The sequence below is a fragment of the Ambystoma mexicanum genome, chromosome 1q (assembly GCF_040938575.1).
Source record: "Ambystoma mexicanum isolate Mex_15411 chromosome 1q, UKY_AmexF1_1, whole genome shotgun sequence".
Classification (NCBI taxonomy): Eukaryota; Metazoa; Chordata; class Amphibia; order Caudata; family Ambystomatidae; genus Ambystoma; species Ambystoma mexicanum.
Genome location: NC_090922.1, coordinates 1,436,331,070 through 1,436,403,158, shown reverse-complemented (window position 1 = coordinate 1,436,403,158; position 72,089 = coordinate 1,436,331,070).

The following is a 72,089-nucleotide window of genomic DNA, read 5'->3' as shown; positions in this document are numbered from 1 at the left end:
TCGAAGAAACAAAGACAGTACTTATCTTTCCACCATGGGACAGATCGAGAAGAGCAGAGAAGAGAACTTCACTGTTTTGTTTTATTTGTATTTTTCATTTTTATGTTTATTTTTATTCTTATTTATTTATTTGATTTTGAATGGTACCATTTTTCCATTTTTTTCAATTTTTCCATTTTTTCCATTTTTCCATTTTTTCCATTTTTCCGCATTCAAACATGTTCCAGCATGTCCTTAGGACTGAAGCAGATTCGGGGAATGCATTGAGGATTGACCTATTTTGAATATGCTCAATTAATGTGGCTCACCAAAGGGGCTAGTCTAATCTTTTTCCATAGTCTAACAAGGGACCTGCATCCTGTAACCAGAGACAATTGTCACCCTCGAGAGGGGGGACACTTACGAAGCACAAGACACTTTATGCTACAAACCTTCTGAAAGACAATAATGGAATAAATGAAAATAATAGAACTTTATAGAACTTTAACAATTGATATGATTGAAAGGGGGGCCCAGAACAGTAACCTAGTCCTCCCACAGGCGGAGGGGCGCCCCCTCTTCCCTGGACAAAAATGCTGCAAATTATCATATCGAACGATAATGTGCATATGTATAGTGATTATTATTGTTTTTCTGTCACTAACAATCAGAACTGCATTCTTTATTGGTGCACAAAGCGTTCCAATTTCAGTGCACCCACGAAAGCACCCAGACCCTATGAAGTTATCCCGGTTCCAAGAAAACCTGATGTTAAAGTAAACAAACTAACATTGAATGTAATTAGCAGTGATTCATACACATTTGAGGTAACAAATTAATAGAAAAGCTGGAGACAGAGTCAGCGCGGAATGAATGAAAATGTAGCACTGACCACTACACGCACACACACACTGAATACACATGAACAAGGGCAAGTGTCAATGGCTACAGAATCTCGAACGATGGCAACAGAAAGTAAGAGACTGCCTACCGAACAACCAGTTCCAGAAAATAGTGGAAGTGACCGAGAGGAAGCAAGTGAAAGTCCAACTAAAGAAGATATAACCAAAGCACTCAAGAAGACAGAGACAGCTACAGGAGAATTCACTGCAAAGACACAAATGCTGATAGACCATTTGTTCCCGTTTATAGCTAGAGCGAAGAAACTGCATGAGGAACTGAAAAATAGAACCACAGTGACTATCGCAGCAAGCACATCAGTTCCTACAAGCACCTGGCCCACGATGTGGCCACACGTTGCACAGACGGTCCACAGGTGGTGGTTAAAGGAGCTCCACGAGAGAATTCAAGAGGAGAAGAAGAGAAACACAAAATCTTCTCCCACCACAGCGATACAGGTAATGAATCCTTCCCATCCGACAAGTATGATTGAGAGACCCCCAGCATGGAAAAGCAGCACAGACACATTTAAAGATATAGTTATAGCAAACTACAGTAGGACACTAAGAATAAAGAGAAGCCCACACGAAGATAACAATGAACTGAATGGCTACCTGGATAGCACAGCACATCTGGGAAACAACATTTGGTACCAAAACATGAAGGAGGTCGGAAGAAGAAATCAGAAGGAGAATGCTTCGTCTGTGCACTTCTACCATACAGCATGGGAAAATCCAAGATCTTTGTGGCTGTAAAAATTGATGTCCAGACAGCACACTGTATGTCGCACGTAGCAATGTGCAAGACCAGAGGCCAGTTCATGGGCAGTGATGCCTCCCTGAAATGGGCAACGGAAGCAACTGATCCTGACGAGGATGATTATGTTCAAGACATAAAGACAAGAAACAGAGCTCATACTAAGAATCATGTAATCAGGTTAGAGAACCCTGGAGTAAAAGGGGCTGGAATTAGATGGGAAGTGAATCAGAAGCTAAATGTCCAAGGAAAAACTCCAGAGGAGGCTCAAAGTTGGAAGAACAGAGGCCAAATGCAGATTTGGGGGACAGTGTTTTCAACAGACGGATGGGAGAAAGGAGTCGTGATCTGCAGAGCCTGGATGGTCACTGGTCAATACGAACCTACCATCAACATAGTGCATAACGGATGCAAGCCATTATGTCCAAAACTTTCAAAACTACTCACATGGGTCGAAGACAGAGGAGGACCTTTGCAGATAGTGCCACTAGAAAGCCCAAAGTTCTGTTTCAGAAATAACGGCACAAGGAAAATGGGAGAGAATCAGAACTGTTGAAGAGTCTTCGACGCTCCAGGAATGGTACATGGAACCGCAGTAATTATGGATCATTACTAGGCGTGTGGATCCAAAGAATACATAAGACTGTCGAAAAACTGGGGAGGCATATGCACAATAGTGAACGTCCACGTTCCTGCACCAGTGATCCCAAAAAGTTATCTGAATATTGACAGTTTCCCGAAAGCAGATGCTCACCTAAGGAAGAGGAGGTATTTGGAACTGGTATCCCTGATGAAGAGAGAGAATTACTTTTCTGCCAAATCAGATGAAGCATTCTATGCAATCCCAGACGAACACAGGCTGTTTAGCCAAACCTCAACAGTATTCACAACACTACTCTTGCCACACATCCAAGTTTGAGTGAATGCTAAATGGTTGCAGATAACCAGATGGGAGTTATTGCAGACCATCAACATCACCATAAAAGGATTTAATGCGATCAAAGAAGAACTGAGAGCAATCCGATTAATGACCCTCCAGAACAGATATGTACTTGACATGATCACAGCGATGGATGGAGGTGTTTGCGCAAAAATTGGAGAATCATGTTGCACATTTATACCTTCGCATGATGAAGAAAATTGAACCTTAACAGGAGCCATAAGTATGTTGACAAACCTGAAGAACCAGATTATCGATGAAACTGACGAAGTGGATGATGATAGCTGGTTTGGAGCACTGTTCTCATGGGTCCCGCAATGGATGGCAGATATATTCACGTTTCTGGGAGCCTTACTAGTAATGATACTGTTAGGATTTTGTGTTATCAAGATAATCATCACACAGTGCCAGAAAACTGCGAAGGAAGCCATTGGGAGGAGAATCATGGTCGATATCGAACCAGGTTGGAAGCCCGGAGACCTGACTGATGAAGAAATAAGAGACTTTGTGAGATCCAGTGAATTTGCACCAGAAGGAACAAAATTCACGTATCCCAGGAAACGAAGGAAGTATGAAGGGAAATGGATCTATTGCAGCCCAAATGGACAATGCCAGCTAATGACCTTGAACAAGGACGAGCATGTAAAAACAGCAGGAAGTTTGAAAGGAGTGATAAAAATATGGACTCCAAAGATACACACGTGCACACCATTGTGTACAAACCCTGAAGACGACGAACAGGACACAGAAGAACCAAGGAAGATGAATCCAAAGGAGGAAGCAGAAGTGGTCGATGAACTGCCAGAGGGGTGAGTGTAGAGGAGGTGCCAGACATGGCCTGCACCCCTGCCCCCCATTTCGAGGTACCAGGAACATACTCGCCAAAATACATGACGTACGAGGAACAATTGAATCAACAGAGAGCTATACTGGGCCCATGCCCGGTGCCCATCAGAAGAGCAATACCGGCTGAAATGCCTATAACCAGACAGCCATGGGCTGCACGGTACCCTCTCAGACAACCGTACCAGCAGCTGACACGAAATGAAGACTACTTGCAGACTGTCCCCGAAGAGACCCAAAGAGCCTTAATGGAAGGCAAATGGTGACGACATAAGAGCCCAGACATGACGTACAGATAACCATAAAACGACGAGCATAAGATGATACCAAGGATGAAATGTAAAGAATAATGATGTGATAGGCGTATAAGAAGATACAATGTTGCAGCACAAAGAACGTAACCAGGATCGAATTGTGTAACTGACTGAATGCATGTAAATAGGCCCGGAACGCAAGAAGCTAAATAAACGGTACTGCTGGCAAAGCTTAGTAGAAGTTTAGAGCGGCAAGTGCCAATCATATATCTACCTCAATGAAGCACACTATACAAGTGCGACTCCATTTTGTAAAGCAGAATTAAGCCTGACTAACAAGGCCAAGATTCATATTCCAGCCAAAGCCAAAGGAAAGCGCGGAGCGAAACTCAGTAAGAAGTAGCTCATGCCTGGGAATTCGAGGTCAACCTAAGGAAGGGAGGAGAGGAGCAGCCTCGGAGAATCGAAACTTCAGAGCATACCAGCCAGCCAGTGAAGGTCGAGATAAGGAGGCCCCAGGCAGGTGGCGAGGCTAAGTAAGAATCAAATACACAAAAAGAAGGAAAATGAAGTAGATTCACGTGACCAGCCAAGGGCAAAGAGGTACCAACGTCTGATGTCACCCAGAACCCAGGATGCCAACATTTTTCCTGATAAGAAGCTGCAGTTTCGAGGCCATCCTCAGCCAACTAATTGACACATAGCCCTAAAGGTAGTGATTGATGGAAGGGAGGCAGGGTGAATCTTGGGGCACTAGGCACCTGGGTGTCCATTCTGCATGCTGCTAATTAAAGTGGAGATTTATGCCCAGGGGTGTAACCCACCCAATCACAATGGACCAAATAATCTTGGGTCCTATAGCTTGTAGAACCAATAAGACGTTGTAGTTGCAGTGACGTCTATCACGAGTGATGTAGTGGGATGGGCGTAGATGCCCACCCGATAAGAATTATCAAATCCGCTGGCTCTGTTACCATATACAGATATAGCACCTATACTTAAGTTACCTTTCCTACCAATAGAATTGTATGACAAACTTATGAGTTTTACACGTCAAATGATGATGAATTTTGCCCATAAAGGTTGCTGTCTGAATGGAGAATTTGGAAGTAGAAGCGAGACAGGTAATCGCGACTCTGTTGATTACCATTTGTTTCCCCGTTTATTTGTACTTGTCATTAAACGGACTTCCTTTTGCCAAACTATTGAGTTGTCCTTATTGAATTGTGTCGGAGTAAGAGAATCCTGAACCCCAACCTCCTCAAGGTGCAGCTATCTTGTTTTACAGGTACTAGAGGGTGGGCTCTGACCTATGGGCCCGTCAGAGGAAGCGCCACCCTCCTGTAGAGGGCAACTAACATAAACATAGGACTAACTCTTGAAAGTGGCTGTCAAGGCACTACACTTCAGTAGTGTTTCGAGGAGAAGGGGGTGTAAGTGTTACTGTTCAAATAAACACATATTGCAATTAATTTATCACAATCTAACACTATCTTAAGTTGTAAAATGCAGCATTTCTTCTGTGCGAGATTTTGAATTCATGCCTGCCAGCCATGAAGACCTACTACAAAAAACCGGACCACTGCAGTTTCCAAAGGGAACATAATCTTGAGAAAGGGGGACAGAGCACCTAATACCGGAACAGTCCCGGCTAAACCGGGACGTCTGGTCACACTAAACATAATGGGATGCTATGTTTGTAGCACTTGACACCGCAGTCAGGGTAGAAGAGAGTCTGCGCTATGAGCCTGTACTCATAAAGCCCTCAAAGCCCCCATTACATAGTACGGCTAACAGGGTGGCCAAAAAAGCATAGGGAGGGTGAGGCTTCGGTATGTACGTTTCCTGCTGAAAATATAGCTATGCAGTGGTGCCGACAACATGGGCATGGGTGCTGGAGGTTTGCACGCTCTCCCCCCAGGAAATGCAATGGGACCAGAGAACCCAGCTCCAGACAATTGATTTGGGTGCCGAGGAGCACACGGCAATACTCCTGCTCTGGCTGCAGTGAATATTTACGGCTGAGAGCAGACACAGCAGTGCCGTCAGTTGTGTAATGGAGAGCCACAAACAAATCCATGTGACATGCCACTTGCCATCATAAACTACTACTTTGATTGGAGCAAGCGTATAAGGTCATCTTTAAGTACCATGTATTGTATTGTATTGTATTCGGTTATTTATATAGCGCTCTTTCCCCATTGGTATGGCCTCAATGCGCTTTGTCGCTGGAACGCCCTCAGTGACCGCAGTCAATGTGGTTGAGGTTCTAAGAGTTTAGATTAAGAGATGCTTGTGTGCATTTGCGCCGGCTTAGTACTTAGGTGGCTGGCTAGGCTCCATTAAGTAGCCCAAAAGTCAGGCATGTGGGTGGACGCTGTTGGTGGTTTTGGATAGAGTGCTCTTGTTGAAGATTCCATGTGTGCCCAGCTATACCGAATTTTCTTTTGTTGGTTGTCGCTGTATGCTAGTGGAATAGGTGTTGAGGTACGTCAGGGGTTTCAGTGTGGACGGCTATGTGCGCTGCTAGACCGGAATGACATGGCCATAGCTGCATTCTATGGTGCATGAATGTTTGGCCATGCCTTTGACCTGTGTCCACAGAGGTGGTGTAAGGTATGCATGCCATATGTTTTAATGTAGTTTAGCTGCAGCATTATTTTTTCTTAGCCCACTGTGGACGGCAGGGTCTCATTGTTTGTGGTCTCTCTGTAGCGATAGCCTGAGCAGCGAGGCCGAGTGAGGTTTATTGCAGTGTGCCTCAGCAAATGCTGCCGGCTTCCCTGGTGTATTTATCGGGTAGGAATGTTGTTGTGGATGGGGCTATAGTTTTGTCAAGGTCAGCCGTGTTGTTTCTTTTTTTTGTGCAACCATTTGCTAAAACGGACTTACACCAGTTGATGTAACTTACTGAATGTTTTGTTTGTTTTGTGTGAATGCAACTTACATTCACATCATCCAAATCAATAAGCAATGTGTTCTCTGGAATACCAAACAAGAGCAGAGAATGTTGTCAAGCATGCGTATTAAAGTCATCTCAAGTTGGCCTGTGCGCGATACTCTATAAAACCAGGCTTTTAGGCTCTCATTGCTTTGCATTTTGGTTGGTGTATTCCATTTGTCCATCGCCATGTGGCAGTATTGTTTACTGCAGTCGCCTAGCAATGATCCCTTTTATCTGCCAATAGCAGTCCGCCGACAGCCGGAAGCCAGCCCCTGCGCCTAAGGCCCGTTCACAAGGCTCCCCTATCTGTGCCTGTCCATGCACTGCATGCTCAAGGACTCTTAAGTTTTCGACACAGCCTTATACTACAGTTACACGGCTATTACCCACAGGACGTTAAGGAACATCGAGAAATGTTCTCCCAACAGTCACGCGTTTGATGCCACAGTGAGTTCCTTGCAACATATAAGCTGTTACACACTTGGTGTTATATGCCCAGACAATTTACATTGTTCTGCATTGTTCGCACACTCTCTGTGCATCTAGTCGCTGCATTGCCTACTTCATACTATCTTCTGAAACTGTTTAACATGTATGCCCTATCTTTGAATGCACCATAGCTTTTTTACGGTCCGTCATTGCCAAAAAATAGTTTCATGTCTGGGCCCAACTTTACTGTACTAGCATCCCATTTTGGTTTGCACACCCTCTAAGACTCTACCGGTACATCGTTATACCCTTGTGCATTAGTCTACCAGCAATGCAACAGTCCTTATTTTACCAGAGCCTACCCAGTGGTGCGCAAACTCCCTGCAGGACTCTTTGCTCCCCGTACCAGCTATCCTTCCTGGTGCCCAACTCAGGCAGCTTCCGGAGTACACAACGCAAGGCCCGCGCCCGGTCCCTCCCCTCACACGACTCGCCACAGCTCAACGCCACTCAGCACCTGCGCTGCCCGCACCAACTTACTTGCCATGTCCCTGAAGCTCCCCAACTCAGCCGACACCCCCCCTACTCACTTTCTACACTCTTTATTCAGCCCGCCCACTGCTTCACACACTCAGAAGCCTAATGCCAAGGTTAGCCACATTGAATGTTTAGCCTGCAGATTAACTATGTTGAGGTGCTGCACTAAACCACTGCATTACCCAATACACCCGAGGCCCACAGTGCATTGAAACCAACTACTCGTCTAGCTCTCCACACGGACCACAGCCCCCATGATCACGATTAGCTCTCCCACTAAGTATTCCCCAGCTGCCACCCTCATCAACCTCACACCGCCCACAATGACAAATCAGCCACACCACACCCTGCCCATTCAGACCACTGATAACAACCACGCCAAAGCTAAGTCACACTCACCCCATAACACTAGCCACATTGTCCCCTCAACTTCATCAGCTACCAATATCGCACCACTCAAAACACCCCAGGGCAACCCACCACAAACCTAGCCTTACCCCATCCCGCTCACATGTGCCCTCATCAATGTACGCTCTCTCCCAGCTCACGCCACGGAGATCCGGGCCCTACACACCAACCACAACCTAGATCTCCTCGCCATCGCTGAAACATGGCTTCACAGGGCTGCCGGACCCGCTATCTGCATAGCCTATCTGCCAGGATACACCATATACCGGCAGGACTGAATGCATATGAAAGGGGGTGGTGTAGCTCTCATAGCCAAAGAATCTCTGTCCCTCAGACAAGCCAATTCCTCGCTGGAAGGTAATACCGACTCTATTGCCGTTAAACTCTCCTTATCACAATTGCCATTAACATCATTTATCGACCCCCAGGCCCATCTTCTGACTTCCAGGAAAACCTACTCCACTTACTGGGAGAAAACCTAAAAACCACCCCCAAAACCATTTTACTTGGTGACCTAAACCTAGGCCTTAATGACTCCAAAGACAAACAGGCCAAATCGTTTGCCAAAGCACTAAATAACATGGGATTCGTACAATGAGTCATTAACCCAAAGCACTCTAAAGGACGTCTCCTTGACTGGGTTGCTGGCCCCAACTGCTCTGCCTCTATCAGTGCCAACACACCATGTCCCTGTACCAACCACCCTCTCATTCACTTCTCCATCCCAATGTCCACAAAAGCCATTAGGCCCACTACACCTTTACCACCAGCACGAGGCAGGAGCGCCCATACATTAACCAAAGACAACCTCCTACACTATCTGGAGGCTCCAGCCGTCAGGCCTCCTTTTCCCAACAACCCTTTTCCTCTAGCCGAAATGTACAGCCTCACTCTCAAAAACGCAGTTGATACCATAGCGCCTCTAGAACTAAAGAACACCAAGATGACTAGACATGCCAATTGTTGGTACACATCAGAACTTCAGGAACTACGCACCATTAAGCGCATCACACTCACCAAGTGGCAAACTAACCCTCAAGACTCCACTAAAGAGGAATTCAAAAAACGATCTACCCAATACAAAAAAGCCCTTATCCTAGCCAAATCCATCTCCCTCAACACAAGAATCACCAATGCCAAGTCAGAATCGAAAGAGATGTTCGCTATATTCAGGGAACTAGTGAACCCAGTCCCCAGCACCCAAAACATTGTCAAAGATGAATCCTGGTGCTCACGCATTCAAACAGCTATGCTCAAGAAAATAGACCTCCTACAGGGCAAATTCGATCCAACCATAACTCCTTGACCAGTACAGACCCTCCCAGCTCTCCTATCATGAACACCCCTTCACAAGACATAACATGCTTCACCTTCAGAGATGTCTCAGAAACTGAAGTCTTGGCCCTCCTCAAAAACATCAAACCCTCCCAGTGTAAAGGGGATATCTGCCCAGTCAATATCATCAAAACCTGCGCTGACATGTTAGCACCATTCCTCACAGCATTCACAAATGCCTCCTTTGCATCAGGGATCGTTCCACCATGCCTTAAAGAGGTCTGGGTACACCCACTCCTAAAAAACTCATCCCTAGACCCCTCCTCCCCCAACAACTATAGGCCCATCACCACTTCCATTTCTGCTAGAGATTCTTGACAAAGCTGCATAACACCCAAATCCTGCACTTCCTCGAAACCAACGGCATCCTAGGAAAGAGGCAAACAGGGTTCCACACTGGTCACGGAACCAAATCAGCATTACTGGACCTAAAAAAACAATTAGCAGAAATCATGGACGAAGGCAAACCAGCATTACTCCTCCTTCTTGATTTATGTGCAGCGTTTGACCTAGTGTACCATAAGACCCTATGCAGACATCTCACGACATCAGCTCAATACACTTCCAAAGCCACCACCTGGATCACTTCCTTCCTCGAAGGGAGAGCCATGAGGGTCTTCTCTGAGCAGGCCAGCGCAGCACCTACCACCATTCAATGTAGAGTTCCACAGGGCTCCTGTACCTCGCCCACCCTGTACAATATACTTACTAAACCTCTCTTTGACAATCTGCATGCTCTCAGCATAGAATACACAAACTATGCTGACGACACCCAGATCCTCCTCCCTCTCTCTGGCTCATACGAATGTGATGCCAAAACAATTCACAATACTTATGCCACTATCCAAACTTGGATTGCAGCCAATGTCTCTGCCTAAATGGAGACAAAACCTAAATCCTCTTAGTCGGCCCCAAGGAAACCCTTAATAAGCTTAATAAACAATACAGCTCCTTCACCATAGACAACACACAAATCACAGTCTCACCCTCAGTAAAGACTCTGGTGGTGTACCTCGATGCCACACATGCCTTGTCAGCGCCATTGCCTATTCGGCTTTGTTCACCACAAAACTGATCAATGCAATCAAACCCTACTTATCTACCCAGAACTGTCTCTCAATAGCCAGAGTGACCATAGGTGAAAACTGAACTATTGCAACATTCTCTTTGCTGGTACCTCTGCTAAAAATCTAAACAGATGCAAATTATGCAAAATAACGTGCTCCGTGCAGCCCTGAACATACGCAAGAGGGAGCACATCTCTAATGCTAGGCGCACTGCACATTGACTCCCCATCAAAGAACGCATCATCTGCAGGTCCCCTAGGCCTAACACACAAATGCCTCTCCTTCAAGGCCCCCTCTTATCTCTCAGAGAAAGAGAGGCAGAGCCAGCACCTCCAGGCCTAAATGATCACACTACTCCAGCCAATTGAACATCCCCACCATCAAACGGGCCAAGGCGGGCGGCACCAGTTTCCCTTATATAGTTCCAAGACAATGGAATGCCCTCCCAGTTACCCTAAGGAATGAGACTTTGCACCTGTTCTTCCGCAAAACCCTCAAAACGAGGCTCTTCAACTAGTTCACAACTCACCTTCATGCTCTGCTCTTTGGTACCTGTGTTCTTGAAGGTATTAGTTGCAGCCGGTTCACCTGTAACCCTATGAACCGTAGAGCCCTCCATCCTCTATAACATTATACGTTAACTGCTACCTGTCTGGTATTAGGTTCCCTGTAACCACAAACCACCGACAGGCTGTCTTTATTTGGTAACTAAGTAAGTCATGCATGTAACAGTGCCACGATGCCCGAGGGCTACTTTGTGCACCTTATAAATGTAATAAATGAATAAATAAATAAATAAATGTTGGCAAAATACTAGTACTGTACAAGCATACAGAATGGCGTGTGCTAAAATGCCATGACTACCCGAAAATCTAGCCTTTACTAAAGATGCAACAGGAAAATGTGCATTGTGAAGTGCTCACATTTGCAAACTGCGCAACCATGAAAGCTGGGCTCACAGGTCGGCTTCCCTGTTTCACGAATCGAAGTGATCTGAGGCAAATCACTCCACATAAATGGATCTTATTTTCTTTGCCTGTCCAAATTGATATCACCCAGAAGTGATTATGTGAAGGGTGAACTACACAAAGCCTCTCTCGTGCATGGTTTAGTTGGACCCAATGCATAAATTGTAGCACAATGACCAACTGTAATGTCTCAACGCCAGCATGATATTCTGTAGTATTCATAATGTATCAACGACCGCCACTATGCCTGTACCTGTGTAACTAAGTTTCTTGCAAGTAACAGCGCCTCAATGCCCGTGGGCTGCTTGTGCGCTATATAAATATAAATAAATAAAATAAATAAATAAAGAAGAGCTGTAGAGCTGTACCGTCTGACAATAGTACGTCATCAGGGGGTCATGGTGCAAGCAATGCAAGGGATATATCTGTGGCGGTTGGCTGTTACCAGATGTTGCAGCCCCGCTGGAAGGGTGTTAGTGGGTCTCTAGACCTCTTGGCTGCCTTTGACACCGTGGACCACTCCAGTCCTACCTTTCTGGCCAATGATTCTCTGTGTCTTGGGCTGGCCGTCTTTCACCCCCTGCTCTTTCCTACAGAGTTCCCCAGGGAAATCCTCTTGGTCCCCTCTTGTTTTCCCTTTATACTATCCCTCTTTCCTCCCTCATTTCATTGTTCGTTTTATCCTGTCACTTCTGCGTTTACTGATGCTGGTCATACTCATGTCTCCTTCTGCCTTTCTGCCATCCAATCTTAGATGTCCTCACACTTTCTCCAGCTTAACCCCTTTAAAACGGAGGACCTCTTCTTTCCTCCGTCCACCCTTCTCCTCCCCATCCCACTTCCTTTCTGGTCTCTTCCCCTTCCCAGATTCCCTTTTCTCCCTCTGCTCAAGACATTGGTGTACCCTTCGACACAGGGACAACGCGCTGGTCTTGGAAGCAAGACCACACAGAGCAACAGAGGTGCGAATCCCGGATCCGCGCTTAGAAACCGAACTCAGAATAAATACATGAAAATGCTCTCTCTTTTTCCTCGCATATCTCTCTTACTGCACGCCACTGTCGCTTTCTTCTATTCAACCTACGTAGCGCCCATCCTTTTCTTCACTGTCGTGCTTCGAAACTCCTTGTATCTGCCCTGATCTTTTCTTGACTATTGTTCTGCTCTCTTAATTAAATTCCTATGTCACCATCACTTGGGAGCCAAGGAATCTTCCTAACAGGAAAGGAAAATCAATGAAGTACTACAAAGTCTGGTTGGTAAGGGGGTTTGCCTGGGCCCTGACTGTGGAAGGGGTCTGCCCGTCCCCCATCAGCCATAGGAGCATGGGCATGGGGTCTCCGCCTGCTACATAGTGTGTGAGAGGGGGGCTACAGAGGATGAAACACATTTTAGGCATGGAGGCTGCTTGCCTAATCCTGAGTCTTGTTACATTCCTATTATTGCTGTGGTTTTTTCTCACCTCTTTCCCACCATCAGGGCATGCTGGTGCTGCCTGCTTGTCACTCCTTTGCCTGCTGGGACAGTGGAAAGCTTTCCTAGAGGTGAAGCGCACTAGCAGCTGTATCTGCTGCTTGCCCATCACTTTCCAGACAGGAGGGCAGGAGCCAACTCATTGTTACTCGTTCTATCGACCCCAGAAGGCTTAAACGATTTGACAGCAAATCCAGGTCAAAAACGTGTGACCCGCAGCTTGTATACAGATCGCTGCAGCACGTGCATCAACCAACCGAGGTACCTTAGAAATGATATTCAACTGATGTATTCTGTGGGTTCCTGACATACAACCTCATACATACAGATAAACAGAAACAGCATGCTAAGGTACTGTTACCTTTTAATGAGTCACTATTATATGCAAAGATCCCAGTTACCTCAGCACTAACACCTTCGCAATGTTGGTATCTGTATGCTTGTTTTCTCTCTCTTTGTCCTACACCTGCACACAATTTGGTATGTATGGTTTCTTATTCCTATTTGTTTTTTATTCATGGTATATTCATCATTATGCACGTGCTTGTATTATGTAGAGATCAGCCCTGAAGATGGAACTTGGTTTCGAAATGCATTGGCATATCAGCTAATATGGCTGAGAATGTTCATCTGTGTTGCCTCTATGGAAAGGCATTAAAGAATATTTGATCTGGGCACCAAAAGATGTATTTATTTATTTATTTACTTACTGATTTATACAGTACAAAGCATATGAATTTAGCAGCTTCTTCTTGAAGAGCATACTGAGAGCGCCTGGCAAACCCAGTGGAGACACTTGGTTATCTGCTCATGTGTATTTTGGATCCAGTGTCATCGGATCATCAAATTAAACAGACATCTCCTTGCAACTTATTGCCACACTGTGACTCACTTATTTCGAAACATTGGAAACTTAAAAAGTTCCTCCAACCTACTACCCACACTATTCTGTGGGTTTATCTTTTTGAGGCTAGGGGAACATGTGGGATGATATATGGGGAATGTAAATCAGGAGGAGAAAGCCGAGTAAAATCAAAAAGTAACACAAAGAAATATAAATGGATTTTGTATAGTATAACCTTTACATTGATGGAAGCATTTTTGCACTTCAAAGTTGATGTGTTGAAGGCTTTAAATGAATCATGACCACTGTCATTGCTCTGGGCAGCCTTTCATGTCCCATTACAGAAGGGCAACAGCCAGTTCTCAATTTGTAGGCTGTGAGGATTCCCCAATTAATGCCAGTGGCTATGATTAACTTAAACCCTTCTAGTCATCAGTTTTTAGATTTTGATTGAAAGCAAATTATCTTTAAAAAATAATGGCCTCCCCACAGGCAGGTTCCTGTGATGTCACTTGCTGTAATAGCACTCCCTGTGATGTCACTTACTGTAATGGCACTCCCTGTGATGTCACTTACTGTAATGGCACTCCCTGTGATGTCCTTTCCCTTGACATCACCTGGGTCAAAGTCTGTGTCATAAGGTTCAGCCCCAGCAGGCAGGTATAATCTACACTAGTAGTCATTGGGTCCCTGCAGTTTAGTTGGGATGTGGCCCCTCCCAAACCATAAACCCTCAAGACGGAATGTGAAGGATTATGAGAGTTACTATCATGGTGTCAATTGTAAACTTAGAATATAAGCCATACCTGAGGTAGCGTATGGTGGCTAGCAGCTCTCATACCATTACAACCAATTCATACATGTGTCAGCACTGTGACAAAGGCGAAATATCTCTGTCTTCGGCTGGGGTCTCCCTCTGGAACAGCCTCCCTGCCACTCTGAAACTTGAGGAGCACCATCTCCAGTTCTGGAAGCACCTCAACACCTTCCTCTTTTCTTCTGCCTTCGTTCCCCCTCTCCCCTGCTTATCTGTTCTCTCTTGGCACCGTGCACCTGGCCACCCTCTGTCCTCCGGGCCCAGGTACCTGCTCACCCTGTCACCCTCCCCCACTGCCTCTGGGCCACCCCTTGCACTGGGGTCTGTATCTGTACCCATACAGTCCCCAGCCCCCCTTTTTTTCTTCCTGCACTTATCAGACCTACCCTGTCTGCTGCCTTAAATCTAGCACTTGCCAATTGCTGGCTGCACTACCACCGTTTGTTGCCTTTATTATTTATTTATTTATTATTATTCATCCTTTTCTCCTTTGCTCCGCTCTTTCCACCTCTCCCACCTTCCATGCGCTTTTCCCCTCCCCCTCTCCCATGCACTTGCGTGTTCAATGTAGCTGGGTCTAGTAAGATTGTTGTTTTTGTTGTCCCTTGCCTTGTCCCACTCTGAAACACTTGTGTACAAGCGCGATAGAAATAACATATCAATATCATTATCCTAAGGCTGCCTGTTTCACCTTCATGACTGGGACCACTGCTGGTTTGCGGAAGTGCGAGCGATGAGCTGCTGGTTTATACTCCTGCGGGACGGGCGCCATTTCAGGCAGGGGACCCGCGCCTGCACCCGTGGAGAGAGAGGCCTGATTTAGCCTGGCCTGCCAGCCTGTCATTCCTGTGACATGGGCTTTGATGCGGGCTGGCAGCTGGCCAGTGACCACTGACCCGTCGCTGAGGGTGGTCAGAGAGAGTATTTGCCTGTCATGGGCCTTTTGCCTTCAGCAGCCCCCGGCTCTGCCGCTGACACCGGCCTGTCAGCCATCACCCGCGAACGCCCGATTGGGTTCCATCTTCCCATCCCCCTCCTGCCTCGCAGAGGGATTACGTTCTACTAATCTCTTGGCCTGGGAAGTGAATTGCGTTGTGTGTTTTGTATTGTTAAGAGCTGGCACTCAAATGGCAGATTGTGTCTCTGTCTGTGTGCCCGTGTATAAATCCTCTCAGACTAGGCAAGTGCATAGATTTAGTTGGGAGCTGTGGGGCGCATTACCCGAGTGGACGTGCACTGCTGACGTAACAGGCACTGCTTCTCTCAGTGACTTGCTGGCACCGTTCCCGCGTGGCTAGCCGCGATCATGCAGCGCTGGCAAGTGGCCCCAGATCCTAAACGCCACGTTCATCCAGTCCCGGCTTTGCGTCAAAATGCAATTGCATTCTGGGACTTGTAGTTTTCCCCCTTAAGTACGGGCCTGCAGGTGTCCGCTTCGATAGTGGTAAGCGGCATTAATGACCTCCACGTCCGGTTGGCAGCCACTGCGTGAATGAGTCTACAAAATGCCCAACATGTTCTAAATCCAGCGGTGTGTATTTAGGGCTGAAGGCGTTGCCAGAATGGTGGCGACAGGATGTGGTCTCGCCTGATGGTGAAAGGGCATCCTCCAGCAGACATTTAAACCGGGCCGTTATCACTTCAAGTCTATCGTGATTGGATGGAGGGGTCTATTGGGTTAATTCCCACTTGATTTATGGTGCTTCAAACCTGCATTTTCCAGGTTTCTGAGAAGTTTTAGTTTTGGTAATAGTGCATACGTTATTTGACCAATATCACCCAACAAACTCAAGCTGGAATTGAATGCAAGATTTCTCGATTCTAAAGTGGCAACGTGGCCATTAGACCAGACTTTCACAAGTGCCACATGATTCCAACACAATCTCTGAGGCTGGTCGAATTCGCCAGACTGGTAAATGGGAAGACTTTGCCATGATTAACCCCTTAAGTGCCAAGGACGAGCGTGCTCGTCCTTTTTTTCATAGACTTGCATAATAGCCTGGCACTTCCCCCGCTCCTTACAACACAGATAGGTCTTGCACTTCTGCCCTGCTCTTACCCCAGAAACACAGACAGCCATAGCAGGCTGGAGCCGCCGGACCCCTCGGGCGGCCCTCCTGCTTGCTCTACATAGACCCCACATGGTCTGCAGGTTCAGCCTTGACTACATCATTGCTCCTGCCCCACTTGTTCGTTTTATCTTATTTGCGTTTTTTGTATCGAGCGTAACACCACCAGCCCGCCACTTCACAGCGCTATTGAACAATGGTGGCTGGGGAATTCTTTAATTGTAGCGGCGTAAACTTGTTGCACAAATATGCGGTAGCAATCGAGCATAGCGAGGAAGCCCGAAGCCAATTTAGGGGGTTGGTGGGGTTTCTCCCTCTGAGAAAAAATGTAAATAATAGGTTTAAATGGATGGTGCACGTTACAGCACAATTTCCATGAACAATTGGGGAAAAAAGACACTCAGTGTGCAATCGTTTTTGTACGGTAACATGAAAAAATCGATGCAAGTCACAAGGAGTGCACTGGAACATTTTCCAACACATTTTCATGATGCTTTTTCCGACAATATATGCCAGTCTAATATTTTCATGCTGGCTGTGGAGATACATTTCCATGCTGACTGCAGAAATATATGCCAGTATTCCCACATAGGAACATACTCATGTTTGCTATGCACATAATGTCAGTAATAATACTACAAAAACATGTCCATGCTGGCAGTGCCAATATATGCCAGCATCCCATGTAAGAACATACTCCTGCTGGCTTTGCCAATCAAAATTCGATGTCATATTGGCTTCAATATGAAATATAACCAGGCTGGTTTCACCAAAGAAGGCCAGTCTAGCATGTAATAACACTTATCTGAGGTGAAGAGAAGTGTCACAAAGTGTGACAAAGTGCAGTCCTACACAGATCAGAGGAAAGCAAGAAAGCAATGTAAGCTGATATTACATTACCAGCTCCACGGGGCACCAGTGTTTTCTTGTTTCTTGTGCGCAGCGTGTCCACGTCTGTGTGGGGATAAAGAGATTGAAGAGGAGGTAGAGGGAGCATATCCAAGAAGAGTGGGCAACGCCTAAGAAACCTCACACTCGCTAAGATCTGTGAAGTGCGGCAAAGTGCAGTCCTGCAGTCTGGCAGAACGACGGGGGCTGATAGTCCATAATGCCATCACCAAACGAGGTCTGACCAGGAATAGTTACTGTCCTATACCCTTACTTTTTGGGTTAAAGAGGAGCAGACCAGAGGAGTCAAAAACAAAAGGCAAATATAAACACGCAATAGAGCAAGAGATAAGCAACAAAACAAAAGGGAGCCAAGAGGCAGCAAGCTATGTTTGGAGCAAGAGATAAGCAACAAAACAAAAGGGAGCCAAGAGGCAGCAAGCTATGTTTGGAGCCCTAGAGAGGGACGCATGGCCACGCCCTCAGCAATCCGCTAAAATGTACATAGCGTTTTAAACAAAGAGAGGATGCTCCTGACTTGAACACTCTGCTTATATCCGATAAAACTCTATTGTCTGACCCCAATTTAAACATGGAGGGCACGCACATCTCTTGCACGGGAGCTTTAACTATAGTGATGAAAAAAAGATCGAAGACCAATCTCCAGAGTCATCAGGAGTGGATGACAGGAAGCAAGTAGGCGGTAGGCCTACTGTGTAAGCCAAAACCACCTGGAAAAATGAGCGACTGTTAGTGGAAATGGAAAATTCCTTCCTTCAGCGGTGTAACTGTTTGAATAATTGAGCAAACAGAGAAGAAACCTTAGGTACTATTTACTTTTTACACTCTAGTCTAGCGTTATTGGCCAACTCACTGAGCCGCAGCCTAATTGTTACAGACACCACAGGGATATCACAGGCCACATCGCTAAAGATTGTCGCTCCCAAAAGCCCAAGAGTCCTGTCATCTTGTCCAAAGGCCCCTATTGAACAGCTCCTTGGAGGCCACTCCGTCTAGTAACACATCCCGCTTGGCCATTTACGTGCATTAAAGACTTTGGTTCGGCGTTATGACGCTTTGTATGGAGAAATGAAAATGATCATAGAAACGCTAATAATATTTCAAAATATAACACAAAGGATGCATCAAAATTTGGTCCGTGTGCCAAAAGCTGATTCAGACAAGAGGGATACTTCTGAGCCCTCTATTGATTACCGATACCCTGGCTACGATCATAGATTTTATGGATGGGAATGTTGCTACCATTGACCAGAGTGCATGATCATCTGAGAATAATCACTCAATCATGGAAGTGGCTAACCCTGATTTTAGAAATCTCAGAGGAAGATCTAGAGACGACTACTCAAAATCTAAACTACAACTGAGGACGAAAAAGAAAAAAAGGAGCATCAGCCCGTCACCAAGAAGGCGACATGCAAAGCAATTCTTTCGATCACTGGTCTCTGAACATTGAGAAGTAATGATCTTGCTGGGGGAAACAGCTCCCCAAGTCATATCCCTGACGACTTCCAAGACAACAAACAATCCAAAAAAAGATCAAAGGAACAGGTGGCGGAAGAAACATTACAGATGAGCATTCCCCTTTTCTTCGAAAAATCCTGGCAAAATGGGAGTTGAATGCCAACAAAAGGAGCCATGTACTGAGCTTGATGACCATGAGACAGTCCCGAGTTGGATTCAGACAACTTGACACAAGGAAATCAGGATGCTCTGGTTCCTACTGTACACAAAATGTCCAATAGGAAATTGCTTAGCAACAATAAACAAAGACTCTTTTACACAGGAAGTAGGTACAATAAATTGTGTCAGTGCAGAGCTAAAACAAAACAAAGAATAACATAAATTCCCTTCAAGAAAATGGTTTGTAGATGACGTGATATGATAGTTTATTTATATAGCGCCTATACACAATGTGTTTCAAAGCGCTTCAAGGCAAGGGAGGGAACAAGGGAAAATGCAATGGCATTCTTACAGGCTAAGAACAGTAAGGATGTGAAATTAACTATCATACTCGGCCTGACGACATTTCAGATGCAAGAGCTAAGACACAGATAGGAAGGAAATGGAAACAGACAGGCGACCGCCGTACTAGGCCTGACGACATTTCTGTTAGATCCAGAGAAAAACAAAAGGTGAGGGAGAGGGGTGCAGAAAGGGAGGGGAGGAACAAAACATAGTCTTCGAGGGGGCCGGGGGGTACAAGTAAGGGGAGATGAGGAGATAGACGAGGTTGCTATCATACTAAGTCCAGGGACCATTCTGATAGAGTAAGTGCATAGAAGAAAGTAAGGGGAGGATGGGAGGAGATAGGCAAAGGGAGAAAGGGAGAGGAGGAAAGAACAGAGAGAAAGCAGTCAAAAAGAGTGGAGAAGCAAGAAGGGAGAGCAAATACAATTGCAGAAGTCAGTAGTAACACATAATGTTGCAAGCCTGGATACAAGAAGAAGATGGGAACAGCGTGATTCAGGGCCACCATGAGAAAGAGTGACGCACCGTGAATCAATGAAGTCCATAAAAGTCAAATCCAGCATTGGCCACAAGACGGTGATGGTGAAACCAGAATGTATCAGGACAGACTCCTGCAGAAGTAGGCTGTAGTAGGGGCAGAAGGAGCAGGGTAAAAGAATCAAGCAAAACAGGCAACGTCTGTGTGCGAGAAGGGTGGGGGGCACAAGGGAACTTCATGGGGGACCGGAGGGGGTGGGGATGGCCTGTGGGGACAGAGGGAGTAAACACATGTTGGTGCATGCTTACCTGCTGTCTGAGCAGGGGTTCGGGCCCTGGATCCTCCTGGTCCAAACAGGAATTGCCCTTTTCTTTGCCCTTCACTTTGGATGCCTGGGCGAGAGACACCTTTGATCTAAGAGTTAAGAGCAGGAAGGAAGAGGCAGGGCTAAGAAGGTGGGTGGTGCTCAGGGCACTATTTGTGTGTTGAATGAGAATGTGATAAATGATGGTATATGAGAATGTATGAAATGAGTCCAACTGAGGTGTGTGAAGCTAAGTCTGAATGGATGTGAGAAACAACACAACACATCACCCTGTAAAGCCAAAAACAACTTTAGAATCTGTTTCTATGAGCTTTTCTAATGGAGATTTCAGTCGTTGCATTTGTTTCTGTCAATGAATTGTTTGTTTTAAATGTTTGGTGAAGGACTATCTATTAATTTAGTGCTTACACCAATGGTGTTCTTAAAATTTTAGCGTAATTGATAAAATAAAATATATATTTTTTCTACTAAGTAGCGTCCATTAGTTTATTAAGCTTGTGCTCTAAGTGACTATACCTTCTGGGTTGGGTATCAGGACCTCCTTCTTTCCCATAATTGAAAGATGTAATGTGTCATCCTTGGATATATTAGCAGTGAGGTTGTCTTGGCTAGGCAAAGGATCCATTGACTCAGTTCACTCGCTGCTCATAAACATCTATTGGAATGTCCTAAAAACACAATTAGATGTCTCTTTCAAGGAACCTATTCTTTTGGCGGGTTAGTACGATCATTTTGGCTGTTGACAATGTCTTGTTAATGGGCAGTTGAATTGCTTCATACCGTGTTGGGATAAGCAGCTGGGGTTCACGACATAAAAACCATCAAACTGGGGTTCACTTGGGAAGAGTCTATGGGCTTGTGGTCCTTCCAAAAACTCCTTGGAAACATTAAAGGTGATAAACCGGGTAGCCACACTTGGCAACGTGGCAAAAGCATTTCAGCTTTAGATCAGATTTTTGTCTCCAGTAGCCCTGTTCTCAACATAGGGTCTATGACTGGGACCATTTGTTCATGTAGTGACCATGCATTTCTGATATTACACGGTTTTCTAAGGTGGCCCCTTTAGGTTGATTACTTTCATGGGCAAGAAAAGCATTAAACGGTCCCAAATAACTATACTAAAATGCAACAGTCTCTTGCAAGAAATAACAAATCAAGAGCTAATGAGAGAACGTAAGGAAATAGATCCTGTGGTCTACGTTCATTGACTCCCAGAAGCTTTTCGAATGTTACCGCAAAGAAGTAGTGAGCCGAAGTCTGTCTGTTGTGTTCGGATCCATCAATACGATCAGATGATACATGATCACATAAATGCCCTAAAATGAATATCAGAAGTAGCAAATGCTCTACAAACGTACAAGATGATGAGCGATCAGAATGTTTTAAGAAACTGAAGCAAGCTTGTCGAAACTGGCAGATACTTTACCGCCATAACCTGGATAATGTGAGTAGCCAGAGAATGTTATCAGTCGCCAATACATTAAATCCCTCTATATTTTGGAAGGGTATTAACAGAACAAAGATAGGTGAGAACACGTCATCTTACGCTTTAGGAAATAACATCTCTGGTTCCCAAAGGCAAACATTTAGGATGGAGAAATGTGCCATGGCCTAGATGTTCTTGATCACACGATTCGGAACATGACAAGAGTCAGTAAGCCAAACTAGAGTAAGGGATGCTATTAGAAAAGCCAAAGCATTGAGGGCAGCCAGGCGTGATGGATTCCCTAACTTGATTTTAGAGAATGAGGAAACTTTGTCATCCGGCATCCTCCAAAGGCTATTCACAAATATTTGCAGACGGGACAAATTCCAGTTATATGACGGGCAGGTTATTGTGTCCTTATTTCTAAGAAGAGCGATTGTAACAACCCAGGAAATTACTGGGTAATAGCCCTTGCCGACGCTTCTTCCAAACTTTCTTCAGTTTAATAGAAGATCTTATAGAGTGGGCCACATTCTGAGGGAAACCAAATAAATATAGGACAGGTTTCCACAGGCACTGCAGCACCACCCTGAATGGATTTATAGTAAAGCTTCTTCAGTCTCAAATACATTATGGGTCCACAGAATCTCTACGTATGGTCTTTTTAGATCTATCCTGTGCATTTCATCTTGTCGTCCGGAATAAACTTTGGTATGAGCTGAATGGATGGGGCCTTCTGGGTGGGTTATGTGTTGAATTCAAGGATGTCATCACTCCTTTCCTTGGCTTAGCCTGTACTTGTGTGGCCAGGGGAGGGCAGCCATCACCTGATCCTGATCCTGGGGGTGGCTATATGAGGGAGGACCACCTGCGGAAGGGTGACTCTCAGGGAGACTGGATGATGTCCTTGGAGGAAACCAAATACCCTCCATTGCATTTAAAGGATGTCTCCTCAGTTCCTCATTCCTCAATGACATGATGTTACGCTTACCCTGCCTCTATATATAGCTAGGCTGCATAAACCCCAAATTCCCATTAGCGTAGGCATACTGCTGACCAGGACGAGGAAGAGGCAGAGAGTAGCAAAGATCACTACCCGGGAAGCTCAGTAGTCACTTTCCCCAAGTGATTCAGAAACAAATTAAAAAACAACTCGCTCAAAGAAGTGTGACCGTGTAATGATGATTACAAGGGCCGGGCAGCAAACACCGTGGTATAGTTGTTGGAACATACGTAAGCAGACCGGGAACTTTAAATGCGGGCTGGTCGCAGCTGGCAGGAGAGAGGAAAGCTGCAGATGCAGAATCACCTTATGAATCGTATGCTTGCTGAGCACCGCATTGAAGACAGGTGTACCGTGGCAGAGGCAGACCCGACGAAGGAACGGAGAATCGAAGGTGCGAGCGTTCCACCGCTTAGAGAGCGAAAGCCATAGAAACCGTGCATCACGAAAACCAACACCACTGGAACTGCTGAACTGGAGGAGGCTCACACGAGAGCATTACAGCAAGGCAGAGAGGAAGGAAGAGGCACAAAAGACAATTGGTAAGCACTAGGAAGAAAGTAGGCTTACCGGGTTGTCAGTGAATTAAGATTGCTGTGTAGCAATGACACAAATAGCCAGTGAACCTAGATGAGACAGATGGGTGATCACGTGGTTAAACTAAGGAAAATGCTTCTTAAGAATGCTAGGAACAGAAAGCAACAACATCATTAAAGAAGCCATGGCATTTAGTATGCAATTTGTTAATAGATTATTAAACCACAATTGGGGGAGAAAAGAATAACCCATATGATAAAGACCTGGCAAACATCTATACTAACTGAAGGTTGAGATAGAAAACTGTTACATAAGACAAAGTCCTGGTAGGTAAAGACATAAGTTAAGTAAATGAGTAATTGACTGTTTATGTCATAAAGTACTGGCACAAAAATACACCACGTGAAGCTAATGATTTGTACAAATGTGACTAATCAATCTCCAGGGCACCAGTGGTCCAGGGATGCATATCGGTTTCTAAACCATCAATCAGCCCCACAAAGTTCACCACAAGGGACCCTAGCAGATTGGAAACACAAGCAAATTATAAACCTCCTTGTCCAATTTTGGTAATGTGGATGGAACAGCAGGCTTATCTCTGCAAGGTCACGGATCGTTGGTTAGTTGCAACACAGCGAAAATACAATTATTACCTGATGATAAAAGGGACTGTCCAATCAAGGTTGTTTAAAATATCTACTTTATTATTATCACAACAGACAGTTCTGGCAACACTACGAAAAAAAACACCCTGTAGAGGAATTCAGAGTACAGAGTTTCAAAGAAGGAAAAGGGATGCACTCTGGTGGTATAGTAACTGCTCAAGGATACTTGGCTTCTGCACAAAGGGAGCAATAGGTCTTAAAATGTCTGTAGGGGCCTTCAGAGAAGGACCGGGGGTACAGAACCACAATGTACCTTATGCTTGTAGGGGTTCCTGTGGTTCAACAGGTGAGAGTCGATTTTGGGGCACTTCTCAGCTTCTGTGACAGAGTTCAAGATGGGAGACAGCTGCGGGTATCAGACTGCAACAGTTTGGTGAGCAACGTGACAGACCCCTGCAGGCTGGCCTATTTGGCAGCTCAGGGTCTTAAATCGTTGTCTCAGTACAGGTCGGTGGTTCTGAAGCACTGGTCAGGATGTCTCGCATGGCTTTACGCGACTGCAGCATAACAACTGGCAGACGATGTAAGGCAGACTGTACCTTCATCCAGGGTCCAATGATGAGGTCTTCCTTCTGCCAATGGTGAAAGCGCCAGGTTATCACAGGGTTTGGTTCTGGCTAAGTCTCCCTTAATGAACCAATCCTGGGTCCCCACCAACAATCTCCTGTATGTGTGAGGTCATCACCAGAGTGCTTGGAAACATAAAAAGTAAAGCTAAAGGGGTGAAAACATGTAATACTAAGTCCCACCCATCTTCCTGTCTGTTGTGGATCAAAGGGTCCCTCTGGTTAATGGAGCTCTCTGTGAGACCTGATTAAAGCAGCAGGTCTCTCCTCAAGCTGCGGCGAGACCAGACTTTCTGGCTCCTACAAACCATATACACGTACCTTATGATTGGGGTTCCCTGCGGGGTGAACTACTGTAAAAATGCAGTCCTAGACATGACAGTTCACTGTCAATCGATACTGAGGGTGGTAGCTGGCTTCAGGTTGGCACAGTGCATATGAAAGGTTGCTGGGGTTCCTGTTTCCTTTGTTATCCTCTACATCCAGACCCATGCAGAGGCGTAGACAGGATAGGGCCTGCACTGGCAAGGTCCAGCCACATTCTGTAAATGCCCACTCAGCAGCACTGTGTCAGCATTTACAGATGTTAATGTCACTGTGGTGGGCCCAATTACCTTAGCTTCAGGCCCCACTTGTTAAATAATCCTGGCTACACCTCTGACCACATGTGGGCCTGTTTGAAGTACACTCTATCTGTATGTTAATCACTGCCACCAACAGCAGGGCCCAGCAAAAGAGCAGGGCGGATCCATGGAGCCTTTGTCAGTTAATCAGGCTGGCCATTGCCAAGGGGCGGTCTGGCCCTCTCCCTTCTGGAAATGCATTGTGTACTCCTCCTGTCATATCCCAACTAGATTTGACAGGGTGTACTGTGCCTGTAGGCTGTGTCCACCCACAGTACACAAGTCTATGAGCATGTCATGCACCGAGCATAGGAACATGTGTGTGGATTAGCCCCACACATTTTACAAAGGTTGATGTACCATCATTCTACTTCATTTAAAATTTCAAAAAAGCCCAAGCTAGCGCATACCCACCGTGCGGATGGTCGAATTCTTCAAAGCAATAGAGTGTTAATACAATAAACTCCTGGACACAGAGATTACCAGATGAAGTTGAATATCTGTAAAGTAACAGAGTCCTGGCAAGAGAGTAGGCCAGGTGAAGTTAAGAGCCTGTGCAATAAAGTGTTTATCTAATACAGATCTGGATAAGAATACACCAGGTAATGTTAAAGGTGTGTGCAACAAAGTGTTTTTACAATAAAGGCCTGGATAAAGGGAATACCAGCTAAAGATGAATAATTATAAAATAAAGTGATAAAGTAACGTCCTGGCCAAGAATACCTCAGGTATAGTTCAAGATTTTGTGCAACAAAGTGTTTGAATAATAAAGTCCCGGACAAAGAGAATACCAGCTGAAGTGGAATATCTGTAAAACAAAAGAGTCCTGGTAAGAACATGAGCCATAAGAAGTTAAGGATGTGTGCAACAAAATAGTTAAATAAAGTCCTGGTAGTATACCAGGTGAAATCAAGTAGTTGTGCAACAAAGTATTTAAATGACAAATAACTGGCAAGAGAGTATGCCAGGTGAAGGTAGGTATTTGTGCAACAAAGTATTTAAATAACAAAGTCCTGAGAGGAGAGCATACCAGGTGAAGTGAAGTATTTTTACAACACAGTATTTAGATAACAAAGTCCTGGCAGGAGAGTATAGTTACCAAGTGAAGTTAAGTATTTGTGCAACAATCCCAGGTTGAGATTAATATTTAGAATATTATAAAGACTTCCAAGGAAAGGTCCTTTGTTCAATGAACTATTGGGAAACTAAACTAAGAAGAGAACAGGGATGTCCTTAGGAGAAGACATATCCCAGAACTGTAAAGTATTCAAAGTGAAAGCATTGTGGGAAGGGAGCCAATTTCTCACAAGTGTTGAACAACTAAAGGTTAATTTAAGGAGCCTAGGGAAGGAAGCTAATCCCTGGGAAAAGGAGCCTTTTTCATAAGAAAAGCCTTTCTGTTGAATTGGAACTTTGTGTGTTGAACTTGAACATTTGAGCACTTGGAGAAGACATGAACCCATTGTTCATGAGAAGAGCTTTTTAGTTGGATTTGAACTCTTGTGTCAAACCTGAACATTTTAGCATTTGGAAAAGTGAAGAAATAACCCCCTTTGCACAATTAGAGGTTATTTAGAGTGTGAGGGCCAAAATAGGATTGCGGAGACAGGACAGATCTTTTGTTTGGATATCTTGACACAGGACAGACTCCGTAGTTTTGGTTTGAGGTAGGGAACATTCCTACTAGAATAGGGAAAGTGAGGCATTTTCCAGCCCCACTTAAATTTTATAACCAAAAATATGTTCCTCTGTATCCGTCACTCCTTCCTGGCTCCTGATAGTTACTAAAGCTGCTTACTGGTGTTACTTCACAAAAGGAAGAGTGTCGAAATCCGGTTAGGTAGCATGGAGAATCTAGGAGCACCAGAAGAAATGACCATAAGCCTTAAACTGGGCCGTGTAGTGGTCCCACGTCTATTCAATCTTTCTCTGTCCGACCTAATTGGCCAAATAAAGCAATGTCGTGACTTTTCATAGAATAATTTAAAACCAAACGCAGATAAATCTGCCATTGTAATAACATCAGAAACTAAAACAAAGCACCTTTTCAAGTGGCACATGGATGGTTCTATCGTCACTATTACAAATAGCGTCAGAAATTTGGACTTTACGATATATGACAAAACTCGACGTAGTGTGACTATCTTACAGCTAAAAGCTAAATGAGTGCCTCTTTCTGCATAATCTAGAAACATTCTGTTCACATATTGCTGATTTGCCATGCTACCAATTCTACGTTTTTACATTGGCAAGGTGATCCCATCGTTACTCTATGGGGTTGAATTGCAGGTGGGCGATTGGGATCTGATTCATAGACTAGAAAGCAGGTTTTGGAAGAGGCTCTTGGGCCTCCCTGCATCCTTGCCATTTGTATATATATATGACAATAGTTAGGTATATCCTCACGCAAAACCGAGGACAATATAGCAAAGTTTAGGCTTTATAACAAACTACTTGTCCCTCCTTTAGGGTCATTGTTTGGGGGGATGCAGGCAACATTATTAACCAAACGTAATTCGGCCCTCAATCTATGTGTTCAGGATTATGAGGATATTTTAAACGATGCTGACTGTAAAGGTGCAAAAGTAAGACTCTGCCACGGAGAGGTCATTGTATTGACTGTGCACTTTATTTTTAAACGTAAAAAGGAAAAGAAAACCCTAACTCACCTGGCTCTAAGAGGGTCTTCCCTGCCTCAATGGAAATAACTAGTGTCAGAATGTCCAAAGTAAAAGTTCCAATCTTCAGTTTCAGAATCCTAGATCTGTCCCTCACACTCTATGCTAAACTAAATCAAAGGAGATTTCTTCTTGACTCCCTTCCCATGGACAAAAGGCAGTTCTTGTCTTGAAGCCATTCCTTGGCTGTCGGAGAAATGTCTTTCTTTGCCCAGCCCTCCTTAGGCTTACAAATCAGTTCTTTAGTGTCCCAGACACTGGTTGGTGGCTTTGACCCTCACCAGCTGCTGTGCTTAAATGCAACAGCCTGGATACTCTTTCCAAGCTGTTATGGGCTCTCGGCCTTTGGGTACAGAACTGGTTCCCTCTGTAATACTCACTGAGAATGTGGGTAAATACTCACTGAGAATATTATGTAATACTCACTGAGAATGTAGGTAAATACTCACTGAGAATGAAAACAGCCATCCGTCCTCAGAGACAGCAAAGCTCTGTATTTGGACGAAAACGGAAAGCACAGTGTGGGCCTCCTCAAAGAGGGCAACTTCCCTATGAAATACTACCCCATCCAGACTATAGATAGGCCATGTTCTTTCTGGAGAGGAGCGCCTGCTACCTTCTTTGAAATATACATAGGACAGGATAGAAATTCAGTTGGAAGAGCAAACATATCACCAGGTTTTCGCCAGTCTGAAAAGAAAAGGAAGACAGTGTTATTGCCAGATTAGTAAGGAGATATAGTAATAATAACAGTGACCATCTACGCTCCCTTTCTGCTGAGGGCATAGGACCACGCACCACACCAACTTGCATTGGTTCATCCTCAGAGGTTGTGGTAGCAAGGGTTTCAGATTTAAGAGGGGGAATACGAGGAGCCCTCTTTTCGCCCTTGAGTTCAGCTCTGCGTGCTTCTATCTGGCGGACCAAATCGAGTAGTTCAGGGTACTCCACAAGTACCATGGGAACTGTGGCAATAATATCCTTCAAATCATCCGACAACCCTTTGCAATAAACTGCAGCCTTCCTTTCCTCTAGCCAGCCAGTTTCTGCTGCCAACTGATTGAATTTGGCCAGATAGGTCAATAAAGGAGCACTCCTCAGCTTCAATTCCAGAAATTCTAGGTCAGTGGCTTGAGATTTATATTGGGTACCCGGTTCATATCATGTTTTAGTCAATAGCAGTCATACAACATGTAACTGTTGGACTCCAGTAACGGATTTGCCCAGGCTGAAGTGGTTCCACCCAGATAGGAAAGCACCAAAGCGGCTTTAGTGGTTGAGTCCGGAAACGAGGCAGGCGACAGAGAAAATGAAGTTTACATTGGTTGATAAAAGTACAGTAGGATTTTTGATCACTCTGGAATCTCTCCGGAGGAGCCAATGGCAATTGAGTAGACATCAAGACAGGAACAGGGTTTTGCTGCAGTATAGGGTAAACAGGGGCCGACGCTGCAGCACCGGAATAGTCTGAATCCGGAGAGGAAGGACACACCAGTTCTTGGAGAGAATCCATTCTACAGTGGCGATCCGACTGAGCACTGGTCATGTTGGTACGCAAATCTGTGACTAATTGTAACAGGGCGGTCAAAGAATCAGCCACCTCTCTGGTATTAAGGCTTCTGATTATGTAATACTCACTGAGAATGTAGGTAAATACTCACAGAGAATTAACACGGCCCTACATCCTCAGAGACAGCAAAGCTCTGTGTTTGGATGAAAACGGATAGACCAGTGTGGGCCTCCTCGAAGAGGGTGACCTTTCCTATGAAATACCACCTAGTCCCGACTATAGATAGAAGGATGGGATAGAAGTTCAGTTGGAAGAGCAAAAATACTGCCAGGTATTCGCCAGTTTGAAAAGAAAGGAAAGATACTTTTAGTGCCATAGCAGTAAAGAGATATGGTAATAATAACAGTGGGAGAGACTAACCTGAGATAGCTGTGAATCTATTTTAAGTGGATGGAAGAATAGAAGGAGGCAAAACAAACTATTTCCAGAGATGTTTTCTGACAAGATTCCGTGATAGAAGTAGTAGCACAAGAATGAAGTGGTTTGAATGAGGTGGAGTAAAAGGGAAGGGTGGTTAATTTGGTTAGTAAGGAACTTTTTCCAAAACGAAACGAGGGCTCTCTAAATGGGAACAGAAGTGCAATGGAATACAGCAAGGCGTCCAAGTTCAAAAGCCCTTCTGAATTGTAAATGAGCAGTTCATCAGATGAGGGGTAATCCAATATATCAAGGTATCAGGTAAGTATCAGCCAAATAACAGTACAAAAAAAATGGAATCCAATTGGAGGGTCATATTACCAGAACCAGAGGTCAGAACACAGGAGGATAATCCAGAAGGCGGCGAGTCAGTCAGCAAGGCAGAAGTCAGTAACCAGGCAATAAAAGCAGGAAGTAAAGCGAAGGATCAAAAGCGCAAGGAACTTGCTTTAATCAAAAGAGCTTGTGCAATGAAATGTGATCTCTTTAATACTTCCGGGCTAGGCGTTCTTCCGGATGACGTGCAAGTTGCATGTAGGCGAAGCAGGCTTGCTTCGCGTAACCATAGAAGCAGACACAGAATGTGGAGGAGCACGGGGCAGTGCCGTCTAAGGCCGCGATGCTCCCTGAGGCGCCATGTCAACTGCCAGGGACACCTTCTTTGCTTCAGTAAATGATGGCGATGATGGCTGGAAGCTGGAGACGTAAACACCCTCTCACCAAGTGCTGCCACAAAGAAGCACTGCCTGGATGCTCTCTCCAAGCTGTAGGGGTCCTTGACCCTTGAATGCAGACCTGGTTCCCTCACCCAGTGCTGCCACAAAGAAGCACTGCCTGGATGCTCTCTCTAACCTGTAGGGGTCCTTGACCCTTGGATGCAGACCTGGTTCCCTCACCCAGTGCTGCCACAAAGAAGCTCTGCCTGTATGCTCTCTCCAAGCTGTAGGGGTCTTTGACCCTTGGATGCAGACCTGGTTCCCTCACCAAGTACTGCCATGGTGAAGGGTTCCCAGGATGTACTTTTCCAGGCTGTTGCGGGTCAGACAGACTTTGTTCTCTAACCTACAGAGTACTGTGTGGACCTCCCACTACTTTCCAGTTCTCCTTATTTGGGTGTGAGTCCCAGACCCACAATCCAGGGGTTATTCTGCCCTTTTGTAGATGTGGTATTCTCTCCTGCCAAGCCTTAGTACAAGTGAATGTACGATTTGGGTGCAAGTCCCAGATTCACCTTTCCAGCTTTTGTGACCATCTCCTTGAGGTTTCATAGCCCTTGTGGTTTCCCGTGTACCTTGTGTTATGGCTTATGCATGGACTGGCTCACTCGAGGCTGCTGGGCTTGTTCACAACACTTTGCTAACTTTCCAAAGCTTCCTTCCCCCTGCAGCAGCTCCATAGGCTTCCTCCCTTCAGGGATGGCGTGCAGATACACTTTTTTAGTTCCCCGGTCTCTGCGGCGCCTGGTGTCTCGGTCCACTTGTGGACTGCAGGGTCTGCACGTCCTGGACCAGCCATGGTCTCTCTCTCCTTCCTCAAGGCGTCCCGGTAAATACCCTTCTGCACATCTTGCTCATCCTAGCTTTCATGGTTCCTCCATGGGGGGCTTTACGACCTGTCAAGTCCTTTATTGCCTTTTATTTTGCTTCTGTCAATCACTGTTCAGGAACCACTAGACTGATGAAAGTGGTGCCAATGCTTATTCAGTATTGCTCCTCATTCCCTCCTCTTCTCAGTACTAAGTGAGCGTTGAGGTGGTAACTCACTAGTACTCCTGATCCTATCAGTTCTCTCTATTTGAGTTGTCTTGGCAAAGTACATAGGGTATGAGAGTATGTGTGAAGAGGAATGATGAGAGGAAGGAAAGGTGGGGTAACTCTGGAAAGGGGCACCAGGGTCATGTGTTTGGTGGGAATACCATGTTCTCCCGATGTGGTCATCGCTGGTCCTAAAGTGGGTCTTCCCTCCCATGAAATTCACCCACTGAGTACCACCAGCAGGGGGACTATTGGGTAGTAGCTTCACCACCCTGACCTGATGGGAAGGGGCTCCCCCTTCAGAATGAGTAATGACAACATATGATTTGTCAGAGGACACTGATACGAATTGTTAAATGATCAACCCATTCCAGGTTTACAAAAGGATCAGGATAAAATGGTAAAATGCAAATGATATCACAACTTTATATACACCCATCTAGTCTACAATCATGTGCAGTAGCACTTTTTGGGCATATCAATGCGCAGAATGTGATTACCATAATAAACAATCTTGGACCCAATAACCCGACAGACTCAAAGAATATGGCACAGTACTACTTTATTATCAAATCAATAAAGTAGGGCAATCTGGCAAACAACGAATTTTAGTTCACTCACTCACACTTACATTTAGGTACACAAAGGCTTTATACGCCAAATATGCGTCAAATATGACATCATCCTAAATGGTAAATAATAAACCTATCATCGTCAGGGATTGGTTCGGGGAACATGTCTACTCATAGATTCCATAAGTGTTAGTAGTTACATTGGCTACCTGGCAGGCAACCCTCACCCTTCCCTCTAACTATGTATAATACAGATTGTTGAAGCATAACAAGACGGCAAGGTTGGGCCGTTGCGGACTGCGGGGTTGGCCTGTGAGAGGCACCACGGGGGCTAGATGTGGTAAATGAATGGTCCTTACCTAGTGCCGGGTTACAGCGAAGTTAGCCGGTCGATTTCAATCAGTGAGATGGCTGAATGCGTCTCAAATACACTTCCTGATTGTGATGTGTTCCGTGGTGTGATTGGTCAGTGAAGGAGGTGATCATCTCTGGGACAATAATTGATATAGGAGTAGTCCAAATTGAAATATGGCTGCTTTATAGTAGACTTATCACTTATTATGGTATTTACCTATTGTAAAACATTAGAGCCATTAAGTAAGGAGGTGACGCTCTTTTTTGACTGCCATTTTAGGCCTGGCTTTAATTCTCACATAAAACAAACCCTTCTCATTTGTGCACATTGTGAAAAGCTGAGATGCTAATGAAACTGACAGATCTCAGATTACGACTAAATTTAGATCGTGGATCTATTGCTCCCCTTCAGTTGAGTAGATCCATGGATTCGCTTGTCAATTAGATCCGGGGTCTAATGCGATGGGTCCACAGAAGCAATGTGCCGGGGCAGGTGGGGCTCATTTGTCAAATAATGGTTGTGAATAGAATGTTTTTATGCTGTATTTACTATTTTTCTATTTCTGGTTACTTGATCATTTGCTAACGACCCGTGGGTAGCAAAGTGCACATTCAAAAATCTCTGGGGGAGGAAAGAAATGTTTTTTATTATAAAAGTAGTGTTTTGATTTTTCTACAGAACCGCATTAGGTCTTTAATATCATAAACAGCATTGGGTGTTGCTAGGTCTTGAAAAGATCCAGGGCTATGCTAATGTCGGGACTGTCAGGAGTCTGGGCTAGCTAGCCTTTTGGTTCAAACACTTTGTAAAAATGAATTATATTTCGTTCTTCTCCTGCACAGAGCAAGGCCACAAGTTACATGTTCAGAGACCAGCCCAGACAGAAATACATTGTTTTCCTCCCTAACAAGTCCTTGAAGGCGAGCCGAGAGGCATTTAATCACCAAGCCAGGTGCCAGCTGGTCTCGTTGAAGCTGTAGAACAGACCGTTAAAGGCATGAATTATACTCTCCTTATGACCCCCTCTTTGGGCCCGCTTAGATCATACTGACCCTTAGTTCATTAATAAAAACTAGAAGATAGCATGCTTTGGAATGTGTCTCTCCTACGAACATGGTCTGTTCACTAAACAAGTGCATTATGTTCTCTGTAACAAAGAATCCTTTCTGTGTCTTGCAAACTGCAACTGTTGCTAAATCAAGGAATATAGATTAACAAAGAAATGTCTCAGAAGGAGTCATATTTGTCATAATTGGCAATCACCGAACCCTAGCTCAAGAAGATACATTATGGGCGGTTTTGATATGTCACAAACTGATAGAATGATTGTCTTTTTGTATATATGACGCTGTTGTAGAATGCTCGCTCTCTTGCGTCTCACCAGGTCTGGGTGACACACGTTGCGAGACGTGAGACCCGGTCGGCCGACTGAGACTATTTGCTTTGCAATAAACCCTAGATTTTGGGAATTGAACCTCATGTCTGTCGTGTCAGTTTGTGTATGGTGATTGTGCCTTTGTTCCATTTGCAAGGGTCTTCAGGGCCTAGCACTACAACCAAAAGACCTGGGGCTATAGACCCACCATCCCACTGCTAGTGACGCTTCTGGTAGCTGGTTCCAGAGCATGGTGGTTTGTAAAAGATCACCCTATGGTTCTAGAGCAGGGTTTTCCAACTCCAGGCAACAAGGCCCAGAAATATGTCAAATTAGCATGTCAAATGTTCAGGATACCTCTCATTAATATTCATGAGACACATTTGTATACAATGATTCTAAATATATGCATATTTTTCTCATGAATATTAATGAGGATATTGTAAAGGATTCCAATTGGGCATCACACACCAGACCAGGACACTTGCCCTTAGCCTATGATGTAGTGCACAATTAAAATACATTTCATTTATTTTCTACGAATTTGGATTGAGCTGGCACCCAACCCGTATCACACCCCCTTTTACAAATACCCCTTGTCACAATGGATCATGAACCAGGCCAGTGGGTGGTAATACAAGATTTATTTATTTTAAATTCAAAGAAAATAACCAAGTTTGAATACAGAGCAGCAATTACCAATTGAGTGATAATTACAATGTAAACTAATGGAATACACTTGTCTGAGCTTCCAATAGAACATATCCAGAGCACAGATGAATAGGAGCAATTTTGCTGTTCGGGTAGATACTACCCGAGTTAAGATTTCCCCCTGCAATGCTTCCTAAAACCCCAATTAATAGAATTTTGATTGGATAGAAGAGAGCAGCAAGGGGTCAGGGAGATTAGGCAGCAAACAGAATAAAAATCCGACCTTCCCTCACAAGATAAAAAATTGATTTTCAAAACCTTTGCAATTGCATAAAATGACACTGGGAATTGGTAAACAATTAAAGTAAACATGTGGTTGAATAAATGAGGTAAATATGATTTATCACAGTAGCAGGGAGGGAAATTTCACTAGCAACTACAATGCAAGGTCTCAACAAAAGGCATACAGTTCCAAAAAGCAACTTGAAAGTAAGAACACAGTGTGTCAGGGCTCCAAAGTCCAGGAGCAGGAGTGGCGCGAACCAACCACCCCCACTGCGTTCTGGGCACCTGCAAGGCAAGGCTTACACAGGCCGCCGAGACCCCAGCAGGGAAAGAGGGTTAGGATCTCGTTGGTTGGATATGTCTCGAACAGAGGGTAACCGGAGCGAGGGTTAGGAGAGGGGATGTGGACAGGCAAGGGAACACATGGGAGAAAATGACAATAACAAAAGCACTAACACTCCCCACACACACACTCTGTGTTTTACATTACCTGGTAAATTCAAAAGGCTAGATTCAAAAGGCACTTAGCTCTGTGGTTGAGTGCTGGCCTCCTGCCTGCGCACTCTCAGGTCCAGAGCTCGGAGCAGTTCAAATGCTGCAAAAGAGTTTCAGTATTAGTGACCTGTGTTAACTCACATATGGGTAATACAACATCCACTTCATCCACAGTGAGGGTTGGGTTAGTGTTGGTGCATGTACATGCACACTAAGGTACGCCTACTCGCAGAGCTCAACAATACCCAATCATTGGGAGTGAGTTCAGAACATGCGGCCCAAGTTTGCCGCATGTGGCTTAAGCGAAATGAGATCCATTGTGCCGCCAAAGTTTGCCGCACGCGGTCCAACTGTTAGACACCCCGTGCTGCCAAAGTTTGCCGCACGCGGTCCAACTGTTAGACACCCCGTGCTGCCAAAGTTTGCCGCACGTGGCTGCGATCAGGAAGTGCTCTCCATGCTGCCAAAGTATGCCGCACGTGGCTGACAATGCGTTTTTACACAAGCTCTGCGCGCGTTAGTCGTGATGGGTCAAGGTTGCCATAAGCGGCGTGGGTTAGGCACTAGCAGGGGACATAAGTATGGTTGGACGGTGCCCCCTGCGCGAGCCCCTCAGCGGAATCCCAATGCTTCCTGGTTGGTTCCATACTCTCCCCCCGTGGCTGCGCTTCTAATTCATTCGCTACTGTTTCGCTGCACTTATCTGTATTATGCGAGGGGCCGGAATGCTGGTTCCTTGGGGCGTGGCCCCTCGCGTGATCCCCGTCGGCAGGAGCTCTGCTGGATGCGTCCGTTCCGGTCGGGAGCTTTAGCACAAGCCCCGTGCCTTCGTTCTTCGCGCGTGCGTGAGCCCATCCCAACCTGGGAGTGGAAAAGTAGTTCCTGGCCCAGAGGCTGCTGGGAATTGTGGTCCGGTGAGCCTGTTGCCTGCAAAAGGGACAGAGAAGCCTTCTATAAGGCTGGAAGCTGTTCCTTTGGAGTTGTTTAGTTTTAGGGCTGGTTCTTCTGCGTCCTGGACTTCTTTCTACACCCTGACTCCCTCTGACAACCCCCTGCACCCTGACAGTACTCCCCCACGCACGGAAGGGCTCGGGTTTGGGTTTCTCAGGGTGGTTTTTGTGGAATTGTCTCACCAACCTAGGAGCATGCACATGGTGTGCGGGCTCCCAGGAATGTTCTTTGGGACCATACCCAACCCAGTCCACCAAATAGTACAGCCCATCTGGGCGACGCTGTGCGTTCAGAATACCTTGGACCTCATATTTGGGATGCCCCTGAACCATAATGGGCGGTGGTTTTTCAGTGCGAATGGATGGTCGGGCTGGTTTCAACAGGGACACGTGGAACGTGGGATGGATTTTCATTTGTGGAGGTAATGCCAGCCTCACTGCCACTGAGTTGATAACATCCGAAATAGTAAAGGGACCTAAGAACTTAGGTTGTAATTTACGGGGTCCAGATAATTTAATATTTCGGGTTGACAACCAGACTCTATCTCCCTGTTGGTACTGAGGACCGGCACTTCTTTTTTTGTCCGCATAATGTTTGTATGACTTTTTCGCAGTGTCCAGATTAACCTGAATATCCTTCCAGACTTGCTGCGCATAAACCTGCCGTCCCAACAGAGTGGGTAGGTTCGTAGGATGGCCACTGGATCTTGTGGGCAATACTCGAGGATGATATCCGTAAGGACCAAAGAAGGGTGTGTTCTTGGTGGAGCTATGCAAGGTGTTATTGTATACTATTTCTGCCAATCAGACATATTGGACCCATGACAACTCGGTGTTGGCTGTTTAACAGCGTAGGTACTGTTCCAGACCCTGATTTACCCGTTCGGTTTGGCCATCTGTTTCCAGATGATAACCGGATGATAGGTTGACCTCCATTCCGATTAATTGACAAAATGCTCGCCAAAAACGTGAGGTAAATTGAGGGCCCCTGTCCGTGATAACACGTGTGGGCAGACCGTGCAGGTGAACCACATGATGCAGGAATAAATCCGCCAGCTCACATGCGGTGGGAACTCCAACGCACGGAATGAAGTGACTCATCTTGGTAAGGGAGTCTACCACCACCAGAATCGAGGTGTACTTTTGCACAGGTGGCAAATCTACAATTAAGTCCATTGTGATTGAATGCCAGGGGACCGGAGGAGTTGGCAACGGCTGGAGTAAACCTACTGGTTTCTGGTGACTAGCTTTTTGTCTACTGCAAGTGCTGCATTCCGTTACATAGACCCGTACATCACGGAGTACTGTAGGCCACCAGTAATGTCGGGTTACGTTCTGCTGGGTTTTAGCAATACCAGGATGTCTGGCTCATGTAGTGTCATGACACCAGCAGATCACTTCCTTCCTGAGTGTTGACGTAGGCAGATATAGGGCCTTGGCATAATATGGGACTCCGCCTACCAGTGTATGTTGTGGGCCCCTTGAACACCATTCCTGTAACTCCTGAGCAGTCATGGCCTTTAACCCATCGTCGAAGATGTTAGGCCTTCCCACCAGCCCCACTATCCGGGTGGGCGGAATTATGGGACGAGCCTCGCCTAAGTTCTTGCCCTCTGGCTCCGGATACCGAGACAGGATATCGGCTTTCATATTATTTGCGCCTGGACGATAAGTGATCAGAAAGTCAAAACTCGAGAAAAACATTGCCCAACGTAACTGGCGGGGGCTCAGAGTTTTTGCAGTTGTAATGAATTGTAAAATCCCAGTGGTCAGTCATGACAGTGACCGTATGACAGGCTCCCAATAGATAATGTCGCCATTCGTCAAATGCTGCTTTTACTGCCAATAGTTCTCGATCGGCTATGGTGTAATTGACCTCTGCTGGTAGCAGCTTTCTGGAATAGTATGCCACAGGATGCTGTAACCCTGTCTTGGGGTCTAGTTGGGATAAGACTGCTCCTAAGGCATAACTTGAGGCGTCGGTCTCAACTAGGAACGGCTGACTAAGGTCAGGATGCCGTAGTTCTGGTGCGGAGATGAATGCCGATTTCAGCCTTTGAAATCCTTGTTCGGTGGCTTCATTCCATTCAAACGTCTTCCCTTTTTTAAGCAACGCTGTAATGGGTGTCACCAATTTGGAGAAGTTTTTAATGAAGCGCTGGTAAAAGTTGGCAAAACCTAAGAATGCTTGTACTTCCTTCACAGATGTAGGAGCCGACCAGTCAACCACTGCTTGCACCTTTTTCTGGTCCATTTGTACCCCTGATGGAGTCAAGAAGTAACCCAGGAACTCTACCGTGGTCCGGTGGAACTCGCATTTTTCGAGTTTAGCGAAGAGATGGTGTTCCCGAAGCCGTTGTAGCACGGCTCTAAAGTGTTTCACGTGTTCCTGCATGCTGGTGGAGTATATCAGGATATCATCGATATAAACCACAGCGAAGACGTCCAGGTACTCCCGTAACAACTCATCCAGGAAGTGTTGAAATGCAGCTGGGGCATTACACAACCCGAAAGGCATCACCTGGTACTCGTACAGGCCGAATTTGGTTCTGAACACTGTCTTCCACTCATCCCCAGCCCGCACTCGCACCAGGTGATAAGCCCCCCGCAGATTTAGTTTTGTGTATACAGTTGCGTTCCGTACTTGATCCAGTAATACTGGGATTAGTGGTAGGGGGTACCAATTCTTAATCGTAATGCGATTGATTCCTCTATAATCGATACATGTTCTTAAGTCGCCCGTCTTCTTTGGCACGAAAAACAGTGGCGACCAGACAGGTGAGTTGGAATGTCGGATGAAACCGGTTTTCAAATTAGTATTGATATATTCTTTCAAATGCTCGGTCTCTGCCTCCGTTAGGGCGTACACGCGGCTATAAGGCAGTACCGCCCCGAGTTCTAAGTCTATACGGCAGTCAAAAGGCCGATGGGGTGGCAGAGTTTCCGCCGATGTTTTACTAAATACATCTTTGAATCTTTGATATTCTGGCGGCAGATTACTGAGATCTGATGTCTCTACAGTGGCAACCGTAGGTTCCTGAACTGAAGACAAAGACGGGACCACAGTAGTGCAGTGTGAACGACAATATGAGGAGGTCATGGATATTGATCTCTTGGACCAATCCACCAGAGGGTTATGTTTTATAAACTAAGGTAACCCCAAGATAACACCAAACTGTGGTGCTGCAATCAAGTCAAATTGGATTGTTTCCGTATGATTCTGTTGGCTGCAAAGTGTAAAGCTTTGAGTACCATGTGTTATGGGACCCGAACTCAAGGCAGTCCCATCCACTGCCCTTACTGGTTCTGGCGCCCTTTTCTTCCACAGGGGCACTCCCAACTTAGCCGCCAGTGAAACGTCCATGAAGTTACCCGTGGCACCGGTGTCTAGGAATAGATCCACCTTAACCTCACACCCCCGGAACTGCAAGACTCCTAACAGAGTAATGTGGGGGGCATAATTCACGAATCCTGAGACTGGGGTAACTTCTTTCTCAAGGCTCGGCTGTAGTACCCCTACAACCACCGAGCCGAGGCGTTTCCCTGCGTCTTAGGCTTCATAGGGCAATCCTTGACAAAATGTCCTGTGGTCACACAGTACAAACACAGGCCCTCCTTATGCCGTCGTTCTTTCTCGTCCTTAGTGAGTGGACCCCGGACCGACCCAATTTGCATTGGCTCATCCCCGCCTGATTTCTCCGAAGCCCGAGACAAATGGGTATGGTCTAACCTGGCTATCGGACGTGAGTCCCCCCGTTTCCTATCACCCCGCCGTTCCGCTTGACGATGATCTAGACGCAATGCTAGGTCTATCATTGCTGGACAATCTCAGGGCTGGGGTCAACTTGGGCAATCAGGTCCTTGAGGTCGTCACGAAGACCCTGATAAAAGAGCGACATCCTTTTATCTCGGGGCCACTCAGTTTCCGTCACCAGCCTGTTGAATTGAGATACATACGTGACTAACTCCTTACTACCTTGGCGTAAGGTAAGTAACTCCCTATCCTTGTACATAGCGGCAGCTCGATGATTAAAGATCTTACCAAACTCGGTTTGGAATTCATCCCAGCTGTACAGAACCACGTCATCCCTTTATACTAAAGGATTCGCCCAAGCCGCCGCATCTCCTGTAAGGTAGGAGATGACAAAGGCTGTCCTAGCCTGGGTTGAACTAAACGCTGAAGGCTTGGTCAGGAAATGAAGCTGGCATTGAGTCAGGAAGGTTTGGTATTTCTGTGGGTCACCGGAATATCTTTCTGGGGGGCTAACGGGACTATCAACTCTGGGGTAACGGTCAACTGAACAGGAGTGGGCGCAGTAGCACCTCCCGGAAGGGGAGCTGTTTGGGCTGCTAAAGAACGTACTTGGACGGCCAGGGTGGCATAGTCTTGTCTAGTGGCAGTGAGCTCGGCTTGTAGGTCTTGCAGGAGCTTGGTTAATTCCTCCATGGCCTAGCTGGGTCGTGCCACTCAGGCACCTGTTACACTTGGGCTTGTGCTTCTGTCAGGGCATCAAAGTCCAGGTGCAGGAGTGGCGCGAACCAACCACCCCCACTGCGGTCTGGGCACCTGCAAGGCAAGGCTTACACAGGCCGCTGAGACCTCAGCAGGGAAAGAGGGTTAGGATCTCGTTGGTTGGATAGGTCTCGAACAGAGGGTAACCGGAGCGAGGGTTAGGAGAGGGGATGTGGACAGGCAAGGGAACACATGGGAGAAAATGACAATAACAAAAGCACTAACACTCCCCACACACACACTCTGTGTTTTACATTACTTGGTAAATTCAAAAGGCTAGATTCAAAAGGCACTTAGCTCTGTGGTTGAGTGCTGGCCTCCTGCCTGCGCACTCTCAGGTCCGGAGCTCTTAGCAGTTCAAATGCTGCAAAAGAGTTTCAGTATTAGTGACCTGTGTTAACTCACATAGGGGTAATACAACATCCACTTAACCCACAGTGAGGGTTAGGTTAGTGATGGTGCATGCACATGCACACTAAGGTACGCCTACTCGCAGAGCTCAACAATACCCAATCATTGAGAGTGAGTTCAGAACATGCGGCCCAAGTTTGCCGCATGTGGCTTAAGCAAAATGAGATCCATCGTGCCGCCAAAGTTTGCCGCACGCGGTCCAACTGTTAGACACCCCGTGCTGCCAAAGTTTGCCGCACGTGGCTGACAATGCGTTTTTACACAAGCGCTGCGCGCGTTAGTCGTGATGGGTCGAGGTCGCCATAAGCGGCGTTGTTTAAATACTGTTATAAGCGCTAATAGGCACTTAGCTTTTGCCCCTAGCAGGGGACATAAGTATGGTTGGGCGGTGCCCCCTGCGCGAGCCCCTCAGCGGAATCCTAATGCTTCCTGGTTGGTTCCGTACACTCCCCCCGTGGCTGCGCTTCTAATTTGTTCGCTACAGTTTCGCTGCACTTATCTGTATTATGCGAGGGGCCGGAATGCTGGTTCCTTGGGGCGTGGCCCCTCGCGTGATCCCCGTCGGCAGGAGCTCTGCTGGATGCGTCCGTTCCGGTCGGGAGCTTTAGCACAAGCCCCGTGCCTTCGTTATTCGCGTGTGCACGTGCGCGAGCCTCTCCCAACCTGGGAGTGGAAAAGTAGTTCCCGGCCCGGAGGCTGCTGGGAATAGTGGTTCGGTGAGCCTGGTGCCTGCAAAAGGGACAGAGAAGCCTTCTATAAGGTTGGAAGCTGTTCCTTTGGGGTTGTTTAGTTTTAGGGCTGGTTCTTCTGCATCCTGGACTTCTTTCTACGCCCTGACTCCCTCTGACAACCCCATGCACCCTGACACAGTGCAACCAAAATCACTCGTTGAAAAGTTGTATTTTCCACTTTTTGCAGTTTTAAATGTCAAAACGGTTTTTTAAAAAAATGGGGGAAATAGACACAATCAGAATCAGCTTTTTAGGCTGGGTCATAGATGCACATCACAGGGATAATATCGAAGTGAAACAGTGACTCTAGTGGAATAACTGGATGAGATTTGCAATGTGGAAGGAGCTTCGGTTTTGGGAAAATAAAATCAATTAAAAGAGAATATCGGTTTAGAAAAATGACAAATTCACTTAAACTAGATCATCAAGACTAGATTGTTAAAGAAAGACACAGTACGCTCCAAGGTTAATTTGCAAAGTTAACCTTTTCACCCCGCGTTGAGCTCTATGTGGGAATTACTTAAATTATTCAAAATATGACTAAGGATCTATGCAAGACAGAAATGAATAGAAGAATGGCGCTAACGCTTGGAGATCAAGGACAGGAGTGGCAGAGAATTCTGGCAGTTTTAAACAAGTTACCAGGGTATGGGTAGGATTACTTAGAGAGTGGAACAAAGACAAAGTATCAAGATGGGGTATGCTATGTGTAGCTATGGGATGGGGAAATACTCACAATCCACACTTTAGTTTGGGATTTGGGACAGCCAACAGGTTTCTGGACTCAAAGGCTCTGGTCACAGCATGGCGGGCTCTCCTAACAGCAAACAGCTGGGCTTGCTTGGTCACTGGATAGCAAGGGTACAACTGGCATGCAGGTAGTGGGGCAAAAAGCCAGTTTGGTCACAGGATACTCCCAAAAATGTACCACAGTTTTTCCCCCTAGTTATTGGGATTTTTAGTGAGGTTTCTGGATCAATGGTCCTGCCTGGATAGGGTCAGCTATGCTTTGGCCTGGCAGTAGAATCTGGAATCTTGAAAAGTGAATGTGGAATATCTGGATACATAGGTGCTGGAAAATTCAGAAGAGAGTCCCTGTCTCTGTCAGCTTCCCCTTTTTATATGGCGGGTGACATTGCAGGATTTATTGTTTGGCAGAGCTAAACTGGACCTACCCCAAAGAACTGGATAGGTCTGCCTATGTTGGTCGCCTCCTCCAGGAGGGGACTCAGTTTATGAGGTTGTGTTTTATGAGGTACAAAACCACCCCACAGTAATTTTTGCACAAAATGAATTATGACATAAATCGCTCCTTTTACAGTTGTGGCACTTTTGCAAATTACATAGGCAAATAACATATTTCATACAGAACATGGTATTCCAACTCCCAGGTCTGTACAACATTGTTTCGCCCCTTTAATCATTTTTCATGATTTTTAGTGGGAACTGCTTCAACCAAAATTCCACAATTTTAGATATGTGTACATATTATCATAAAGCATATTTCCATACATTTTTAACGTTCCACCATATGTACCTTTCCCATGATTCACCTTTTCCTGGCATTTGCATCCCATAAATCCTTTTGACAGCCACAGCATCTTGTTTTAAAGCCACATAAATTACATTTAAACTGTAAAACCTTTACATTATTGTGTTGTCTGGTCATAGAAATAAGCGTCTTAAAGTTTATTCATTAAAATAGTCTTTTGAGCTAGATGTGCTGGCCTTTGTCCTCCAACTATGCTCATTTCTGCCAGGCTACCACCAAATGTCAGTTTAGCCCATGATTGCCATGGAGTTTGTCTTTGGAGCTCCTTAGTTTGAGTGGATGGGAGGTGTCACTTCCAAAAGTAACACGTTGGGATGTCCCTTTCAAATTCGGTTTTCTCTTCACATTGTTTGCTGCCCTAGTCAGTTTCTCTTACACAGCAATCTGTCCAAGGCACAGGTCCACTGAAATTGACACCTGTACAGAGAGTTAGGGTTTCTTTTGAAACGTTTATTTTTGACATTTTGTAGCATAAAAGTCAAGCATTTTTTCATATCTACGGCTGAGAGTAAAGTTTCTTGTGATTTCCCAGATCCTGCCTGACACAGTCTGTCATTCAGTGAGAAATGCTTTCTTTTGCCAACGCAAAACTTGAATATGGCTGGGCATAGTTGGATCTTACTGGATCAGAACTGTATATTGTTGAACAGATTAAAAGAGCATCAAGGCGCCATCATTTTAAATGTAAAATATTTCCTTTTTCAAGAGGAAATGTGGAGCTAGTAGCAAAGCAGCGCTAATTTTCAATTCTCTTCTTTGGTGCACCTAAGGAAACACACTGGCAGCCTTTCTCGGTGTGTTCCGTTTCTTCTTGCCTATAGGTGCTTGGTAAGACAGTGCAGTCATCATTTTGTAGCTGCAAAATGCAGTTTTGATGCGAGGCAATGGTGCTCAAAGGAACCAGCGCAGCCATTCTGCTGGTAACTGCTGAAGTGCATCTTGGTTGTGGAGCGGAATTCTGCTGAGTGGGTAAATGTACCCCACAATATCCTGAAAATCCAGAGGCCTGGAGTTGGACAGACCTGCTCTAGAGTGTTTGAACTGTGCCATCTTGATGTTCTTACGCTGGGCAGCAAGTATAAGTCTACTTAGTAGATGCCATGAAACTTAGGGATTTAAATAAGAAGGGGCTTCCTCCTGTGAAACATTATGAACCAGTGGCAGTGCCTTAAATTGAATATGTGTGTTGTAGTCTAAAAGTCCGTGTTACAATTCAGACTGCAGCATTCCCAATCAGCTCTTCTCTGTGAAGTATATCTTGATTGCTTTCTAAGAATGAAGAATTACAGAAGTCCAGCGGGGTGTGTAACACTCTGAGAAGCATTAGGTAGTAGTTTGCAAAGCTGAAAATAGCCTGTACTAGTCAGTAATCCGGACAAATACAGATCATGTTTAAAAGGTTCTATGTCATTCCATCGCCAGGGTTTTTTGCTGAGTTTTTTGACACAGGTTTTTTTCTTAAAAACTCATCGATATTTTTGTAATGGGGGTTCTCCCCAAACCCCCATTCCCAGTATTTTACTACCTATTCCCCACCCCTCCCCCACCCCTTATATCCCGTTACCACCCCACCCCCCTTATTTACAATTAGGTGTTTTGGCCTCAATTTAGCAGCAAAAAACAGTGAGAAAACTCTGGCAATAAATGAACGTCATACTGTTTAAAAAGCTTGACAGTTCTATTTTACCACACTCCTGATCTGTTACCATATGACTCCATGTCCACCTTGGACGTTCTCCGGTCTCTCGAACCTCACACTCACTCTTGTCTCCCTTTCTAAAACCTTTTCCCTACCAAGCACTCCACCGCAGCTTCATGTTAATTTTTCACTTTGGTGAAAGCAGGTGGATTCCATTGAAATCCATTCAAAAAGTCCCCTATGAAATGTGGGGGTTACAGGTTAACATGCTCTGGGAGAAGTGTAAATGCCTCCCTTATTTAATGTTATGGGAATCATTAACAATGGACTGCTATGGAATCCAGCTGCTTTTAAGGAGTCCATAGGATTCATTGGTTTAACACCAGAACGAAAATAAAACTTTATGGCAGCTGGAGCGGGATGGATTGAGAATAAATGATATTCCATCCCGTGCAGCCATTTCAGTCACAAAAATGAAGAACATGTTTAACAGATCGGAGGAAAAAAAGTGTAAGGACGTGTGGTACACATTTAACACCTGCCTTCATCACCTTTTTCACTCATCCAGGGGACTGGAAAATTAGCTCCATTTAAGGATAATGTCCATATTGTTGGTACGGTGAAAGAAAACATGCCATTGAAAGGATTTTGCTTGTGCGGTATTCCGCCATGCAGTAAAGCCACACATCTCTACATGGTAGAAAGCTGTTCAATTGTGCAGTAACAGAGTGAATTTTCTACCAACCTCCAAAGTCTTAATGAAGACTGTAGTGTCTGCAAAGTGACCACGCCCCCATGTGTCCTGTTATTGAACGGTCGGAAAGAAGGACAATGATCAGGGCCGGCCTTAGGGCAGGGCTGCCAGGGTGACCGTCCAGGGCGCCATTAGCCCCCGCTACGCCAATTCGGGGGAGTCTTTCAAGGTCTCCCACAAGCTGGCATGGTGGGAGAAAGCACGACCGGTGCCCTATTGAAATTGAATATGCCCGCTCTCGGGAGCAAAGCACATTTAATAACAATAGGCGCCCCACCACAAGACCAAAGGGCACTAGGGAGTAGGCGGGGTACATTTTTTGTTTTTCCCAGGGTGCTGCCGCCGCTAAGGCCGACCGTGAAAATGATTCTAGGATGATATTAAAATTGTGTATTTTGAGGACGGGAAGGGATTCCGTTTAGCATGAAATGCTAATTGCAAGGAGAGGCTCGCCAACGTACCTGCTGTTGGGTCTGCTTCATGGAATTTTCTTCATTTGTAAAACTGTGTGCAACACCAAAAGCGTAGGAACAGACAACGTTTCCTTGCTGCTTCGACATTGATCACGGTTTTGCAAAAAGTGTAAATGGCACCTACTATTTGCACTTGGCAAGTGGCACTTCCTATGGAATATGCCAACTTTGAAAGATGCTAAAAACGTGAGGATTCCATGGAAATCCATTTGCTTTACGCCAGCACAAAAACATCATGCAGGCCTAAAACTAGAAGGCATTTGAAAGCGGAGAAGGACTGCAGTGCAGAACCTTTTCCTCCAAATTAAATTAATATCTCCCATAGTGTAAAAGTGAGGCGTAAACTGCGTATGCTCTGCTGTTATGCCTCGGCCGGGGCGGGTAATATTCCTATGAGTGGCTATTGCACGGAGAGGATAGACTCAGTTATGCACTTTCATTTTTAAAAAAGCCCCTTTCGTGCAAAATGAAGCCTTTCCCCCACGAAGTGGAGAAGAGTTAAACAGGCGAAATCATCTTTACACTTTACTTTTCCATTGCCTGTTTGCAAAAGTATAAATGCCTCCTACACTTATCCTTTTGCAGGCTTGCAAGAGCCGTTTCTAATGGAGTCATACGAAATCCACCTGCTTCCCTATGGCTCCTAGTTTTGACCAGTGTTACTGAATAAATATTCTTAAAAATACACAATTCGTATCACATTTGATTAAAAACCTCCCCCTTGAGTACTACTCAAACAGTCTGTCACCAAAGGAATGAATTGTCATTTGTAAAAATGTACATTGGTGCCCGAGACAATTGCATGCCGCAGACCGACCCTGCATGGCAAACTATTGGTTTAATGCCAACACGAGGATATATGCTAGCAATACACCATGTGCTGCTTTGAGTTGGAGCGAGGAAGAATAATGTACCCGCAGTCTGTATCAAAGCAAAACGGGAAGTCCCAAGGATCGTTAAAGGAGGTGTTATATCTTGAGTAAGGTGCCTGCACCTTTCCTAACTAACACCTCTTTAGCAATCCATGAGGCTTGCCAATCGAGACCCTGGGACTTGGAAAATAACCAACTGGGAGCACAGGTCTATATTGTTTCTATGCAGCTGGTGACAGTCCTACCAAAAGCGGAAGAATCTTCTGGAACGTGCTACTGCGCTCCTGTCATAGCGTTCCGCAGAATCCAGGAGATGCGGAACTGCTTCAGTGGGTGTCGCAGGAGCCCGGTCAGCATATTCGGGTGCACTTCTCGTCTGCGAGCGCCCGCTGTTAGGCGCAGACCCTTTGCCACCAGATAACCTTTGACCTTTACACACTGGCTCCACTTACCATCCACTCGCATCGCAATGGAGACAGCCCATATCGCCTGCCCTGTGCACTACTGTTGCACGTGCAGTCCCGTCCGCCCTCTCACTCGGAAATCATGCATTAGCGGGTCGGTTGCGCAGCTTGGCTTATGTTGCAACCGCCCCCCCCCCATCCCCCTGCACCCCATGGAGCTGGGGACAGACGCGCTGACACCAGCCCCACAAATAGCCCCATTTACTACATGGTGCTCAGCGCGCAGACGAGGACAGGCCAAGGATAATCATCCTATCCACCCCCCCCCCCCCGCGTGGACTCTGGCATGTCTGCGTCTAGAGGAGTTCTTAGTCTAATGGCCGTCGAGGGGTTCCAGAGTGACAGGCGACCCCTTCTACGCACGTGACTCCAGAGTGGAGGGACTGCAGCCAGAACTCACCTGACTAGTGCAAGTCATGGGAGGTCCTCTGATAATATGTGTTATACTGCTGAGCTGGCCATACACGTGCGCTACAGACAGAAAACACGGGAGCCATTCTGCTCTCCAACCTTCCCTTTATTCCTCCGTAACATGACTGCCCTCTCCCTTCCCTTGCCCCTCCCTTTCCTCCCGCTTCCCGCTCCCTCCCATAGTCTCGAGCTCCCCTCTTAAAGGGGCTCTGTCCTTTTTCCCTTGCAACACCTCCCCCTTGCTTAACATGAAACTTCCCCGGTTACATTTGCTCGATGAGCCGTTGGGGTCTCTTTGTGGTTCGATGGGGCCTTCTTGGTTGCTCGTGGGTCTCTTCTGCACTCTCTCGTTGTGGCGTCTCATGAGTCTCCTCTCTCTCTTTTTCCTCCATCTCGATCACCTTCCTTTCCGTTGGTTCATGTTCTTCAAAGTATAACTCATGGAGGAGGGAGTCATTTGGCGTCCTTTTGCCGTAGTTCCTTGTCGTACTTGTCACTTGTTCTTTGTTCCCTGTCGCTAGGGTGGAATCTGCGCTGTTCATCTGTCCTTTGGCTTTGCTTGTCTCTTCAGCATCTTGCTCGGTCACGTGGTCCTTCTTGTGGGTTACTTTGAATGACCTATAGTGGACATTGATGAGTGCGTGTTGTAGTGCTGTCCGGTTACTGAGACGACTGTGTCCTCTGGCGGGACTCGGTATCATACGGATGGTGTTCAGCACTCTGCGTTCTCCTTGGGTTGGGTCACGTTGTGGCCGTCCTTTCGGCTGCTCTGTTTGTGCCGTACTCCATTGGATGGCATTGTCTTGGGGTTTGTCTAGGGGGTATTCTTCCGCCCTTGTCTGGTACTGTTGCCTTGTACTGACGTTTTCTGTGACTTCCATTCCCCCCCCCCGTACAATATTTCAAAGGGTACTGGGTTGTTGCAAAGCTCGTAGTTCTCTCGCAGGACGTGTGGCATTTGTGTGCCAAGTGTCGGTCCGTCCCCTTTGCGGTGGGCAAGCTCAGGGTAGAGGGGGTGTGCCTGCCTGAGACCTCTGGGTGGGCTGGTGTCCATGTCCTTGATGTCTTTCCTGATGTCTAGCCGTGCTCTCGGTGCACTCGGGTGTCTTTCCTGGGGTGTGGGTTGGCATGCCGAGCTTGTGAGTGGTCCTGTTCTGCACATTCTCTGAAGGTGACCTTCCTGGCCACAGCGCCAGCATGTTCGTCTAAGAGCTGGGTATGGTTGTCTGTGGGTGTTATTCCACCCTCGCCCGTGGCATTGCTCTCTGCTCGGGCTTTCTTGCCAGTGTCTTCTCTGTTTCTTCCTTCTCCAGGGTCGAGTGGGCTCGGAGTGTTGCGATTGCTTTTCCGTGAGGGCCGCGATGGCGTCGCGTTCAATTTTCCTCTCAATGGCGGCTGCCTGTGCGTCAATTCTCTCGTATGTTTTTGCCATATTCAGTATTTTCGCTAGGGGTAGGGGCTTGATGAGAAGGTGTTTCCTGAATGTTGACGAGGTGCACCCTTCTATGATCCTTAGTCTTATAGCTTCTTCATCATTGAAGTTGGCGAAGTCGCAGTCTCCTATCTTCTGCTGGAGACGTATGACGAACTCTCCAATTGATTCGTGTGAACGTTGCCTGTGTTGGTTGAATGCAAGGCGCTCGTAGTCTTTATTGGATCCTACTATGAGTCTGTCGTTTATTGCATCGAGGAGACGTTGGTACGTGGTTTTGTCTGTGGCAGGGATTGTCTTGATGATGTCCTTTACCTCTTTTCCTACTAAATTCCTAAATATGCTGAGTTTGTTTGGCGGGTCTACGTTCCCAATCGCACCCAGAAAGTCCTCAAATTCTTCGACCCATTCCTCCCATCTTGTTCCTTGGTCGTGGTGCGGGATCAAAGCGAATGGGTTGGGCCATCTCATGACGGTGGCATATGACGTGGGGCCCAGGTCTGCTAGGGCTTGCGCACTTGCGTCGGCGTCTGCTTGCTCTAGGTCGGTCATGGTTGCCGGTGTTTATTTCGGGTATGGATTTGCGGTGCACTGGCGTGCGGTCTTTGGCGGCAGATCACTGCCTTTGGTTTGTATGGGTGGTGTTTCTTTTACTTTCGTTGTTGCCGGTCCTGTCTGGTACGGGTCTTCTCTGCTGCTGGTACGCATTAGTTTGGGCAGCTTTCCAATATCTGTCTTCTCTTTGTCTTGTGCGTGTCCTTGTGGTGGTGTTGGCACAGCTGGGTGCGAGTGCCACTGCGTCCTTGTGTCTCAGTAGGTGAAGTTGTGGCGGTGGGTGGTCACCATTAATTTTCCATTAGTGCAACGCCCCTGTTCACTATCGCTACCTCCACGTTGCCTTTGCGTTGGTCGGGGCAGCCGGGGTGTTAGCAGGGTGCCGGGTGCCCCTTTGTGGGTTGGTACTGGTTGTGGTGGCTCGGCATTGGGGTCTGCCGCGTCCGGATTCGACGTGGTGGTGCCCCTGTGTATGCTGTAGCTGCTTAGGTGCCATGGGGCACTGTGGTCACTTGTTTAGTGTGCCATGATGCGTCCATTCCTTATAGGTACTTCTGCCTGCTGGTTTGGTAGGGTATGGCCAGACGTGTTATTCTTTGCCTTTTATTGATCACATGTTGCAGTTGAGTCGTAGTGTTTGTCCTTTATTCCTGCTGTCACGCATCATGCTCATTCTTATTTACTTTCCCGTTTTCTAGTGTCACTGGGTGGGAGACCCGGGGTCAATGCCGCTGGGCCATGCGTTGTGGCTTGTGTTATTTTAGTTTCCAAGGTCACTTGTGGGAGACACGGGGTTTCCTTTGTTTGTTTTAGCTATGTTGTGGCTTGTGTTATTTTAGTTTCCAATGTCACTTGTGGGAGACACGGGGTTTCCTTTGTTTGTTTTAGCTATATATTTTTTTTTTTTGAGTGTCACTTGTGGGAGACACAGGGTTTCCCCTTCCTTTCCCAAATGTCACTGTGTGGGAGATGCGGGGTTTAGTACCTGCAGCCGCTGCGCACTCCTCGCGGCGACTCGCTCTCGCCGTTGGGGCTGCTCCTGGTGGCGGCTCCGCTTCCTGCTGGGGGCCGCTTCCGCGTCATCCTCTGCTGGCCAGCGATCCTCTCTGCTGTCGGCTGCGTCCGGAGGTCTTCTCCGCTGTCGGGGTGGGCTCCCGCAGCTCCTCCTTCTGCTGGGCTGCGTCCGGCGGTCTTCTCCGCTGTCGGGGTGGGCTCCCGCAGCTCCTCCTTCTGCTGGGCTGCGTCCGGCGGTCTTCTCCGCTGTCGGGGTGGGCTCCCGCAGCTCCTCCTTCTGCTGGGCTGCGTCCGGCGGTCTTCTCCGCTGTCGGGGTGGGCTCCCGCAGCTCCTCCTTCTGCTGGTCTGCATCCAGCGGTCTTCTCCGCTGTCGGGGTGGGCTCCCGCAGCTCCACCTTCTGCTGGACTGCGCCCGGCGGTCTTCTCCTCTGTCGGGGTGGGCTCCTTTCAGGGCACATGGGCCCACCGCTCTGCTGGGCGCACCGGCCCACCGGGGTTCCAGGGCACACGGGCCCACTGACACTGCAGGGCACACGGGCCCACCGCTCTGCTGGGCGCGCCGGCCCACCGTGGTTCCAGGGCACACGGGCCCTTGCTCAGGGCACACAGGCCCACACGAACTGCTGGGCGCACGGGCCCGCCAACAGGGCACGCAGGCCCCTGCTCAGGGCAGGCAGGCCCACACAAACTGCCGGGCACACAGGCCCACCTACAGGGCACACGGCCCTCTTCAGGGCGCACGGGCCCACTGGTACTGCCGGGCACCCGGGCCCACCTGCTACTGCCGGGCACACGGGCCCACCTACAGGGCACACTGGCCCTCTTCAGGGCGCACAGGCCCCCCGCTACTGCCGGGCACACGGGCCCACCTACAGGGCACACGGGCCCTCTTCACTGCAGGCACTCAGGCCCTCCGTTATTGCTGGATGCACAGGCCCCTCTTTTCTGCTGGGCACACGGGCCCTCCATTAATGCTGCAGAGCGTGGGGTCGCATCTGTCTCGTCGCCAGTTGTTATACTGCTGAGCTGGCCATACACGTGCGCTACAGACAGAAAACACGGGAGCCATTCTGCTCTCCAACCTTCCCTTTATTCCTCCGTAACATGACGGCCCTCTCCCTTCCCTTGCCCCTCCCTTTCCTCCCGCTTCCCGCTCCCTCCCATAGTCTCGAGCTCCCCTCTTAAAGGGGCTCTGTCCTTTTTCCCTTGCAACACCATGTTATAACCATTGCCCGTCTAGCATATGATTTTAAAAATAGTGGGGGCTTCCCAAAGATAGCACGCTATCTGAACGACCACCCTAATCCTGGATGACGAGATCTCGCCAATAGAATTGCTTTAAAAAATACATTAATTATTATACAGTGAGACACAATCATTTGTTGTATCAATATTCTATCAAAAAGCTTCTTATGCCTTAGAGACCAAGCAATAGGGTGCAAGCATTTCTGGATGGAAGGAGAAGAGATGTAGGGCGCGAAGGATGGCCCCCAACTCTCAGAGATCTTCCTCATGACAGAATGGCCTGCTACTGCAGGCAGTGAAGACGACTTCGGGGGTTTCTGAAGGAGGATAGACCACTCGAAGTCGAATTATCACAATTGAGATCATTTTCTAAAATCTCAAAAATTGCACGGCGGGGCCAGATCACATTTGCACTTAAGTGAGAAAAGGTTGTCCATTCAATTTGTCGTCAATTGCACTACGAAGTGCAAGGAAAGTGTAAAAACAGACCAACTCACCTTTACTGCTTCATTTTGAACTTTGGATGTGAGTTCCTGACTCGCCTTTCCTGATTTTGTAACCACCTCATTGAGGTTTCAGAACCCTTTTGGTTTCCTGCGTACCTTGTGTTATGGCTTACGAGAGCGCTGGATCACTCGCGGCACTCTGGTAACTTTCCAGAGCTTCCTTCTCCCTGCTGTGGCTCCCCAGGCATTTCCCCTTCAGGGATGGATTGCCAATACACTTTCCAGGTTCCCAGGTCTCCAGGGCTCCTGGAATCGTGGTCCACTTGCAGGCCGCATGGTCCCGACGTCCTGGACCGGCCCTGGACTCTCTCACCTTCCTCTCGGCGTCCCGGTCAATACCTTTCTTTAAGTTGGGCTCCTCCTGGTTCTTGTGGTTCCTCCAGGGGGGCTTAATGACCTGTCAAGTCCTTTGTTGCTTTTATCATGCTGATGCCAATCACTGTTTGTGAACCACTAGACTGATGAAAGTGGTGCCAATGCTTACTCAGTATTGCTCCTCATTCCCTCCTCGTCTCAGTACTAAGTGAGCGTTGAGGTGGTAACTCACTAGTACTCCTGCTCGTCTCAGTTCTCTCTGTTTGAGTTGACTTTGCAAAGTACATAGGGTATGAGGGTAGGTGTGAAGAGGAATGAGGAGAGGAAGGAAAGATGGGGTATTCACCCACTGAGTACCAACGCCAGCAGGACTATTGGGTAGCAGCCTCACTGCCCTGGCCTCATGAGAAGGGGCTCCCCCTTCGGAAGCATTGACGGCAACATGGGATTCCACACAGGATGTGGATAAGAATTGCTTAAGGGTCAACACATGCAAGGTTTACAAAAAAAATAAAACAGTAGAGGGGGCCAAGGATCAGGATAAAATAGTAAAATACAAATTATATCACAATGTTTGCCAACTTCACAGACACCCATCTAGTGTACCATCATATGTAGTTAGGTTGCCAAATTTTGCATATCACAATATTTTCCTGTATTTTCGTTGCAACTTATTGGGGACACAGGATAAGTGGGCTTCCGATAAAAGGCTTGCCAATAACAGATAGACGATGCAGAATATGTAAAGTTACATCGATCAGAGAAATTCTCAATCATTGGTTTAAAACCTATGTGGGAACATTGTCATGGTGATTAGCGGTTTTTCAAAAATAACTCTTATGACTCTAATATAATTATGAGTGAGAGATTTTGGATAAAGCTAATGATGGTTGAACCTACACCAGTCACCATAGCATTGATTAAAACTTTAATTTTAATCCACCTGGCAATAGGGTAAAATGTTTACAATACATTTTATAAGTGAGCCCCAAGATAGGGGTATGTTGGTTGGTTTACTTCTGTAATTGTATTTTCTTTCCTACATCTTGTTATTGCATGTATCAGCAGATGAATTGTGATGCCTTTTCAATATTGTCAAAATTGTTACAATTGTGTAAATGTTTTAAAAAACGAAATGCACAAAAGCATAACATTTATCATGCTTGCTTTACCATTGATACCCAGTAAAAAAATGTTGTGCCCCACTAAAAAAAATATAGCTAGACCTTGTCAGTCTGTGCTTCTGTTAAAAGTTGCCAGCCCAAATGCCAGCACTACCCAAACTCCTGTATAGCGCTCTGCTGCTCTCGAGCTAGGTCCACATTTTAAACAATCACATGAAAAAGAACAATAGAAAATAAAAGAAATGCCATGCCACATTAAGAAAAATCCAGACTGGCTGCACCAAAGTAGGCTTCTCTAGCATATAATAATACTTTTCATGGCTGCTTAACCACAGATGCCCAGTTAGAAATGCCTTGCAACATTAAGAAAAAATAGCCAGACTGGCTGCACAAAGGTAGACAGGTCTAGTACATAATAACACCTATCATGTTTGTTTTACTAATGATGTCCTGTAAAAATTGCCATGCCACATGAAGATAATATAGCCAGAATGGCTGCACCAAAGTTGCCCAGTCTATTCGTTTTACCAATGATGCCCAATAAAAAATGCCATGCCACGTCTCATGATCACCTCAAGGGTCAAGGGTCTGGAACCATTTATGCAGGCTAGCAAGGGTTCATTGCGCAGACATGCGGGGCTAGATGGTTAGTAGCATGGCATGCCAGACATTCCTCCCATTCATCAGTGTTAGAATACACAGTGGGTCCTCAAAGAGCTTAAATGATAGAGGGTTTGCCCTAAGATGGCCGCCTTGTGGGTCAAGGTCAGAATAGCATGAAGGAACTAGTAGTTGGTATTGGAGGACTATATAAACCCAACCCGTGCCTTAGCTCGTGCTTCGCATTGGTTCCGCTGACAGCGTGCAACGCTTAACGGCGCTCTGTTCATGGACCTGTCAAAACAAAGAAAAGTCATGTTATGAACTTATCGAGTTACCTGAAAGTTTCCACAGACTAAAGATTCTACATACCTGATAAGAGTTCTCACAGCAGCAGTATACAAGTAAGCAGAGCTCTGCTCCGAGTTCCGTGTCACAGACCTCTACGTTCTTCTTCAACTTCCGACATTCCATCAACCTGCAAGACAAGGTATTTGGTTAAAAGAGTCATTTAATCATAAACCACGCGAAGATACAAAACTACACGCTTACTTACAGCATTTTTCTAAGAACGTTTCCGAGCTTTACAAGACTCGGCCATGCAGTAAAAACCTGCAGCAGGCCATGAAGCCCAGTATCACTGTGTGCCTTCCTTGCCATGCACGCAGCCTTACCTCAGGAAAACAGACTTTGTAGTGTTCATTAAAGACACCCATGAATCTTCACGTATGACTTTCTTCTCTCTCCAACCCTGCAAAAGAGAAAGAGAGAGAGAGAGAGAGAGAGAGAGATTAGACATTTACAAGAGAATCCATTCCTCAGACACTATTGTCCCAGAGACTACCACACGAAATAAGATTACAGCAAAGCTCTGAACTTCAAGACACTTAGCACCTTAGAGGCTCCTCGGCAATCTTCATTCTGGAGAATTCTTGCCTTACTCTCACTACCAATGCACCCGTGCATGATAGCAGGACGGAGAGCTCCCAAAACCAAAATCACAGTTGAGAAGGGAAACAGGCACCCAGACTAGTGTAAGAGCTCACAGCAGGGTGGGATGGAGCCCTTAGAATTTTGAGTTCACATTAGAATCATTCCTTGTTCGTTTTATCTCTTGTTGACACAGGCGGGCCCCCCTTTTATACAGCATTTGCAGCCCATAGAGTTTTCAGACAACTTACGCTCCTGCAGAGACAAGGTAAGCATTACACCACGTGATGACAATATACCCAGAATGACCACAAAAATACAATAATACTTATCATGTTTGCTTTTCCAATGATGCCCAGTAAAAATTAAATGCCATGCTAAATTAAGAAAAAATAGCCTGACTGGCTGCACCAAAGTAGGCCAGTGTAGCACGTAATAAAACATATTATGCTTGCTTTTTATCATTGATGCCCAATGAAACATGCCATGCCATATTAAGAAAATATAGCCGGGCTTGCTGTCCCAAAGTAGTTCAGCTGCTAAATTTAACACATAATAATGGATCACATGTTTGCTTTCACATTGAAGCCCAATACAAATTGCCATGTTACATTAGGAAAATATAGCCAGGCTGTCTGAGTTCTCTTTATCTCAATAAACTTTAAATTGACAACTTTTGTGAACTCAACCATGTGGAAGACAGACCTTATAAATCACAGTTAGACCCCTAACTTCGACAGCAAAACTCCTTAAAACGAGCTCTAACAGACCATGCTGCTAACTTCAAACAGCCAGGCATATAAATTAGTTTTCTTGATATTTCTCTGTTTGCAGCAAGGATGAACCCTCAATGCACATGCCTGTCCTCCATTCAGCTCTCTGGATGTGTCCCTATTTACAGTGCTCCATTGTTGCACAGTTAGGTTTGTGCTTTAGGATTCCCATACATTCATCTTTTGCTTCACAAGTTGCACCAGAGTGGTCACACGACCGGCTAGAATTCTGTTGACAAATACCTCTTTCTTTGGCAGGTGATTTGGCAATGGTCTTGTTAATTCCCTGTTAATTCCCACTCCCATATGTTAATCCGTTTCTAAGATATGGCTTAAGCTTGTGGCACTTCCATAGCTCCACTTGTGCCTCAGAGTTAATCTTAGGCTTGCAGATGAGAAATTGTTTGCCAAGAACATCTCCCAGAATCCTTCCCTCCACTTCCTGTGCTCTAACCAGGCTTCCTACAAATCAGGCTCCGTACCCAACTATCAAATTAGACTTTTTATCATTAAAGTGATTTCTCTCAAAATCTTCAGCACGGAGCAATGTGGACTTCTAAAACCAATGGAATGACTACCAAATTTGTTGGCACAGGATTGCACTCTTTTTCCAAAGAGAGTATTGGAGGCTCTCTCGGTGGGCAGGAAATGCTAGTGACAGGCAAACATTTGGGATCAGATGCTCTGGGCCTGATCATCTCTGGGACAATAATTGATTGATCGTCGCCCTCATCATGTCAAGAATAGACTATGCAAACAGCCTCTACCTTGGAATACCTCCTGAAGAAACTACAACGGATCCAAAATGCAGCAGCCAGACTACTCCTAAAGCTATCCAGAAGAGACCACATCACTCCTGCGCTAAAAACACTACACTGGCTTCCAGTAAAACATTGCATCACCTTCAAAACAATGTGCATAATGTACATGGCAATCAGTGGACAAGGAGCAGAATTTCTACAAAAGAAAATAACAATCTACAAGCCTACATGACTCCTCAGATCAAGCAACGAAATCCACCTGGAACTAAAACCATACCTTAAGAAAAAACTTGGAGGCATCTCCTTCTACCACTTAGCCGCACAAACCTTGAACAACATCCCAAAAGAAATAAGAAACACCAAAGATCACCTAAAATTCAGGAAACTACTAAAAACCTGGCTCTTCAACACCACAGACTCAAACTGAAAACCGAAACAACAGAAAGGAAAAAGGATGACTAAACTGGAGAGGACACTGACAGCTCCCAGAACCGACAGGGAAGCTCCCACGGCACATGGACGGGTGACACCGGGTAGAGTGGAGAAGGAGTCAACAACCCCAGCCAATCCCACCCAACATCCTCACTCGCCCCTTGGTTGCTACCAGGTACCACAGTGTTGTAGAATTGTCAGTATATTGGAAGTCACCACACTAGCTGAGTTGTGGACATTGGCAGGTGCACTGGCCATATGAGTAGGAAGGGAGGACAGGTGGGGTTGTGAGGGAGGCTGGTGGTGGAGGTGGGGGCCAGATGTGAAAGGGACCTTGAATGCCAGAGCAGCTTCTACCCGGGGCTATAACCGAAAGACCTGGGGCTATAGTCCCACCATCCCACCCCTAGTGACGCTTCTGATAGCTGGTTCAAGAGCATGGTGGTTTGTAAAAGATCAGCCTATGGTTCTAGAGCAGGGGGATCCAACGTCAGGCAACGAGGGCCAGAAACATGTCAAATGTGCATGTGAAATGTTCAGGATACTCCTCATTAATATTCATGAGACACATTTGCATACAATGATTCTAAATATATGCAAATTCTTCTCATGACTATTAATGAGGATATCCTGAAACCCCTGAGGCCTGGAGTTGGACAGCCCTGTTCTGGAGCGTTTGAACTGTGCCATCTTGATGTTATTACACTGGGTAGCATGTACAAGCCTACTTGGTAGATGCCATAAAACATAGGGATTTAAATAAGAAGGGGCCTCCCCATTTGAGACGTTATGAACCAATGTCAGTGCCTTAGCTTGAATACGTGTGCTCTAGTCTAGAAGTCCATTTAACAATCCTGACTGATGCATTCCCAATAAACTCTTACCTGTGAAGTATGTCTTGATTGCTTTCTAAGAATAAAGAATTACAAAAGTCAAGCTGGGCGCGTAACAGCCTGAGAATTATTAGGTAGCAGTTTCCAGTGATGAAAATAGCCTTTACTAGTCAGTAATCAGGACGAATACAGATCATGTTTAAAAGGTTCTATGTCATTACATCACCTGGGGTTTTTGCAGAGTCTTTTGCAACAGATATTTTGCAGAAAAAACTCATACATTTTTTTTGTAATGGGGGGGTGTTCCCCAAACTCCCATTCCCAGTATTTTACTGGCTATTCCCCAGCTCACCCCCCACCACTTATATCCCTTTACCCCCTCACCTCACATATTTACAATGAGTTATTTCTGCCTCAATTTTGCAGCAAAAAACAGTGAAAAAAACTCTGGCAATGAATGAACGTCATACCGTTTAAAAAGCTTGATAGTCCAATTTTACCACACTCCTGATCTGTTACCATGTGACTCTCGTGTCCACCGTGGACATTCTCCAGTCTCTCAAACCTCACACTCACTCTTGTCTCCCTCTCTCATCCCTTTCCCCTACCAAGCACTCCACCGCCAGCTTCATATTAATTTTACACTTTGGTGAAAGCAGGTGGATTCCATTTAAATCCATTGTAAATGCCATTTATGAAATGTGGCGGTTACAGGTGAACATGCTCTGGGAGAAGTGTAAATGCCTCCCTTATTTAACATTAAGGGAATCATTAACAATGGACTGCTATGGAATCCAGCTGCGTTTAAGGAGTCCATAGGAATTCATTGGTTTAACACCAGCAGGAAAATAAAACTTTCTGGCAGCCGGAGCGGGACGGATTGAGAATAAATGATATTCCACCTGTGCCGCTATTTCAGTTGCACAAATGAAGAAAATGTTTCCCAGATCGGAGAAAAAAAAAGGGTAAGGAAATTTGTTATACACATGTAATGCTTGATCACTTTTTTCACTCATCCCGGGGACTGGAAAATTAGCTCCATTTATGGATAATGTCCACATTGTTAGTACGGTCAAAGACAACATTAACAGATCTAGCTCGTGTGGTATTCCTCCATGCAGTAACGCCACATAGCTCTACATGGCAGAAGGTTGTTAGATTTTGCAGTATCAGAGTTAATACATTTTTCTACCAGCCTCCAAAGTCTTAATGAAGACTGCAGTGTCTGCAAGATGGCCACGCACCCATGTGTCCTGTTATTGAACGTTCAAGAAGAAGGACAATTATCAGAGCCCGTCCTTAGGGCAGGGCCGCCCGGGTGATCGCCCAGGGCGCTATTAGCACCCCGCAACACCAGTTTGTGGCAGTCTTTCAAGGTCTCCCCCCAGTTGGCATGGTGGGAGAAGATATGGCCAGTGCCCTATTGATATTAACTACGCCCTGCATGCGAGAGCAAAAGAGGATTTAATAACAATAGGGCGCTGATGCTTTGGCATCAGTTCCTTTTCAGAAAGGTGGCACCCCACCCACATGACCAAAGGGCGGAAGGGAGTAGGGAGGGAGCACATTTTAGTTTTGCCCAGGGTGCTGCCGCCGCTAAGGCCGGCCCTGATAATAATTCTAGGCTGATGTTAAAATTGGGTATTTTGAAAACGTGGGAGGGGCTCGTTTAGCATAAAATGCTAGTTGCAAGAAGGGGATCACCAACGTACGTGCTATTGAGTCTCCCCTGTTGAATTGTCTTCGCTGTGTGCAAAACCAAAATTGGCTTTACGCTTTGATATTGCTCACCGTTTTGCAAAAAGTGTAAATGGCACCTACTATTTGCACTTGGCAAGTGTCACTTCCTATGGAATATGTCTACTTTTACAGGTGCTAAAAACTGGTGGATTCCATCAAAATCCAAAATATCATGCAGGCGTAAAACTAGGAGGCATTTGAAAGCGGAGAAGGAATGCAGTGCGGAACCTTTTCCTCCAAGTGAAATGAAAATCTCCCGTAGTGTAAAAGTGAGGCATAAACTGCTTATACTCTGCTGTTATGCCTCAGCCGGGACGCGTAGTATTTCTGTGAGTGCATATTGCACGAGAGGACTGGCTACGTTATGCACTTTCATTAAAAAAAAGCCCCTTCATGCAATTTGAAGTCTTTCCCCCACGAAGTGGAGAAGAGAAGAGTTAAACAGGCGAAATCGACTTTACACGTTACTTTTCCACTGCGTGTTTGCAAAAGTGTAAATACCTCCCACACTTATCCTTTTGCAGGCTTGCAAGAGCCGTTTATAATAGATTCCTACGAAATTCACCTGTTTCCCTATGCGGCCCCTAGTTTTGACCGGTGTTACTGAATAAATATTCTTTAAAATGCACAATTGGTATTACATTTGATTAAAAACCTCCCCTTGAGTACTACTCAAACAGTCTGTCACCAAAGGAATGAATTGTCATGTGTAGATGTGGGCCACTTTTACAATGGCGGCTGAGACAATTGTCTGGGCCTGTCCTACCCTGCATTGTAAACTATGGTTGACCCAAATCAACTTCTGTTGAATATATCCACTTGGAACTGGGACTTGTATCTCTCAGGGCCCCGTTGTTAATTAGAAGAGGTTGTCGGATGTTGAAATCTAGAATGACTCCCGCCTAACCTGTTTTGAACATTTTGGGTGTGAGTTACAAGCCCAAACAGGCTGATGGTAAAAATTTCACCCACGTTGTATTATTCCAACAGCTCTACGAGGAGGTGGGAAGGCAACCTGACTATGACCGCTGCGCCAATTCTGTATCTTTAAAAGGTGCTCTTAAGCGGAGAATACAGAAATGTGACGGGTTTGTAATTACAACCATCTCAACACCCTGAAAAGCCACACGAGCGTTGTGGCGGTGACACATCGATATATGAGGCCTGAGCGTTACCTTGAACTATGCCCCAACCCGCACTCGCGGCATGCGTATGACCTTGAACTATGCCCCAACCCGCAGGTCTGTGATTTCCACTCGCGGCATGCGTATGAAAAAACTGTCGGTACTATCTGTGGGGCATGGAAAAAGATCCCAAATGAGGCCAGATATTGCAGGATCTGTACAATTGTCACAAACCTTGAGACAGCAAAGCATGTGCTCATGGAATGCCCAAGACTTGGTTCACTGTACATGGTAGCTTTGGGCCATCTGGTACATCATTTAGACACCATTAAAGTGACGATTTTTGGGTGTTCTGTTTAAACAAAACATGAATTGTTGCAGTGCTGACCATTTTTAGGGTCTGGCAGATTGTGAGGTTTTTGCTGGTTTACTGTACCCATGTAAAGGAGTTCCATTGGAATAATCTTGCCAGTTTACAAGCAACAGTTAGGGCCTTCACGAGGGTTAGTGGCCTAGTGCCGAATAATGAGTTTGGTTTTTCTTTCCCTTTTCTTTCTTTTATTGTGATGTGTTTTACTATTTTAAGTTGTATGCACATTCTTTTAAATGACAGAATGTATTATTTGAGATACTTAAGTTTATATGTGTAATTTGTGTTTTAGTAACTGTAAATATTGTAAAAGTTCAGTTTATTTGGAACTATTATACCATAACAAATTTTAATTGGTTTAATGCCAACACGAAAATATATGCTAGCATCAAACCATGTGCTGTTTTGGGGTGGAGCAAGGTAGAGTAATGTACCCACAGTCTGCATCAAGGCAAAACGGGAAGTCCCAAGGATCTTCTTTAAGTCAGGAGTAAGGTGCCTGCACCTTTCCTAACACCTCTTTAGCAATCCATGGGGCTTGCTAAATGAGGCCCTGGGACTTGGAAAATGACCAACTCGGAGCACAAGTCTATATTGTTTCTATGCAACTGGTGACAGTCCTACCAAAAGCGGAAGAATCTTCTGGAACGTGCTACTGCGCTCTTGTCATAGCGTTCCGCAGAATCCAGGAGATGCGGAACTGCTTCAGCGGGTGTTGCAGGAGCTCGGTCAGCATATTCGGGTGCACTTCTCGTCTGCGAGCGCCCGCTGTTAGGCGCAGACCCTTTGCCACCAGATAACCTTTGACCTTTACACACTGGCTCCACTTACCATGCACTCGGATAGCAATGGAGACAGCCCATATCGCCTGCCCTGTGCACTACTGTTGCACTTGCAGTCCCGCCGCCCTCTCACTCGGAAATCATGCATTAGCGGGTCGGTTGCGCAGCTTGGCTTATGTTGTAAGCACAGACGTGCTGACACCAGCCCCACAAATAGTCCCATTTACTACACAGTGCTCAGCGCCCAGATGAGGACAGGCCAAGTATAATCTCCCCCCCCCTCCCCCGTGGATTCTGGCATGTCTGCGTCTAGAGGAGTTCTTAGTGCATGGGAGTTCCTCCAATAATATTATATATAAGAAATGAACGTGTAATGTATCCTTTCAAACATAGTGGAGGCTTCCCAAGGATACAGGCTCGGACTGGCCTATAGGGCAATAGGGTAAAAACACAAAATGCTAGTGTGGGACAGTTTTTTTGGGTCGAAGTGGGCAACTTTTTTGGCCAATATGGCCCAATTTGATGAGTTACTTCACTATGCGGCTAGTCGTTTTGACCATTGCTTCTTTAAATTGCACTATTTGCCTTGCATTTATTTTTTGAAATGTTTACGCTTTATTTAATTTCTCAGTCACAGGCCTATTCGTCGTTAACAAGATCTCGCCTTTAGAGTTGTTTAAAAAAATATATTAATTATTCTACAGTGAGATAAAATAATTGGTTTTTATCAATATATCAGAAAGCTTCTTGTGCCTTCGAGAACAAGCAATAGAGGCCAAGTATTTCTTTTCGTTTTGACAAGAAGCTGCTATTTACTCACCCGGCATTGCGAGCTGCCTCTAGGCTCTTGCCGACATCGTTGCATCACCGCGCTGCCAGGAGGCGGGGCAACATCAGACACGTGATTTGATCACGTGATTGTGGGCTCCTACAAAGGACAGAGGCGGCCGCCCGCCCTCTGCGCTGCTTCATTCTAAAAGAACTTTTCGTTTTGACAAGAAGCTGCTATTTACTCACCCGGCATTGCGAGCTGCCTCTAGGCTCTTGCCGACATCGTTTCATCGCCGCGCTGCCAGGAGGCGGGGCAACATCGGACACATGACTTGATCACGTGATTGTGGGCTCCTACAAAGGACAGAGACTGCCGCCCGCCCTCTGCGCTGCTTCATTCTAAAAGAACATTTTGTTTTGACAAGAAGCTGCTATTTACTCACCCGGCATTGCGAGCTGCCTCTAGGCTCTTGCCGACATCGTTGCATCACCGCGCTGCCAGGAGGCGGGGCAACATCGGACATGTGACTTGATCACGTGATTGTGGGCTCCTACAAAGGACAGAGGCTACCACCCTTGCGGCGTTAAGCCTGACAGGGGTAAAGGCCAGGAGGCTGTTGAGCGGCTGATTGGCGCTGGTGGCGCGTTAATCAGGGAGACTGTGGAGGAATTACCTCTTTGATCCCTTCTGAGCGCCCACTTTCTCTGTGCAGCGTGCACAGGCTATATTGAGTACTTTAGGTGGATCCAGCTGGTCTGCTTACAGCTAGCATTACTGTACTCTCTGCAATGACTGCTCAATCAGGCCAGGGGGGCCCCCAAACAAGGAGAAAAACGATTCAACAACGACGGATGCAGAATCCGTGGACAGCCTTGAAGGCAGACGCGGCTTCAGACACTTCAAAGGTAAGCACTGCTTCACGGAAACACGCGTCTAAAGCGCTACCTGAAACTGTTGATCTAACAGGAATAAAGCAATCAGTGTTAGCTGCTGTGTCCCCTTCCGATCCCTCTATGACTTCTCCCTCACATGATAAATCCTTTGATTCTCCAACAACGAACACGACGTGCGCAGCAGGCAGCAAAGAGGTGGCAGAACGAGTAACAAATGACTGTTGTTTGTCACCAGGAAACTCCGAAAATCCTCTTACCCTGACAATTCTTGCTCATGCTAATCCTACTGCTCCTGTGCCACCTCCTGCGCTGCCCGTATTGCCACTACAAACTATTGGTAATCAGATAGCTGATGGAGGTGGACACACTACGTCTGACGCCATCCTTAAGGGGGCAGTGGGAGTTGCGGGGTCTGAGGGATCTGTGCCGGCACTCATGCCTGGGGACGCCGAAACAAACGATTCACTAGAGAAGGCCGTTCCACATACAAATGTACCTCAACAAAGGCCACTACTAACTCTTGACAACTTACTTCCGATTGGCCTAAATTTGTCACGAACATTTTCATTTAACAATACATCTCAAGCCACGCCCAACCAGATCACCTCAAAAACAGCTGATGAATTATTTTCCCCTTTTGAACTTACGGATGCAGAACTAATGGAAGTTTCACAAGATGAGGAGGGAAACGGGCGCCTACTTGAATCTGATGAAATAATATTAACTACACAGACCTCAGACACAGACCATGCAACTGTAAGAACCATTCCGGCAATTGTCGACACACCGCTGAGAGCTCCTCGGTTTCTACAATCCAAGGAACATACGACGTCTAATACCATTTAGTCTCTCCATGGCTACACGACTTCAAAAGGCAGTCAGCAACAGACATTCCAACGACATAGTCGCAATCACAACGACCATGCTGATCTCCTTCACAGATCGTGTGACAACATGGGACGCATGCAGACGGGGAATTTCAACAAAATCTGTCCGCCACTACATGACAAACGAAATGGCGGTGGTACAGGAGAAAGTACCTCGAGTACACCTCACGTCAAGCCTGGAGGTCAAACATTTAACATGGACCCCTCCAGTAAATTGAGAAATGCGAACTTAAAGTCTACAACATTACAATTTTCTCTGGAATTACCTATTACCGCGACCTCGACGCTGGCAAACAATCCCAATTTGGAGAATTCAAACAGTTCACATTTAAGTCTGTCAGACAAAACCAGCACTGAGTCAAAACCAAGTTTGTGCTCAGCAGCTGTAATGCAGATCTACAATAATGTTCTAGCTGCCTCGTCTGCGGCACTCCTTCCGTTTTTGAAAAAGTATGAGTCACTCCACGAGGCCTACAAAGACCAGACGTCATTCATAATAACTCTAAAAGAAAAAATGGATAAATTCAACTCTGTGACACACTTCTTGCAACTACGGTCGACACAAGAAGCAGAACAAACATTAAGATGGCAAGAGCGCCTAAGTGACCTTGCAGCGCGTCACCACTGCCAGAATGACTCTTTATCCGACGGTTTACTTGAAGCCGTAAAATGGATGAGACATTCTTCAGCCATGATGAACCCAAGCATCGAACCTACAAAGCTTCAAGTGCCTTCACGATCGAGCAAAGATCCTCACAACCTGCAAGTTCAAACACAGAATACAAATGCTAATGTTTTAATTTCGAACAACACTGATGCAGCTAGTGAATCTTCAGCTACGACCGTCCAGCAAGAAGTTAGAGTTCAGGTCGTGCAACCTCCCGAGTGTGGCTCTGTGTCTTTTCCGAACGAACAAGCAAACTGTTTCAATCCAAAACTGACTTCCGAAATATCTACAGCCTCATTTGGAATCTTCGAAGGTCCGGCAAAATCGTTAAAAGTTTCCACGAGGCAAGTTCAAAAAACCCAGAAACCGAAAGGTAGGCAGTCAGAGCCTGGGAAAAAATTGCCGGACCCTAAAAAACATGTACAGCATTCAAAGTCACAGAAATACATCAGAAACGTGACTCACAACTTTAGAGCTGGCTTATTCGAAAGAACTGAAGAGCCAAAAACTGATGGCCAAAAAATTGTTCAGGAAGTCACAAACCACAGTAGAGGAGGCCGTCATGTCGCTCCGGCAAGCAAGAGACAAAGAGTTGACGCAGACTGTGAAAGTCCCATGAGCAAGTCATCGAGATCAGTAATTGATATATCCAACTTTTCTACTTACTCTGATGAAGTCACAGCCGATCACTCAATCGTCCCTTCTAATATGGCCACCTATGACATCCAACGTGAATCCCCGCATAGGCTAAATCCAAGAGCGGGACAGGAGACAACTTATGATAACAGGTGGACAAAGCCTGAGGACTGTTTAAATCTACCTATATGCCTCAACCCAAAAAATCCCCGACATCATGAAAAAAAGCAGGTTCGATACTCATCAAAAGCATCCACATCTTTGAGATCTGGAGCTAGCTCACTAAACTGCAAATTGAAACTACAAAATCTACATCGGGAAGACCATGATTTGAACCTAAACCGCAAAAACGTACTGAAACTATTCTCTTGCATTCCATCCCTCAGAACGATTTTGTCTGAGGACATTCAAATAGTTGAGTACGCTTCTGAAAAGTGTTGTGACCAGGTTCTGCTACACATTTCCTCAGTATCAGTTCGAAATACAATTCTGAATGCACTAGAGGAATTGTTAATGTTTGGGTTCGACATATCGGTGGAACCGACGAGCTTCAGGTCCGACACGCAGATGTCCAATACAAAAGACACCTTTCAAGGGACCCAAGAACAACGACGTGCTGAGCTTCGTAGAGAAATGGCAATCTCAGAAACCTCATGTACAAATCTTAATCATCCAGTAAAAAATGGCAGCCACACTAACATCGCTGGTCGACGTTAGCCATCAGTCAGCAGTAAAAAGTGTATTTGTGAATTTATTTCATGGAACACTAGAGGATTCACTCATCTATTCAACAAATTTGAGGCTGACCTGGAAAAGGTCTTTGTCATTTGTCTTCAGGAGACATGGTTGTGCGAGCCACCATCGAGGGACAGATTCCGGACTCTATTAAATCCTGCAATAAAAAATGCAAAGGGGTGACCCTCTTCTGGTTTGGTCATCATGATCAAAATAAACATCAGGTGGCGCCTTGTTGATTCCTCCAGTCCTAATCCATTCATACAAAGTGCACTGCTCCAAACTACAGATCAAAATCAGGAAACAAGGAAACATCTGCTTATTATAAATAGTTACTGGAATCCGGCAAAAATAAGCACCAAAAAATTCATAGACTCAATAACAACCTGCATTGATCAGAAATTGCTAAACTACAAGAATCTATCAATAATCTGTGCAGGCGACTTAAACTGCTCCTGGTTCAAATTCGATCATGCAACCAAGCAGTTCAAATTATCATCACACAATGAAGTAAAAAGTCGGGAGTCCAAATGTAGGCAGGCGCTATGCAATAGAAATTGCAATATGGTAAATGGACAAGTTCCGGGCGACAAACCACCCCAAAAAACCTGGTCATCCACAAACGCCCAATCAATAATTGATTACTTTTGGGTATCAAAAAGTTTCTTTGAAAGTGAATTAAGACTATCAATAAGCTCAATGTCAAGTAGTGATCACAATCTGCTTCGGTTGGCCTGTATGGTGGAATGGACGATTGAGCAAAGAAAATACGATCTCGTAATTTCCGTAAACAGTGGCGGAAACCGGCTGAAGATGGATAGACCAACGATTGAGAAAATAAGCCAGAAATTATGGCAGACCTCTGAACACTCTGTAAACTATGCACCGTTACTATTTGATTTCATCACAGTTAAATCCACTGATCGTACAATGGGCTCTAAACATAAACACCTTTCATCTTCAATCCTGACACAAGCAAAACAAGTGATGAGACGAGATATAAGAACCCTAAAGAAGTCCCACAAATCGGACAGCGACACAAATGCAATCAACAACGCCATACGCATACGTCGCCAAAAATACCGTAACTGGTTAAAATCGCAAAAATCGATAATTGAGCAAGATCAAGCTGAGTACCTGATGAGGCATTTAGTCCAAAAGAATTCCTGAGAAATCTGGGCAATTTTGAACACAGGAAACTCGAAGCACCAGTCACTACCATCGAACGAGATTGATGCTGACTCATGGGAACAGCATTATGGCAATATTTTTTGCAAAACATCTAATGAGGACGCTAGTAAACCTGCACAAGAGACAATATCTTGGGAACCTCGAATAACAGGACCAGACATAAGACTCGCCATACGATCTTTGAAAAGTTCTCATGCAGCAGGCCCAGATCTAATATCAAACATGATGTTGAAAAAGAACGAGGAGCAATGGGCAATTTTCATTGAACTATTGTTCGCCAGTGTGCTTACATCAGCATTGATACCCGACTCCTGGCGTGACGCGATCATAGTGCCAATCTATAAAAAGGGCGGATCAACTATCGCCCGATTGCCCTGTTGGACACTATCGGTAAAATCTTTGCATCTTTTTTACGTCAAAGGCTGGCTGCGTGGTCTATGTCAGAACAAATCTCTGACATCCTGCAAACAGGTTTTACCAAAGGCGTGGGGGTGGAGGTGAATCTGGTGCTCCTAAACATTCTTAAATTAGAAAGCCAAAAGGCAAAGACGAGACTATTCCTCACCTTCATAGATCTGAGGGGTGCTTTCGACAGTGTTAATCGTAACAAACTGTGGCAAAAACTGGCAAATTGGAATTGTCCAAGAAACCTCATCGAGCCAATTAGAGCACTATACACGCAAACCACCGTCAGCATAAGACTAAACAACGAAGGCACCCTATACAAGCGGATACCAACTAGCATAGGTGTGAAACAGGGATGCCCATTAGATACTGAACTCTTTAAATTGTTTATTTCTGACATCCCTGCTCATCGCAAAGATGTGCGATGTTTTCCACCAACACTGAATAACATCGAAGTAGGATGCATAATATACGCTGACAACGTGGTTTTACTGGACAGAACCGAGATAGGCTTGCAACGCCAACTAACAAACCTTCATGACTACCTGCACAAAAATGACCTGGAGTTAAATATTGAAAAACTAGATCATTATTACTGGCCAAAATCGTCCGAAAAGACAAAAAACCTTCAAGTGGAAAATTCACGACATCTGTCTTGAAACAGTCAATTCAATCAGGTATTTGGGAATCATCTTTAACAACTCAGTCCGTGAACATCACTGGAAGGTTGACATAGTCAATCGTATGACTCAATTTGGCATTCAGGGACAGTTGCTGAACAAAACGTTTGGCAAGTTCACTTTAACACCGGTCTTGATTTTCTATACCCAAAAGGTAGTTCCAGCAATCACCTTTGGATCAGAATCCAGTTGGAACATAGATGTCTCGTTTTGGCAAAAATTGGAAGGAATCTTCTGGCGGCGTGTTCTGAAGCTTCCGACCTATATATCAATGACCCAAATCAGGTACGAACTTTCACTGAATTCTCTACATGCTCATGTAGTGTGGAAGTCTTTAACAGTAATGCGAAAGATGAATTTGTCTCCGACAGCCCCTGCATTCCAAATTTTCTCTGTGACAAGCAACACAGGGAATTCGAAACTTCTCGATGAGTGGAAGCAAATCATGCTGACAATTCTAGCCACTGCTGATCTCAACCTGAACGATCTACTAGAGAGACCACAACTAGCAAAAAAAAAGTTCGAACATTGGTGCTGGATTTCGAACAATGATTCACGTCTTTTGAAACCGACCACCTTAGACGTTGGAGTTGGGGCACTTAAGCTAAATGTTACAAGCAACTACCTAAAACACTGCCCGTCTCGACATCGTGAGCAGTTTTTAAGGTTTTGTTTAAATGCCATAAAAACAAAAGAAATGATGTTAAAGAAGTGAGTGACAATATATGTCGTTTCTGTCACTGTGAAACCGAAACTTCTGAACATCTCCTCACTAGATGCAAAGAAACCACTGCCAAACGGATGACGCATCTGGGATGTTTTATTCCAGTGGACTGTAATAGTCGAGATTGGTGGTCATATGCGGCAGCCGGACACTGTACAAAATTAAGCTGTGCCGTAGTTGACTACATGGACTCTCTACGTCTCGACATAAACTTTATTTGAAACAATGTTTCATCCAGGACTTTCTGAGGTGGCTCAAGGGGACGGTAATAGTCTGATGGACCTTTGCTTTGTTTTGGAGAAGTCCTTTCTTTCTTTTTGGATACATATGATTACATTGTAATAAAAGTCTGATGTCACAATGCTCGCATTGAAACATGTCAGACTGGTGTTTCAATAAAAAAAAAAAAAAGAAGAGATGTAGGGAGCAAAGGATGGCCCCGACTCTCAGGAGATCTTCCTCAGGGCATAATGGCCTGCTAATGCAGGCAGTGAAGACGACTTCAGGGGATTCTGAAGGAGTAAAGACAATTTGCACGGAGGGGCCTGATTACATTTTCACTTAAGTAAGAGAAGGCTGTCCATTCAATTTTCGTCATTTGCACTGCGCAGTGCAAGGAAAGAGTAAACACAAGCAAAATCACCTTTACTGTTTCTTTTTCAACTTTCTGTTGTAAATTGTGTGAATATCGTCTGCTATTGGTATTGGTCGATTACTGTGCATCCGATTTGGTAGAATGAAGATTCCCACTGCTAATAGCGCAGGGAGCTCTTGATTCTATTAAAGACAATGAGGCGAGCATTAAGCTTCATCTTCTCTTTATTCTACTCTCCAGCAGTTTCAACAAATAAAGAAACTTTTCAAAATAACACTTTTTTTTCCTTTTTTTTCCTTCAAAACCTCAAGTCCCATCATTCCTTGTAGTCTTAGTCTCTTGGCCATGTGACCTAGTCCTTCCTCTTCCTCTGTTCCTCCTCTTCTTTGACTGCTTCTAACTGCAATCTTCTGTAACTGAAACGCCAACTGGGCTAACTCAGATTCTGAACTTCCTGCTTTATGCTGGATCTATCTCTTGCATCTCAACTTGCGGATTCGTTCCGAGCTATTAGGTCTTCTCTTGAACGCTTTCAGCCGTTCTTTTTCTCATCTCCTAGTGTCAGAAAAATAACCGTACCCATATGTTAGGGCGGGGAATACACACCCTATTTTGGGAGGAAATGATCATGTCAGTTATTTGCAATACATCACTTTATTCAACTTAATATCGTTCCACATTTCCTGTGTATTTGGGTCGGGAATTTAATGCTCGCCTCCTTGTCTTTAATAGAATCAAGAGCTCCCTGCGCTATTAGCAGTGGGAATCTTCATTCTATGTGAAGACGGAGGAGAGCATTAAGCTTGTTCAAAACTTCTTACTACCGCTTCTGCTATTGTGTTGATTGGTCTAAAATAAAACGTTTTAAACGTTGTATCGCTAGCCCAATCTGCTGCTTTCATGATGTCTTGCAAAGCTGCGCCTTGCCCTATCGCTTTCGAGGCCATTGCTCCTCTAACAGAATGTGCTCCAAACTTAGTCATGTCTATGCCTGTTAGGTTCCTGATGTCTCTGACCCATCGTGCTATAATAGCTGTTGCTACTCCTTTGTGAGGTTTCCTGCGCGCTATTAACAATTGGGTTGTCCCTATTGGCCTTAGCTCTGCTGTTCTACTCTCGTACTCTTTTATGCACGTGGCCACGCACCACTTCAGATGATCTTACATGTAGGGATACGTGATCGTGGAGGAATCTTTTTTCGCTCTTCTGGCCAGATTGAAGGTTCCTCCTTCTGGCCAATATGTCTTTCTATTGACTTCTAGTGCCTTGACGTCCGCCACTCTCCCGCATTACACCATGTACAGTAGCATAGCTAATTTTCCTGAAAGCTTTCCTAGCGATAGATATGTTACTAGGCCAATCTGCCAGTAGCTTCAATACTA